The sequence below is a fragment of the Tinamus guttatus genome, unplaced genomic scaffold, assembly GCF_059628265.1.
Source record: "Tinamus guttatus ecotype Peru unplaced genomic scaffold, ASM5962826v1 Tinamus_guttatus_pri_ptg000096l, whole genome shotgun sequence".
In the NCBI taxonomy this organism is placed as follows: Eukaryota; Metazoa; Chordata; class Aves; order Tinamiformes; family Tinamidae; genus Tinamus; species Tinamus guttatus.
This window is the reverse complement of record NW_028288630.1, coordinates 502,408-560,187: the sequence shown is the minus strand read 5'-3', so window position 1 is coordinate 560,187 and position 57,780 is coordinate 502,408. Positions and strand designations below refer to the sequence as shown.

General features: G+C 65.3%; 8 protein-coding genes across 8 annotated transcripts; 4 read left to right on the top strand and 4 right to left on the bottom strand.

The window, feature by feature from the left end:
- Positions 1 to 527: 527 nt before the first annotated feature.
- On the bottom strand, positions 528 to 6,102 carry GDF11 (growth differentiation factor 11). Its single transcript, XM_088520689.1, has 3 exons — positions 5,760 to 6,102; positions 1,531 to 1,904; positions 528 to 1,003 (listed from the first exon to the last, which is right to left on the bottom strand). The coding sequence occupies exons 1-3, from the start codon at positions 6,100 to 6,102 to the stop codon at positions 623 to 625; spliced, it is 1,098 nt and encodes a 365-aa protein (XP_088376815.1). The 3' UTR covers positions 528 to 622.
- Positions 6,103 to 8,581: 2,479 nt separating this feature from the next.
- On the top strand, positions 8,582 to 10,064 carry INPP1 (inositol polyphosphate-1-phosphatase). The gene is made up of 5 exons (XM_088520688.1): positions 8,582 to 8,788; positions 8,877 to 8,937; positions 9,015 to 9,215; positions 9,297 to 9,471; positions 9,555 to 10,064. The coding sequence occupies exons 1-5, from the start codon at positions 8,585 to 8,587 to the stop codon at positions 10,045 to 10,047; spliced, it is 1,134 nt and encodes a 377-aa protein (XP_088376814.1). The 5' UTR covers positions 8,582 to 8,584; the 3' UTR covers positions 10,048 to 10,064.
- Positions 10,065 to 10,793: 729 nt separating this feature from the next.
- CD63 (CD63 molecule) lies at positions 10,794 to 13,493 on the top strand. Its single transcript, XM_088520694.1, has 7 exons — positions 10,794 to 10,891; positions 12,429 to 12,617; positions 12,693 to 12,767; positions 12,859 to 12,954; positions 13,037 to 13,180; positions 13,260 to 13,343; positions 13,424 to 13,493. The coding sequence occupies exons 1-7, from the start codon at positions 10,826 to 10,828 to the stop codon at positions 13,487 to 13,489; spliced, it is 720 nt and encodes a 239-aa protein (XP_088376820.1). The 5' UTR covers positions 10,794 to 10,825; the 3' UTR covers positions 13,490 to 13,493.
- Positions 13,494 to 13,914: 421 nt separating this feature from the next.
- Positions 13,915 to 16,209, bottom strand: RDH5 (retinol dehydrogenase 5). The gene is made up of 4 exons (XM_088520691.1): positions 15,894 to 16,209; positions 14,864 to 15,122; positions 14,620 to 14,783; positions 13,915 to 14,138 (listed from the first exon to the last, which is right to left on the bottom strand). The coding sequence occupies exons 1-4, from the start codon at positions 16,207 to 16,209 to the stop codon at positions 13,915 to 13,917; spliced, it is 963 nt and encodes a 320-aa protein (XP_088376817.1).
- Positions 16,210 to 18,112: 1,903 nt separating this feature from the next.
- On the bottom strand, positions 18,113 to 19,648 carry BLOC1S1 (biogenesis of lysosomal organelles complex 1 subunit 1). The gene is made up of 4 exons (XM_088520704.1): positions 19,527 to 19,648; positions 19,147 to 19,219; positions 18,299 to 18,431; positions 18,113 to 18,223 (listed from the first exon to the last, which is right to left on the bottom strand). Exons 1-4 carry the CDS (start codon positions 19,585 to 19,587, stop codon positions 18,113 to 18,115), a joined length of 378 nt encoding a protein of 125 aa, XP_088376830.1. The 5' UTR covers positions 19,588 to 19,648.
- A 3,691-nt stretch (positions 19,649 to 23,339) lies between these two features.
- ITGA7 (integrin subunit alpha 7) lies at positions 23,340 to 35,052 on the top strand. Its single transcript, XM_088520719.1, has 26 exons — positions 23,340 to 23,509; positions 24,954 to 25,081; positions 25,163 to 25,242; positions 25,326 to 25,581; positions 26,187 to 26,318; positions 26,410 to 26,529; positions 28,038 to 28,245; positions 28,334 to 28,527; positions 28,602 to 28,690; positions 28,770 to 28,897; positions 29,185 to 29,280; positions 29,379 to 29,440; positions 29,523 to 29,692; positions 29,772 to 29,921; positions 30,005 to 30,117; positions 30,682 to 30,880; positions 31,405 to 31,488; positions 31,568 to 31,647; positions 31,755 to 31,832; positions 31,900 to 32,002; positions 32,087 to 32,263; positions 32,926 to 33,018; positions 33,093 to 33,206; positions 33,280 to 33,378; positions 33,446 to 33,571; positions 34,888 to 35,052. The coding sequence occupies exons 1-26, from the start codon at positions 23,340 to 23,342 to the stop codon at positions 35,050 to 35,052; spliced, it is 3,414 nt and encodes a 1,137-aa protein (XP_088376845.1).
- A 625-nt stretch (positions 35,053 to 35,677) lies between these two features.
- Positions 35,678 to 39,229, top strand: MCRS1 (microspherule protein 1). The gene is made up of 14 exons (XM_088520686.1): positions 35,678 to 35,690; positions 36,212 to 36,329; positions 36,422 to 36,560; positions 36,645 to 36,803; positions 37,443 to 37,552; positions 37,617 to 37,725; positions 37,805 to 37,943; positions 38,015 to 38,090; positions 38,295 to 38,323; positions 38,416 to 38,508; positions 38,619 to 38,701; positions 38,779 to 38,866; positions 38,944 to 39,071; positions 39,137 to 39,229. Exons 2-14 carry the CDS (start codon positions 36,220 to 36,222, stop codon positions 39,221 to 39,223), a joined length of 1,350 nt encoding a protein of 449 aa, XP_088376812.1. The 5' UTR covers positions 35,678 to 35,690; positions 36,212 to 36,219; the 3' UTR covers positions 39,224 to 39,229.
- Positions 39,230 to 40,753: 1,524 nt separating this feature from the next.
- On the bottom strand, positions 40,754 to 56,359 carry SPATS2 (spermatogenesis associated serine rich 2). The gene is made up of 12 exons (XM_088520718.1): positions 56,220 to 56,359; positions 50,870 to 50,949; positions 50,459 to 50,567; positions 49,560 to 49,609; positions 48,114 to 48,372; positions 47,664 to 47,876; positions 46,385 to 46,520; positions 43,098 to 43,156; positions 42,421 to 42,530; positions 41,793 to 41,895; positions 41,297 to 41,460; positions 40,754 to 41,020 (listed from the first exon to the last, which is right to left on the bottom strand). The coding sequence occupies exons 1-12, from the start codon at positions 56,242 to 56,244 to the stop codon at positions 40,754 to 40,756; spliced, it is 1,575 nt and encodes a 524-aa protein (XP_088376844.1). The 5' UTR covers positions 56,245 to 56,359.
- Between the last annotated feature and the right edge of the window lie 1,421 nt (positions 56,360 to 57,780).

Genomic DNA, 57,780 nt, shown 5'->3' with positions numbered 1-57,780 from the left:
CCTCGGATGTGCCGCATCCGTGGAATTCCTCCCCGGCCTGCGCCGCCTCCGGATATCCTGGTCCCTCCAGAGTGCCGACCGGGCCGCGGTTCCTGCGGTGCCACCGGCTGCTCCGCGGGGACACGCACCCTGGCAACGCTGGCCTGGCACCGCGCCGGCCCCAAGGGTTCATTAATAAATAAATAAATTAAACAAGGGAGACGGGGCCCTCGCAGGCCGCAGACGGGGGCTCCCGCGGCGCTCACTGCGGCGGGGCGCGCGGGGGGCTGTGGGGTCCCCGTTTTGGGAGAAACACGGGCGATCCGGGGCGGCCACCCCGGCTGCTCCTCCCCGGAGCCGCAGGGAGGGCCGTGGTGGCACCGAGGCCCCCGGGGCCACGCGCGTCCCCGCGGCGGCTCTTCCAGGTGGCGGCTTATTGCACGATGCGCGGGGCGCGCGGCGCTTCTCCGGGGCGGCTTCCTTCTCTCCCGACATTCAAGAGGGATTTTTTGTTTTTCCCGACACTGGTTCTTCGTATGTAAAAAATAATAATAATAATAATAATAATAATAAAATAAAAACAGTGGAGGAAAAGTCGAGTCCGTTGGTTGGGAGCAGGGGTGGGGGCAGCACCAGCCGGAATCTAGGAGCATCCACACCGGTCAACCACCATGCCCGGGATCTTGCCATAGATGATCTGCTGTTTGTCATTGAAGTAAAGCATGTTGATGGGGGACATTTTGGTGGGGGTGCAGCAGGGCCCCGCCGAGCCCCGGGGGTTGGCCTGCTGCACCAGGTGGGTGTGCGGGTACTTCTGCATGAACATGTACTCGCACTGCCCCGAGCAGTAGTTGGCTTTGTATCTCTTGGGCGCGATAATCCAGTCCCAGCCGAAGGCCTCGAAGTCGACGGTGAGCGGGTAGCGGCAGCAGCGCGACTCGGTCGAGTGCTCGTCGCAGTCGAGGCCCAGGTTCCTCCGCGAGCGCTTGTTGTTCTCCAGCACCCGCAGCTCCATGAAGGGGTGCTGGGGAGGAGAGGGGAGCCTGAGCCCAGCGTGGCCGCGGTGCCCGACACTGTCCCCATGGGGCTGGGATCATCCCTGTGGGGCTACGATCAGCCCCATGGGGCTGCGAGCATCTCTGGGGAGATGGGGATGTCCCCAGGGAGCTGTGACCCTCCCCAGGGAGTCCTGATTGTCCCCACAGGGCTGTGACCCTCCCTGTGGCGTCTTGACCATCCCCGGGTAGCTGTGATTATCCCCACGGACCTGTGACTGTCCCCATGGCCATCCACACGGGGCTGCAGGGAGTCCCTAGGAGCTGTCACCATTGCCAGGGAGCTATGACTATCCCCACAGAGCTGCGATGGTCCCTGTGGAGCTTTCCATGTCCCCAGAATTGTGACCAACCCTATGGAGCCACGACCATCCCTGCAGGGCCATGAGCAGCCCCTTAGAGCTGTGATTGTCCCCTTGGGGCCGTGACGGTCCCCACAAAGCCACGGTCAACCCCAGGGCCCTGCTACCACCCGCCGGCAGCAGCCGTCACCTACCAGCCCTTCGGCCCCGGGGCCCAGCGAGGTGACGGCCAGGTCGTTGCCGTTGGGGTCGAAGGCGTTGATCTCGATGCCCCAGTTGTTCTGCGGCTGCTTGAACCAGTTCTGCAGCACGTGCTTGAAGTCGATGCTCTGCCAGTGGCCGATGCGCGAGTTGAGGTCGATCTTGAGCGAGCGGATGCGGATGTGGCGGCTGCCCTCCTCCGTCACGGGCTTCAGGCGGAGGATCTGCAGGTAGACGGTGGAGGTGTGCTGCACCGGGCGCAGGTACACCCACAGCTGCGCCTTCACCACCTTCGTGAACATGATCTTGGGGCTGAAGTTGAAGAAGCAGCAGTGGGGGTTGCCCTCGATCTGCACCACGGGGTCCGCTGCGGGGAGAAGGAGGCGTCAGCCCGGGGTCCCCGCGCCGGGGGCTCCACACGCCCCGAGCGCCGCAAACTCCTCCTCGGTCATTAGGAGTTGAAGGGCAGGCCGGAGGTCGCCGGAGGGGTCATTTCCCCTCCGAGCGGGATGAGGGCTCCGAGCTGCCCCCTGACCCGCGTCGCCAGGAAGGCGGGAGCCCCGGCAGGCGCAAGCCGAGGGGATGCGGCGGAGATGCCATGGGGATACCAAAGGGATATCATGGGGATGCTGCAGGGATGCTGCAGGGATGCCATGGGGATGCTGCAGGGATGCCATGGGGATGCCACAGGGATGCTGCAGGGAGGCCATAGGGATATCATGGGGATGCCATAGGGATGCTGCAGGGATGCCATAGGGATATCATTGGGATGCCACAGGGATGCTGCAGGGATTTCACAGGGGTATCATGGGGATGCCACAGGGATGCTGCAGGGAGGCCATAGGGATATCATGGGGATGCCATAGGGATGCTGCAGGGATGCTGCAGGGATGCCATAGGGATATCATGGGGATGCCACAGGGATGCTGCAGGGATTTCACAGGGGTATCATGGGGATGCTGCAGGGATGCCAGGGGGATGCCACAGGGATATCATGGGGATGCTGCAGGGATGCCATAGGGATGCTGCAGGGATGCCATCAGGATGCCACAGGGATGCTGCAGGGATGTCACGGGGATGCTGCAGGGATTTCACAGGGATGCTGCAGGAATTTCACAGGGATATCATGGGGATGCTGCAGGGATGCCACTGGGATGCTGCCGAAATGCCATGGGGATGCCACAGGGATGCTGCCAGGATGCCATAGGGATGTCACAGGGATGCTGCAGGGACATCATGGGGATGCTGCAGGGATGCCACTGGGATGCTGCAGGGATGCCATGGGGATGCCACAGGGATGCTGTAGGGATGCCACGGGGATCCATAGCCACACACAGGGACCACGCAGCGCCTGCAGTGCTACCAGCAGCCTCTACCGCCCAGGGTCCTGCTGCTGCCCATTGTGTTGACATGTCCCACTCCACTCGTGCGCCTTGGATGCTGCCCCAGCTGCCAAACAGCCCTACGGGCTGAGCCACGTGCTCCGAGTGGGAGGCTCTGGCTGTCCTGGGAACCCCCGGCCCTCCCCCAGCCCCGCAGCAGCACCCTGCCTGGCAGAAGCCACTTCCCCGCGGCAAACATCTGGATCAAATTGAGCTGGGAATTTCCAGCCCCCCCGTCAACCCCCTCCTGCCTCCACACACCGGTCAGGTTTAATCGCACCCAGCTGCAGCGCGAGGCCATTTGCTGCGTGCAGGGCCTCCCCAAACACGCCAGGGTCACGACACCCACAAACGCCGGCTCGCGGCTGCACAGGCCCTGCTGCACCTTGCCCTGCGCTGCTCCCCCGGCACCAGCCGCCCCCCGGCGCCCGCCGACCCACGGGGCTCCCACGCCGCTCCGGCCAGGGATGCTCATCCCATCGCGGAGGCAATGGGGGGATAAAGGCTACCGGGACATCAGTGGATATGAGCCGCACGCAGGGGTGACCAAGCTCCCCGCTCCAATGCTCTATGTTTGCAGGACGGTGCAGAGGAGGGGATCAAACCCCTGGTTCCCCAGTCCTCGATCCACCAGTCACCCCTCAGGGAGCCACGCAGGGGCCTTGGGCCACCCCCTGCCATGGGTGGCCCCTGGTGCCCCGTTCAGCTCCCCCTGACCTTGATTGGGGCCACTCGTTATGGCCCTGTAGGCCGGGGGTGGCTCCCTGGCGTGGGGCCTTGGCTGCACCCCCGTCCCCCCGGCGCCCCTCATTAGCCACCCCTCCAGCCCGGGGGTCGCCAGGTCACGGTAGCCCATAAATGCTTTTAGGAGCCAATTAACCTTCCCGAGGTTCTGGTGCAGTTAAGGGGGAAGAAATACGGGCTGGGGAGGCGGGGGGCGGGATGCGAGGGCCGCTTTACATTGCACCCGGGGCGAGGGGGGCAGCCAGGGCAGGCGAGGGGAACCCGAGAGCTTTATGGCTCTGCCGCCCATAAAGCCTCCCCTCCTCCTGTTCAGGAACCATAAAAACCCGCTCAATTGCCAAGGGGCAGCAGAGAGGAGAGGGAGAAAAATCATAATAATAACAGCGCCGAGCAGGGCTGGGGCTCTGCACACGCGAGCGCCCACTGCAGCAGCCCGGGCCCGGCCGCGCTGCCTGCTGTAGGATTTGGGATGCAGGATCAGAGGTTGCAGGATCAGAGGCTGTAGGATCAGGGGCTGTAGGATCAGGGGCTGCAGGATCAGGTCTGCAGGACCTGGGATGCAGGACCAGGGTTGCAAATCCGGGATGCAGGACCCATAATGCAGGACAGGGGACTGCAGGACGGGGTCCCGGGGGCGCTGGCCCTGCTGGGCCCCGGGCCGGAGGTGAGGGGGAGAGGTGGGGGCCGCTCCGCTATTTCTTCGCGGGGGCGGGAGGAAAAGCCCCAGCGTGTTGTCAATTTTATGGGTAATAAAATTTCAAAGCCGCCCGAGTGCATTAATGCCCGGAGGAAGCCGGGCCGGGCGGGGCGGCTCTCACCTCCCGCCTTCCGCCGGGGGGGCGGCGCGGCGGCCGCACAGCCTCATCTAGCGGCTCGGGCAGGTGGAGCGGGGCCGCCCCGGGGGAGCCCGAGACCCGGCGGCACCGGCGGCACCCGGCCTGGGGCACCCGCCCGCCGCGGGTGGAGGGACGGACGGAGCCACGTTACGGCGGAGCGGTCCCTCCTGCCGCCACGACGTCGCGGCCCCGCCGGGGGAACGGGAACCTCGCCGGAGCCCCTCACCGCGGCCTCGGGCTCTGCCCTCGCCCAGTCCTGTCACACGCTGCGCGGGGCCCCGGGAGGCCCCTGGTGTCGCTGTCCCCGCGATCTCAGCCCGGTGCCGCCGCCTGCCCTGGACGGGGGTTGCCGGGCAGGGGCCGCCGTGTCCCCGGCTGTGGGACCAGAGCCGGACCCGGAGCCGCTGCCCGCGCCGGTGCCCGCTATAGGGTCCCCGTGCCCTGCACCTCGTCCCGGTCTCGGTGCCGAGTCCCAGTACCTCGTCCTGGTGCCCAGTGCTGGGTCCCGGTGCCCAGTGCCCCCCTCGCGGCGCTCCGTCCCGATGCCAAATCCCGGTGCCCAGTTCCCCTTCCCGGTGCCGCTGCCCGGAGCCGACTCTCGGCCGTCCCGTCCCGTCCCTCCGCGCGGAGCTGCAGCTCAGCGCGAGGCTGTCCGGTGCCCCGGGGAGTTCGAGGAGCCCCGGAGGGAGCCGAGCGCCCCAGAGGGACGGAGCAGCCCCAGGGAGAGGCAGGGAGCCTCGGGGGAGGTTGGACAGCCGCGGGGTAGAACGAGGAACCCGGAAAGAAGCGGGGGATCCCGGGGGAACCGAGCGGCCCCGGAGGAACCGGGCAACTCTAGGGGTGCCCGAGGAGTCCCGAGGGGAGACAGGGAGCCGCGAAAGGAGTTAGGAGGCCCGGGGTGGGGGTGGGGGGACATGGCAGCCCCGGGGGGACTTAAGCAGCCCGGGGGAGGGACACGAGAGTCCCGGGGGGAGCCGGCCAGTCCCGGGGGGAACCGGGCAGCCTGAGGGGGCTCGGGGAGTCCCGGGGGGAGCCGGGCAGCTCGGGGGGAGCGAGGCAGTCCCGAGGGGACTCGGGGAGTCCCGGCGGGGCTTGGTGAGTCCCGGGGGAAGCTCGGGAAGTCCCGAGGGGAGCCGAGCAGCCCGGGGGCGCCGATGCCTCCGGCGGCCCGGAAAGTTGCGGGCGGGGCGGGGGCCCGGCGGGGCCGGGGCCAGCAGCGAAGTTTGCGGGAGCGGGCGGCGGAACAAAGGCGGCACTGACTTTCCTGGGCCATGCTGATGACGGTCTCCGTGGTGGCGTGGTACTCGTCCTCCTCCAGGTACTCGTCGTGCTGCAGCGAGTCGCCCTGGAAGTCGTGCAGGTCGAGGATCTGCTGGAGCGGCGGCGCCTTGGGCAGCAGCTGCTTCACCACCTCGCGGGTGATGTTGGGCGCTTCCTTGAGGCGCAGCTTGCTCAGGATCTGCGACTTGATGCTCTCCAGGCGCATCTCCTTGCTGTGCCGCCGCCACAGGCACACGGGGCACGCGGGCTCGGCGGCGGGGGGCTGCGCGCCCGCCGGGCCCCCCGCGCACAGCGCCAGCAGCCACAGCAGCACCGGGGCCATGCCGGGGCCTTCCCCGCCGGCCCCCGCCGCGGCGCGCCGGGCCCGGCCGGCGGAGCGGGGCGCGGAGCGGGGCGCGGAGCGGAGCGGCGGCGGCGGCGGGGCGCGGAGCGGGGCGGCGCGGGGCCGGGGGCGGGGGGGGGGAAAAAAAGCGGCGGCGGCGGCCCCGGGGTTTTATATCCCAAGTGAAGTGTGTCGTCAGCGGCCTTGATTGGCTGCGGGCGCACAAAAGAGGTTCTGGCAGGGGCTTGTCACCAGCGAGCCGCCGGCCCCTGCGCACCGGGCCCGGCCCGCACGCCGCCCGCCTGGCCCCGACCCCCGGCCCTGCCCCCGGCCCCGCTCCCGCCCCCGCGCGCGGCCCCGGCCCCCGCGCCGCCCCGGCCCCCCGCGCCGCCCGCCCCCGCCCCGCCCGGCCCCCGCCCCCCGGCCCCGCGGCACTTGCCGGGACTTGGGTCCCGGGGCCGCTCCTGGTGCTGGTACCGGCCCCCCCGGCGCTGCCGTCGCCCCCGGGCCGCAGCATTAACGCTGCCCGCCCCCAGCAGTGCAACCCCCCCCACAGCCCCTCGCCGTCCTCTCCCCGGCCTCAGGCGGCCCCCACGGACCCCTCCCCACTTTGGACGGGGTCCCCGGGCAGCGCTGCGCACCTGGCGCAGAGCGGGAGGGAAGGTGGGACCGAGGGAGGGCTGCAGGGGAGCCGGAGGGAGGGCTGGGGAGAAGAAGCGATGGAGGCGGGAAGCGCAGGGGGATCCGTTCCCCCTCCCACCGGCTCCGCTCCGGCCTCGGCCCCGCAGCCGCAGCCGGGCAGAGCCGGGGCCGCCCCGGGGCTCCCCCGCGGACGGCGCGGGCCGGGCCGGGGCTCGCGGTGTTCCGGGCGCCGTCGGGCAACCCGCGCCGGTGCCGGCCCGCTCCATCCGCCCGCGCCATCAGAACCATGGAGAGGGCAAGAGGGAGGTGCCGCCCCTCCGCACCCCGGGGTCGCCCGGCCCGGCCCTGACCCGCTCCTTGCCCTGGCCCGGTCCCGACGGCGGCGGCAGCGAGGCTTCCCGGGCCCGGTCCGGTGCAGTCCGCAGCGGCTCCGTTGCTCCTCGGCCCGGGCGGCCCGACGGGGCAGTGGGGGGAGACTGGGCGGCCCTACGAGAGGGGGCTGCCGGTCCCGCTCGGCGCGGCCCGCTGCCCCCGGGGGTGCCCGGTGGGCGGTCCTGGGCCCGGTGCGGGGTGGGGGGCGCCCGCCAGGGGGCGCCGCTCCGAACGGGCGCGTCTGCACCGGGCCCGGTGAACCGGGCTCAGCACCGGACTCGGAGCGCCACCGCGCGGCGCCCGGGGAAACCCGCAGCCCCTGCCGCACCGGCCGCCCCCCGGGGCAGGCACGAGGGGCGCTCGGACGCCTGGGCCCCTGTCGGGCAGTGCGAGGCCGGGGGGACCCCGGGGAGAGGGACGGGGGCGGGGGAGAATCGGGGCAGCCGCTCCGTCCCCGAGCGGAGCGCGGGGTTTCCCCACGGAAGCGCCGGTGACATCAGCGCGCCCGGGAGCTGCATCCTCGCGTCGGCGCTGATGTCATCAGCGCGTTGCCAGGGAAACGCAGGGCCCTCGGCGGCCCCGGACGCCTGGGTCCTCCCGGAGCGCTCGCAGCGTGAGCTGGGCGGGACGAGCCGCTGAGGGCAAAGCAGGAGGCGGCGCCCGGACGCCGGGGCCCCGCCCGCAGCGCGGCGGGGCCGCGGGAAAAGGGCAGGACGCCGGGGTCCGCTCCCGGACGGAGCCGAAGGGGTTAAGCGGCGCCGTGACGTGCGCGGGCCCGCCCCGACGGCGCGGGGAGCGGGCGGAGCGGGGCCGCCGCGCAGCGGCCGCCAGCGGCGCCGGTAACGGGGGCGGCGCGAGGACCTCCCCACCCCGGGCGGCCCCGCGGGCACCGGGAGCCCGGGCATCCCCCTACCCCCCTCCGCCCCGTCGGGGTGTCCCTGCCCGGGGGTCCCGCACGTTGCCCCACGTCGAGGCTGGGAGGATCGGGGGGAACCGGCGCCTCCGTAGGGGCAGCGGGGGCTGCCCCATGGGCGCAGTCCCTTGGCCCCACAGTGCTGGGGTGCTTGGGGAGGGGGTGCATCCACCTCCCTCTGGGGATGCATCTGGGCCTCCCGCCAGGCCCGGCTGGGATGGGGAAGGGGGGGGCAGCCGCCCGGTTCATCCTCCCAGGCGGGCTGGGACAGCAGGGATGTCCCCCCCTCCATCCACGTCTGCACCTCTGGACCGCGCCCAGGCCGCCCGCACATCTGGCAGGCGTTTGGGCTAATTATAGCCAGGCGGGTGCCAGGCCGGCGGCGGGGGCGGGTGCCCAGCAGGGCGGGATGGGGCCCGCGGGCTTCCCACACCCAGCGATTGCAGGCCCTGAGCCTCCCGGCTCCCGATTTTTTTAGCGCCAGCTCCTCAGGGAAGAGCCGGGAGCTGGTCGGGAGATCTCGCTCAGGCCATCCCTGTTTCCCGTCCCCGCGCCATGGCGGGGCTCCTGAAGAGCCTGGTGAGCGCCTCGGAGAAGGCGGCGCACATCGCCCGCCTGTGCCGCCACGAGGACGCCCTCTTCCACCTGCTCGTGGCCGAGAAGACGGGCGCCGACAAGAACCAGCGCTTCGTGCAGGACTTCAAGACGCTGGCGGATGTGCTCATCCAGGAGGTCATCAAGCATGACGTGGGCTGTGAGGTAGGTTATGGGCCCCGGGGCATCCCTGCATCCCTACCCGTGGCAGCCCGGAGCGCTGCTGCATGGACCTTCCCTCTCTGCCTCCCAGTTCCCAGAGCTGCGGGACCACATTGGCGGAGAGGAGTCCAATGAGTTCAGCAATGGGCTGGGTGAGTCCGTGTGGGGCAGGGGAGCACGGAGGTGACGGGGGGACAAGGTCCCTGACAAGGTCCCTGCCCATCCCCAGGGGAGACGGTGGTGGTGCAGGTCTGCGCCACGCAGGGCGACACCGCAGCCCTGCTCTGCCGGGTGTTGGAGAACAACCGGGCGGCCGCTGAGCTGCTGGCAGCCGCCGTGCACCAGGACGTGGTGCTGGGCGACGCCGAGCTGGACGCCGTGGCGCTGAGCGTCCCTGCCAGCGAGCTGGCCATCTGGATAGACCCCATCGGTGAGGCCCCGCGTGGCGCGGGGGGCGCACGGAAGCCCCGCACCGCGCCAAGGCCTGGCCAACGGCAACCTCTGCCCGCAGACTCCACCAACGAGTACATCCGTGGGCACGAGGACGTGACGCCCGAGGACGGCATCTACCCAGCAGGGCTGCGCTCGGCGCTGGTGCTCGTGGGTGCCTACGAGCGCCGCTCGGGCTGCCCTGTGCTGGGCGTCATCAACGAGCCCTTCTTCCGACGGGACCCGCTCACCCAAAGGTAGCGGCACCGCCGGCCCCGTGCCGGGCGGCGGGGGCGGCTCACGCGTTACCGGGTGCTGGGCATCCCCGCTGTCCCCGCAGGTGGCATGGCAGGTACCACTGGGGCGTCTCCTACGGCGAGGAGCGCCTGTGCTCGCTGCGAGCGCCGCCGCTGCGCACGCCGCCCACCGTGGTGCTGAGCCGGGCCGAGGCGGCGGCCGTGCGGGCGGCCCTGGCGCCGCTGTGCGGCCCCCGGCTCTGCTTCGCCGCCGGCGCCGGCTACAAACTGCTCTGCGTCATCCTGGGGCTGGCGGACGCCTACGTGCTCTCAGAGGGCAGCACGTTCGCGTGGGACGCGTGCGCCCCCCACGCCATCCTGCGCGCGCTGGGCGGCAGGGCCGTGCCGCTGGCGGGCGCCCTGCGGGCCCGCCGGGGGGGGGACAGCGCGCCGCCCCCCCAGCTGCTCTACAACCGCCCGGCCGCGGGGGCCGCCGGGGCCCAGCGCTGGGCCAACCGGGGGGGCCTGGTGGCCTACGTGCACCCCCAGCACCTGGAGGCCGTGCTGGCCGCGCTGGCCGCCGCGCCGGAGCTCTGACCCCGACCTTCGCCGGCCTGCGGAGCGGGAATGCCGCGGGGACCCCATAGGGCGCAGGGAGCCGACGCGTGGGGCCGCCGGGCCCCCGGTGTGGGGTGGTGCTGGACCCCCAGCGCAGCGCCCTCCCCCAAGCTCCGGCAGCATTAAAGTGTCCTTGTCCCCACCACGTCTGTGCTGTTCTGGCGACACCGAGGGGAGGGACACGGTGGGACAAGGCGGGGGGAAGTTCACGGGGCCTCCTGAGGGCGGAGGGAGCAGTGGGGCAGGGACGCGGACCCCCTCTGAGGGGGCGGGATGTGGGGCGAGGCGGCGGCCCCGGTGCGGGTGGACGTGGGGTGGGACGGGAGCCCCATGGGCGGCGACACGACGGCGCGGGCCGGGGTCCCCGCTGCGGGGAGGACACGCGGGCCGCGCGGCAGCGGGTCCGGCGCCCCGGCGGGGCCGCGCGCACCGGGCGGCAGCGGGGCCGGGCCGGGGCGGTACCGGGCGGGGCGGGGCCGGGGCTTCCTGTTGACTCGCGGCCCCCGTCACATGATCGTGGAGTGAACGGAGCGGGCGGCGGAGCCGGTGAGCGGGGCCGGGGCTGGGGAGCGGCAACCGGGAACGGGAACGGGAACGGGAACAGGGAACGGGGCTTTCCCCCCACTTCGCCCCGTCGGTGCGAGCGACCCGGGCGCGGGGCGGTGCTGTCCCTTCCCTTCCCTTCCCGTCCCGTCCCTTCCCGTCCCGTCCCGTCTCGTGGGGCGTTTCTCAGGAGCCGCTTCCCGCAGGAGCGGCCATGGCCATGGAGGGCGGCATGAAGTGCGTCAAGTTCCTCGTTTTCATCTTTAATTTCATCTTCTGGGTGAGTCGCGGCGGGCGCCGCCGTCCCGGGGACCCCGCGGGGACGGGAGAGGCGGCGCCTGCCCAGCCCCGCGTGGGGCTCCGCGTGGCCCCCGAACCGCCCGCGGGCCCCGTCTGTCCCGCCCGGCCCCTCCTTGGCCTCCCTGTGTTGGGTTCCCCGCGGGGCCGGGCCGGGATCGCGCGGCAGGGGGAGCCTGGAAGAGCTCCGGAGTTGGGGGGCAGCGGGGGTTGTTGCAGGGAGGGACTTTGCCCGCTCCGAGAGCGAGCCGGGCCGCTCTGTGGGCTGGTAGTGCCATCAATAGGTTCCAGGGGTAACATGTTTGGGCAGGGCAAGGCAGACGAACCCTGGTTGGGGCGGGGAGCGGGGGGCTGCACCCCAAGATGGGGCAGCGAGCGGGGGGGGGGTGTCACCGCTGGGGTCCCCGACGTGCCCCACACCCCCCTTGGGTAGGGGGATACCCCCAAGGCCTCGTCGCGCTCCCGTTCCCAGCGCCCGGAGCGGGGCCGGGGTGGCTCCGACCCCTCCCCCAGGCGGGACGTGGCTTTGGGGAAGTCGGGGTGAGGAAAGAGCCACAAGGGCCACCAACGGCCGGGGGACAGCGGGGACGCTGCCCGCCCGCCCGCGCCGAGGAAACCCGAGGCCGGGAATGACTCGAGGCCGGGAATGACTCGTCCCATCCTGGTCCCACCCTGATCCTGCCGGGCTGAGTCACTCCCGGAGGACACCGGCAGCCGGGGGGGTGGATGGGGGTTCGGAGCGGGGGGGTCGCTGTGTTTTGCCGCAGACGGGGGGCAGCGGTGCCAGGCGCCCTGGAGCCGCCGGGCGCGGGTGTTTGTGCAGCCGGGTGCTGTTTGCTCTCGCTCTCACCCTCGAGCAAACAGCCCTGAGTGGTGCCGGGGCGGGGGACGGGGGCGGCCGCGGGCCCTCCCCGGCGCCGCCGCCGCTCCTGCCCCGTGGTGCCCGTCCCGGCGTCCGGTCCCGGTCCCGAGAAACTGAGGCCGGCAGGGCCAGATCCGGAGCCCGGAAGACAGGATGGATCCCATCCTGTCCCACCTCCGGGAAGGGACCCAGGCGTCCTGGCTGCCGCTCCGCCTCGCTCGCCTCTGCCGCCTCCCCCGCCCCTTCCCTCCTCCGCCTGGGAAGGGGCCCAGGAGTCCTGGCTTGCCCGAGAAGTGGGGCTGGTGTCTGGGAAGGAGCCTCTCCGGTCTCGGAGTGCCAGGATCCGGCTGGGCCGAGACGACCTCCCTCTCCAAGGCCCCTTCCTGGCGTTCCCGAGGTGGCCGACGTGGCTCCTGCATGGCCGCCGGCAGAGCCGGACGCACAGGGATGTTCCCGCCACTCCCAGATCCCGCGCCGGGATGTCCGCGCTGCCGCCTGCCCCCACAAGGGCTGCCCCCCATTTTGGGGACCAAATCCGGCATCTTGGGGAGCAGCAGGACTCCCATCCGGGGCCACCGCCCCGTGGTGATGCGTCCCGGCTGCTCTGGGTGCCGTGGGGTGCGTGACCCTGCCCCACAGAGCCCCATGTCCCTCCCAGGTGTGCGGCGTGGCCCTCATTGCCATCGGCGTCTACGCCCAAGTGGCCCTCAACAAGGCGCTGGTGGTGACGAGCGCCTCGGCCTCCAGCACGCCCATCGCCATCGTCGTCGTGGGCGTCATCATTTTCTTCATCTCCTTCTTCGGCTGCTGCGGCGCCTGGAAGGAGAGTTACTGCATGGTCACCACGGTGAGCACCCCGCGGGACGGGGGGTGACGTGGGGGTCCCAACCGGCGGCTCTGACCCCCATGTCCCCCTGCGCAGTTTGCCATCCTGCTCAGCCTCATCTTCCTGGTGGAGGTCGCCGCGGCCATCGCCGGATACGTCTTCAAGGACAAGGTGGGGACGCGCGGGGCTGGCGGGGGGAGCCACGGGGTGTCCTGTCCCCCTGTCCCTCCCGCGGCCGCTCGCTGAGCCCCGGTGCCCCCAGGTGCGCTCGGTGCTGGAGCAGGGGCTGCAGGAGGCTGTGCAGAAGTACGGGGAGGACGCGACGCTGCGGGAAGCGGTGGACGAGCTCCAGGAGGAGGTGAGCGCAGGGGACCAGGGGGTGGATTCGGGGGGCGGCTTCGGTCCCCGTGACCCTCCCAGCCCCTTGTCCTCCCCTCCAGTTCCACTGCTGCGGTGTCGCCAACTACACGGACTGGGCCAACGTGCCCCCCTTCAAGGGCAACGACACGGTGCCGCGCTCCTGCTGCCGCGTCAACAGCACCACCTGCAACGTGCACCCCAGCCCCGCCACCGTCTACCAGGAGGTGAGACCCGCGTCCCGTCCCCCCCGTCCCCTCCCGCCGCCACCGCGGGGTCCTCAGCGTCCCCGTCCCCGTCCCGCAGGGCTGCGTGCAGAGCCTCGAGGCCTGGATGAAGAAGAACATCGTGGTGGTGGCCGCCGTGGCGCTGGGCATCGCCTTCTTTGAGGTGACGTTTGGGGCCGGGGGGGTTGCTGCATGTCCCCCCCATCCCAGAACCCTACCATAACTTCACCTTCCCCCCGCCAGGTCCTGGGCATCATCTTCGCCTGCTGCCTCATGAGGGGCATCCGCAGCGGCTACGAGGTCATGTAGGGCCGGGGCCCCCGTGCCCGCTCGGCCCGGGGTGGCCGCTGCCGCCGGACCCCGTCCTGGCTGCCGCTGGGGAGCCCTGGGGGTCCCCCCCGGCACTTTATATTTTGGAAATAAACCCGGCTTCCTCGGAGCTCTGCCCCGGCCCCCTGCGCCGGACGGGCCCTGGGGTGGGGGGAACGGGGCTTCCCCAAGGGATTTGGGGTCCCTCCCGCAGATTCATCCCCAACGGGGGTGCCCCAAGGCTGGCGATGGGCGTCGTGACCACCCTTTGCCCTGGGGGATGCAGCTCCCTCCCCACGGCAGGACCGTCCCTGCGGGTCTGGGGGTCCCTCGCGCAGTCAATCGGGCCCCGGCGTCCGGGCGCAAGGAGGGTGGCGGGGCCGAGCGCTTTATTTCCCCGTCGGGGACAGTCGCGGCGCGGGCGCCTAGCGGGCGCATTGGGCCGGCTTGGGCAGGATGGCGGACAGGGCCAGGTCCACGAGGCAGGCGGGCAGGTAGGACGCGGGCAGCCACAGCAGCTTGGCGTCCCAGCCGGCGCTGTAGCGGGTGCGCGGGTGGCGGGCGCGCAGCGCGTGCTCCATGCACCACGTCACCTTGCCCAGGTCCGCGTCGCACAGCGCGTTCATGATGAGCCGCTGCACCTTGAGGTCTGGGGGCGCAGGGGACACGGCGGGGGCTGTCAGGGGACCCCGATTCTGCAGATGGGGCTCCGTGTGTCCCCCGGAAGGGTGGGGTGTCCTCAAGATGTTGAGGTGCCCTCTGGGAGGCTGAGGGGGGTCCCAAGGGTGTGAGGTGCCTCCAAGGACATTAGAGTTCCCCCAGCGTGCTGGGGGGTCCCCAAGGGATGCCCTCAAGGGCTTGAGGTGGCCCCAAAGGCATTGAGGTACCTCCGAGGTGCTGAGGTACCTCTAGAGGCATCACGGTTCCCCCCAGGATGCTGGAGGACCATCAAGGTGTTTAGCTGCCCTCAAGGAAGTTGGGATGTCCCCAACGGCCTTGGCTCCCCTCAAGGCGTTCAGCTGCCCTCCAGGAGATTGAGGTGGCCCCCAAGGGCACTGGGGCCTCCTCAAGGAGGTTGGGGGTCTTGGGGTGCCCGCAGGGGCCGCACTGGCTCCCCCGGCGCCACTCACACTTGTGCAGAAAGTCGTCCCCGTAGCTGAGCCGCGTGTCGGGCGGCAGCCGCTCCCAGAGCTGCCGCAGCGACGCCTCGAGGCTGCCCAGGTCGGTGGCGGCCGTCTTGAAGAAGCCGGGCTCCACGATGCTCACCTTGACCCCGAAGTGGCGCATGTCCCTCCTGCGGGGGGACACCGCCGTCACCCCGGCGTGGGGGGCAGGAGGGGACGCGCGGGGCGGCGCGCGGGGCCCGGCGCCCACCGGAGGCTGTCGGAAAAGGCCTCCACGCAGTACTTGGAGAGGCAGTAGCCGCCGCCGTTGGCCGAGAGGCGGCCCAGGACGCTGGACGTGTTGACGACGCGGCCGCGCGCCCGCTTGAGCAGCGGCAGCAGCGCCAGCGTCACCTCGATGAGGCCCAGCGTGTTGACGGCCAGAACGCGCCGGTAGTCGTCGGGCGCCATCCACTCCGTGGGGCCGATGGGCTGCGCGATCCCCGCGTTGTTCACCAGCCCGAAGAGCCCTGGGGAGCCGCAGTGGGGCTGGGGGAACGGCCTGGGCAACCTCTGCCCCCCAGGGCTGCTCCTGGGGGGCTGTCCTGCCCCATAGGGCAGCTGGGACCCTGGGGGTCCTGCCCCACCATAGTGCCTGCCCTGCTGCTCCTGTCCTGCCCCATAGCAGCTGTCCCAGGAGCCCGTCCTGCCCCCGAGCTCCTCAGCGGGGTCCTCCCTCCTGCCCCATTGCTGGCTGGGGTGGGACCCTGCCCCACAGCAGCTCTCCTGAGACCCCCACCACCAAGGGGACCTCTCCCTCTCCGTGCAGAGCTCCTCTCCTCGGCCTCCTGTCCTGCTCCAATGGGACACCTGATGTCACTCCCATCCCACCCAGGGGAGACCCCATCCTGCCCCACAGCCGCAATCCGGAGTGTCTCGTCCTGACCCATAGCTTCTCTCCATAGGAACACTCAATGTCACCCCCACACTACTCTGGGATACCCAGTCCTGCATTCCCACCCATCCCACTCCATAGCCCCAGTCCTACACCCCCCCGCCCTGTCCCACCCCCATAGCCCCAGCCATGGGATGCCCCATCCCACCCCACAGCCTCAATCCGGAGCCTCTCATCCTGACCCACAGCTTCTCTCCATAGGAACACTCGATGTCCCCCCCCCACGCTACCCCGGGATACCCCATCCTGCCCTGTAGACCCAAACGGGGGATGCCCCATTCCACCCCACAGCCCCAGCCCCGTGCCCCCCACCCCGCCCCATAGCGGCGGCCCCCACGGCGCTCACCCTTGTCCCCCACGTGCGCGCGCACCCAGGCCGCCGCCTGCCGCACGCTCTCGGGCCGCGTGACGTCCAGCAGCGTGGTGCGCACGTGGCCGGCGCCGGCGTCGCGCTGCAGCGCGGCGGCGCCCTCGGCCGTGCGGCACGCGGCCAGCACGCGGAAGCCGCAGCGCGCCAGGCGCCGCGCCAGCGCGCGCCCGAAGCCGCTGTCGCAGCCCGTCACCAGCACGTGCTTGTCATCCAGGCGCCGCAGCCGCCGCCGGTCCCGCAGCAGCCAGCCCAGCGCCCAGGCCAGCGCCAGCAGCGCCGCGCACAGCCACATGCCGGGGCCTGCGGCCACACGGTGCCGTGGATGGGCTGCTTGGCTGTCCCCTTGTGTCCCCTCCAGGCCCTTGTGTCCCCCCAGGTCCCCTTGTGTACCCCCGGGTCCCCCCCTCAGGTCCCATGGCCACGCGACACCGTGGACAGGCCGCTTGGCTGTCCCCTTTTGTCCCCTCTTGGGTCCCCTTGTGCCCCGCCTCAGGTCCTGTGGCCACACGGCGCTGTGGACAGGCGGTTTGGCTGTCCCCTTGTGTCCCCTCCAGGCCCTTGTGTCCCCTCGTGTCTCCTCCTGGGCTCTTGTGTCCCCCCCCTGGGTCCCCCCCCCCCGGCTCCATGTGTCCCCCGCCCAGGTCCCCTTGTGTCCCCTCCTGGGTCCTGCGGCCACACGACACCACTTGGCTGTCCCCTTGTGTCCCCTCCAGGCCCTTGTGTCCCCCAGATCCCCTTGTACCCCCCCTGGGTCCTGCGGCCACGCAGCGCCCCTTTGCTGTCCCCTTGTGTCCCCTCCGGGCCCTTGTGTCCCCCCAGGTCCCCTTGTGTACCCCTGGGTCCCCTTGTGTCCCCCCCCTCAGGTCCCACGGCCACGCGACACCGTGGACAGGCCACTTGGCTGTCCCCTTGTGTCCCCTCCGGGCCCTTTTGTCCCCTCTTGGGTCCCCTTGTGTCCCCCCCCAGGTCCTGCGGCCACATGTGGACTGGCCGCTTGGCTGTCCCCTTGTGTCCCCTCCTGGGCCCAGTGGCCACACAGCGCCCCTTTGCTGTCCCCTTGTCCCCCCTCCCCGGCCCCGGCGCAGCAAAAAGGTGGAAACCGGGGGCGGATCGGAGCCCCCCCCGACCCGGCCCCGTGGTGGCTCCGGGATTAGCCGGCTCCGCGCGTCACCGCTGGCCGCCAGCCCGGGATCCCGGGGTCGAGCGGGGACGCGGGTGGCCCCGGTGACACCGGGGGTGGGGGGGGCACTGTGTGTGTACGGGGGGTGGCCCCGGTAACCCCCATTTCCCGCCCGCGCGGGGTTGGGGCGCTCGGGGCCGCGTGGCCACGTGGCCGTCACCGACACTTGTCCCCACCATGTCCCACTGCCCCCCAGCGAGGGGTGCCAGGGGCCCCGTTCCTGCCCCCGGGGGACCCGCTGGGGACCCCCCGGCGCCTCCAGCGTCTCCCATCGCCCCCAGCTGCCCCCCGGGGCCACCTGGGTTGGGGGTGGCTGTCGGGGGGGGACACGGTTCTGCCACCCCCTCCCTGCCCTTTGGGGACAAGGGGACACCCGGTGACCCCCCCCCACCAGGAGGCTGCGCAGGGGCCTCAGTGCTGAGTCCTGGCAGACTCATCTCACCCCAGACACGGGCCAGGACGGGGACACTGCAGAGACCCCCCAGGGCCACCACGTACCTTGACCGGGGAGCGGAGCCGCCGCTGTGGCCGCGGTGGCAGGAGCCCTGTGAGCTCCTGTCCCGGGGGGGGGGACACGCTCCTCCCCCCGGCACCGCAGCCAAAGCTCCCCAGGGCCTCCCAATCCCCCCGATCCCGCTCCGAGCGCCGGAGCCGCCCCGGTCCCGGCTGCATCCGGGCGGGATGGGGACCGGGTGGGAGGGGGGACCCCCCAAAGAGCAGGAGAGCCCCTTGGCACAGCAGGGACACAGGGGGGACCCCCCCCCCCCACCCCCGCCCCGGACGCCTGGGCCCCCTGGAGACGGCGGGGGGGGATTAGCGCCCTGAAGGGCCCCCTTTGTGCGGCACCGAACGCGGCGCCGGCGCCGGGCGGCAAAGAGGATGAGGAGGCTTAGGAGGGGCAGCCGAGGGCTGGCGGCTTTACTGCGTCCCGGAGGGAGGGGACAGCGCCGGAGGGGGGGTGACAGCGCCGGGGGTGACGGTGCCAGGGGGCCGCGGCGGCCGCGCCGGGCCCCGCTCAGGACGGCGGCGGCTGCAGCTGCCCCTTGCACACGTAGTCCAGCGCGGCCGCCACGCTGCGCATGTCCAGCTCCATGCTGCGCGCCCAGTTCTCCACGTCGCCGATCTCCTGCGGGGACGGGGACGGCGCGGGGCGTCACCGCGGGGACGGCGGCCGGGCCCCGCGCGGCCCGGCGGGACCCACCTTGAGCGCCTGGTTGAAGCTCTCCACCATGGCGATCCACTGGCCCGTCTGGCGCGCGAACTGCGCCGCCTGCGCCTGCAGCGTGCGCACCTCGCGGTCCAGCTTGCGCTGGTTCACGTAGGCCTGCGCCACCCTGCGGGGACAGCGGGGACATCGAGGACACGGCGGGACGGGGACACAGGGGGGGACACGCCGGGGGACACAGCAGGGCACACTGTTAGGGGACACACTGGGGACATGATGGGGACATGGGGGGACAGGGACACATTGGGGACATGAGGGGCAGGGATGCATTGGGGACACCTTGGGGACACACTGGGGACACATTGTGGATGTGGTGGGGATACACAGGGGGACACAGGGACATGATGGGGACATGGGGGGACAGGGACACATTGGAACATGGGGGGCAGGGGATGCACTGGGGACACCTTGGGGGACACTTTGGGGACACACTGGGGACACCGTTGTGGATGTGGTGGGGATACACAGGGGGACACGGGACGTGTTGGGGACAGGGACACAGTGGAGACATGATGGGGACAGGGATGCAGTAGGGACACTTTGGGGACACACAGGACACATGGGGCCCATGTTGTGGATGCGGTGGGGATACATGGGGGGACACGGGGATGTGTGGGGGACACACGGGGACATGATGGGGACACGGCGGGGCGGTGGGGGGACACCAGGATGCGCTGGGGACACGGCGGGACGGGGACACACTGGGGACACGTTGTGGATGTAGTGGGGATACATGGGGGGACACACGGGGACATGATGGGGACAGGGACATGACGGGGACGCGGGGGGACACACTGGGGACACGTTGGGGACGTGGCGCTCACCCCACGTTCAGGTGATCCACGAGGGCCTCCGTCAGGCTCGTGGCGGCCGCGATGGCCTCGCGGCGCCGCCGCTCTGCGGGAGAGACGTCACGGGTGCGCGGCGTGACGTCACGGGTGCGCGGCGTGACGCCAGCCCCGCGTGCAGTGACGTCAGCGTGCCGGCGGCCTCCCCCGCCCGCTCCCCAGAGCCCTTGCTGCCCGCCCCCCGCGGAGGGACAGCTCTGCGGGCCAATAGGAGCGCTCGGCGCTGTGATTGACAGCTCCTTCTGCCAATGGGACCCTCTCTAAGCGGCGGGGGAGGCGGGACCCGCCCGAGCGGAGCCGCTCGGGGCGGCGGCGATGGCGGCCGCGCTGGGACCCGCTCCCGGTCCGGGTCTCACCTTGCAGCTCCTTCCGCTCGCTCTGCCGGGCCTGGTGCTCCTTGAGCAGCCGCGACAGCATGGCGGTACCGGTACCGGCACCGGCACCGGGCCGCCGCGTGACCGCGCACGTGGTACCGCCCCGCCTACGGCGGCCCGGGGGGGCCAGAAAGGCTCGGGGAGAGGCGGGGACGCGCCGTATGGGCCCGCTGGGGGCTATAGGGGCTTAGCTGGAAAATTGTGGGGGTAAAGGAGCTATAGGGACCGGGTGTCGCTCTGTGGGCTATAGCAGGTGGGATCCGGGGGGCTGTAGGAGCCGGGGGGGACTGCCGGGGACTGTCGCCTGCTGTAGGGGCTCAACAGGGGGTTTCACCCTATAGAGCCGAGCGGAGGGGGCTGTGGAGCTATGGGTGCTCTAGGGACCCAGCTGAGCCCGTGGGGACCTATGGGTGCTCTAGGGACCCAGCTGGGCTTGCAGGGACCTATGGGTGCTCTAGGGACCCAGCTGGGCCCTGAGCGGATCTATGGGTGCTCTAGGGGCTTGGCTGGGGGGATGGAGCCCTTTGGGGGTGTATAGGTGCTGCAGGGACCCAGCTGGGCTTGTGGGTGCTATAGGGGACTTGCCGAACATGGGGTGGGGCCTAGGGGCACCCATAGGAGCCCGCCTGGGCTATATAGGACCGTGGGAGGGAAAGGCCGGGTGATTCCCCCCAGTGACGTCCCTAAATCCTGCTTTACATCCCAGGCCCCCGAGCAACCGCTGGGCAGGAGAACGGGAATCGCGGGCTCTCCGCGCCCTTCCGGCAGCGGGACCGGGATTCCGCGTCAGCGTTGGGCGGGAAATCGCCTGGGCAGCGTCTCCGCGTCCGGCTGGGCAGGGGACGGCGCTGGCAGCGGGAGGGCTGCCGGTGGCAGCAGCGGCCGCCAGCGCTGAGAGCCAAGGACACTCAGGGAATGAACCTGGAGCGCAGGGCGCTCGGAGTGACGCAGCGGAAACGCGGAGACGTCCCCGCGCCCGCCGGCCTCACAGCCCCGCGCCCGGGATTGCGGATCCGGGCAGGCCCCGGAGCAGGAGCGGGAGAGGAGAGAGGGGTTCGGGGTGAGGGCGGCCCCTTGTTGCAGCCGTCGTGTTGGCTCCTTCCCCCCGAGCTCTCGGCAGGGCAGCGATTTCCCAAACGCAGCCCTTTCCAGAGTGGGATGCGCATGGAGCAACGTGCTCTGCGGAGGCACAGGAAGGATGTGATCCCACCAGGCATGAGCTGGAAAAGCCTCTCGGAGCAGCCGTGGGTCCCGCGGCTTCAGTTCCCTGTTTTCAGGGTATCCTGTTGCCGTCGTGCTCTGAGCTGCTGGCCCGGAGCTCCTCCGGCTGAGCTTGCAGGGGCTCCTGTGGGAAACGTGGCCCAGGATAAACAGGGAATGGGCAAAAAACGCCCCCCCGCCTCCCCCCAGCACGTCCCAAGTGTCACCCTGCTCCGTCCCAAGTGTCACCCTGCTCCGGTTACACCAAGTCCCTCCCGCGCCGGGAGCACAGGCACTTTGTGTGACCGTCCCCGTCGCTGGGGACCGGCTCAGCGGGGGCTCCCGGTGCCTTTTGGGGCTGCCGCCCTCTCGGAGTCTGGTTGTTCACGGAGTTAATTGGCAGCGGCTTCTCCCACCCACGGGCGCCGCGGCCCAGTCGGCGCCGGCCCTTCCTTCCCCAGGAATGAAGCCGGGAACGTCGAGGGCCGGCACAGGAGCCGCGGACTCCGTGGCGCTTCCCACCCCGGCTGCTCCGCGCGCTGCTCCGTGCCGGAAAACGGGGGCCCCGGCGTTCGCGGTGACCGGGCGGCGGAGCGGGGCGGCTGGAATTGCTGCAGCCCCTCGTGCGCTCCGGGTGCTCTCCGGAGCCGCAGGAGCTCCGGGCCGCGCTCCCATCCCACCCTCCGCTTGGGAGCGAGCCCCTGTCCCCGGCTCTACCCCATCCCTTCCCTCTTCCCGTGTCCCCAGCTCCACTCCCGTCCCCAGGCTGCTCCCTGACTTCAGCCGTTCGGAAGGCAGCGGGATGAGGCTGCGGCTTCCAGGAGGGTTCAAATCCAAGAAAGGCCTTGGAGCGAAGCGGCTCCTCTAAACAAGGAAGTCTTTTTCTCACGACACGTGAGTTGCTGTTCAACAACCCCCTCCGTTCTCACCCCAGCCGAGAAGAAATTCCCTCGTGCTCAACGCCGGAGCCTGCAGGAACAATGTCCTGATGGGAGTCAGGCCTGGGGAGAACATTCCCTTCTGGAATCGCAGCCTCATTTGGAAGTTGGCCCTCGCGTTGAAAATAAAATCCTCATGAGACAACGCTGAGGGTATAACGAGGTCTGTAGCGATTTCAAGGAGCATCCGGGAGCGCGTCCCGCATGTGCTCCCAGTGCTCTCCGATTGTCCGGAGCTGGGAAGCGGCTCCCGTTTGCCCAGTGGCTCGTGGCACAGCCGGCCGTGCTGGGATCCAGGTGCCAGCAGCCGGTGCCGGGGGGGAACGTGGCCGTTCCCAGCGTGTCCATTCACAAAAAAACACTTTTGCGGGGGCTGGAATTCTGCCTTGCTGGGGCAAATTGCTGCTGCGGAGGGATTCGCCCTCCCTGGGAGATTCCTAATCCGGAGCAGCTGCTGTTCCCAGGCCTGTTGGCTAACGAGCTGCGGGCTCCGTGTGGGGAAGCGGGAGGAATTCCCAGCTGGAGCCGCAGAGGCTGCTCCCAATGTTCCAGCCTGGCCTAGCACACGCACGAAGGGAAGCCTGGGCTGGCAGCGCCCTGCGACGCTACAGGGAATTTGGGGAAAACGATGTGGGATTAACGGCTTCCTTAGGAATAGGGTGCTCATTCCCGGGATCCAGGTGGCAGTGGGTACCTATGGACGTGTTCGCTTTGAAGCCCGTGCTCCTGCCGTTGGGGAGGATCCCAGTTTTCTCCCCACCGGTTGCTCAGGGTCCCCTTGGCACCGGCCTAGGGCACGATTTAATTTAGCCCATCGGCTCATCCCATTTCCCGGCTGCAGCCACCTCCTTTTCTATTTATACCGGCCTGATGCTCCGGTGGCGCTGTCCCCTCCCGCGATGCGGACGCGCTGCAAATCCCGCTGGAAAAGGAGAGGCCGGGAGGGGAACGGGAGGGAATGGGGGCTCCTTGTGCGGTGCCTGGCTCCGCTCGCCTCCATTCCTGCACCGCCGGGATTAGCGGACCCCATTCCCATCCCCTCCCAGGAAACACTCCCCCCTTTCCCACGTCACTGGAGGGATTTGAGCGGCTCCGGGATCGCAGGAGGGGAAAGGGCAGTGGGGCTGGATGGGCTCCAGGGCCCCGCGAGCCGGGGGAAGAGCTCCTTGATGCGGCCCGTTCACACGGCCGGAGCGGCTCCCAGATCCCTTTGTGGGCCTTGGGAGAGCGGTTAAAAATAGCCGGCACGCCGGAAAATGTGACGGTCCCCGGGTCGCGCGTCCCGTGGGGCGCATGGGGCAGCGCCCCGCGACGTGGGGTGCGATCGCTGTGATGTGGGGTGCGATACACCATGACATGCGGCGCGATACGCTGCGATATGGGTGCGATACGCTGCAATAGGGGTGCGATACGCCGCGATATGGGTGCGATACCCCGCGAGACGGGGAGCGAGACGTTGCAACACGCAGCGCGATTCTGCGTGCAGAACGCCGCGATCCGCTGTGACACGGGGTGGGACGCCCCGCGGTGAGGGGTGCCCCGCGGCGCGGTGACACCGGGTGACGCGGGGCAGGGCTCGGTGCGGGGGCGGGCTCGCCCGCGCAGCCCGCGCTCCTCCTCGCCGCGAGCCAGAGCGGGGCGAGCCGCGCGCGGGGCCATGGCGGGGCCGCTGCCCCGCTGGGCGCCCTGGCTCTGCCTGCAGCTCCTGGGCAGCGCTGCCTTCAACCTGGACGCGGCCAACACCCTGCTCAAGGACGGCGACAAGGGCAGCCTCTTCGGCTTCTCCGTGGCGCTGCACCGGCAGCTCCGGCCCGAGCCCGCCAGCTGGTGAGTGCCGGCTCCGCCGCGGGGAGACCCCCCTCCCACGCGTGGGGAGCCCCCCTCCCACTCCGGCGCTTCTCACGGTGAACCTGGGGAGCCGGCGAGGGGCGCGCTGGGCGGCCCGCCCATCCCCGTGGCATCGGGGCTGCGGCGCTCCGCCGCCTCCCCGGTGCCGCCCGGGATGTTTCCCGCTCCGGGGCTGCCCTCGGCTCTCCCGGGGCTTTGGCGGGGCCGGGGGCTGCGGGGGGAGCTGGCGACACTCCTGGGTTTGGTTCCCGGCGCAAATGCGGTGTCACCCGGTGCGTCCAAAGCTGCGGGCGGGACCGGCTGCACGGGGGAGCCACCCCGCAGTGTCCCCGTGCGGATCCTGCCCGGCTCCCTGTCCCCGTCAGGAGTTGGGAACGCGGGTCCTCGTTTTCCCTGGCTCCCTGCAAGACTTGGGGGCGGAGGGAGGTCTCTGCCGCCGGTCAGGGACAAGGTCCCCGGGATGGCGGGGGTCCCTGTGGCCGCCTGTGTGCGCTGCGCTCCCGCTGCGAGCTCCTCGGGCGCCCGGCACCGCCGCAGCTCCCCCGGGGGGTGGCAAGATGCCAAGATGCCCGGTCCTCCGCCGGCCCGGGCGGGCAGGAGCCCCTCGCGCAGCCCCGGCCATCGCGGCGGCCCCCGGGGCCAGGCAGGACCCGGTATCGGATCCGCCGCGCTCGGTCCGGAGCCGCCGCCGCCGCCAAGTCATTGAGCAGGGTTTGGAGCGGGGCCGCCCACCCGCATTCCCGGGGAGCCACCGGTCCGGGCGCTGGCAGCTTCCCGCGGAGCCTCCGCTGCGCCGGCGCCCGCCGAGCCCCGCGGGCTCCCGGGGCCGCCGGGGCCGCATTTCCCGCCGCGTTCTTGCCGCTCCCGGGGCCGCCTCTCCGGGCCGGTGTCCGCGGCGGCGGCGGGTCCCGGCGCTGCCCCCTGCCCTGGCACCCCGCGGCCCGGCCCGGCCCGGCCGCCTCCTCCTTTTTTGGGCATGCGACGGCGCAGTTATTTTGAGTGAATTCCAGTTTATTTTTACCGGCCCTCGGCCGCCTCCCGGGGCTCCCTCGTGTCCCCGGGGCCGCTGGCCCCGTCCCTTAGGAGAGGCCGGGGGGTCAGCGCAGCACGAGGGCACTTTGCGCCCGGGTGCCCTTCCGCTTGTCGCATGTGCACCAAGCGGTGCTGAGGCCAGGAGCAGGTGGGTTGGTGCCGGTAGGTGCCCACACACCCCTGGAGGCCACCAGCCCTGGGCAGCCCGGGCAGCTGCCTGGCCCAGCCGGCAGACACGTGAAATGGGTGCGTCAGCGGCGCCAGGGCCAGGACAGCTGCACGGGGGTGGCAGGGCCGGCGCTGCCCGATGGCTCTGCCCTGGGGGGTCTGAGCGTGTCAGACCCCGCGGTCGGCGTGTGACGCTGCTGCTCGTCCTCCCCCGTCACCGCAGGTTGCTGGTCGGAGCCCCCCAGGCGCCCGCGCTGCCCGGCCAAGGCGCCAACCGCACGGGCGGCCTCTACGCCTGCCCACTGAGCCACGAGGTCTCCGACTGCTGGCGGGTGCCCATCGATGACGGAGGTGCCAGGGCCTGGGGGAGGGAACCAGGAGGGCCACGGGTGGTTCTCGGGGCGGCAGAGCTGATGCTGCCTGTGCCCGCAGTGGATCCGCAGCGGGAGAGCAAGGAGAACCAGTGGCTGGGGGTGAGCGTGAAGAGCCAGGGCCCTGGCGGCAAGATCGTGGTGAGCACCGGGACCAGGCAGGGCGCGGGGGGGCAGGTCCCTGTCCCCACCTGACCCCCCCGCACCCTCCACCCCACTTGCAGACCTGCGCCCACCTCTACGAGACGCGGAACCGCGTGCAGCAGCCGCTGGAGACGCGCGATGTCATCGGGCGCTGCTACGTGCTGAGCCAGGACCTGCGCGTGCGCGACGAGCTCGACGGCGGCGAGTGGAAGTTCTGCGAGGGGCGGCCGCAGGGCCACGACCGCTTCGGCTTCTGCCAGCAGGGCCTGGCAGCCGGCTTCACCGCCGACAGCCACTACATCCTCTTTGGGGCCCCCGGCACCTACAACTGGAAAGGTGAGCGCTGGGCGCAGGAGCGGGGGGTTCGGATACAGCAGGGTGGGTGCACCAGCCTGGCCGTGGGTGCATGCAGGTGGGCACGGAGATGTCACGTGGGTGGGTTCGTGGCTCTGGCTGCACGTTCCAGCACCCACGCGTGAGTGTGCAATGATTTGGGTGGGTGCGCACCCCATTGCATGCATGGGGGCACGTGGCGGGGGGGGGTCTAGCTGCATGCACTTGGGTGTGCAAGGATTGGTGCACACGTGTGTGTGCACAGATCTTCCTGCATGTTGTGGGCACATGTGCATGCATGTGCATATGTGCACTACACGTGCAATGCATGTGCATTCCTACGTGCCTGCACATGAACATGGGTGCAGACTTGTCCCATGCGCAGGCTGCGCGTGCATGGCCAAGTGTGCAGGTGCACGCTGGTGCACACACAGGTAGCGGGGTGCCGTGGATCCGTGCATGGCTGCGCCGAGGCTGCCAGCAGCCCTGGTGCCCCTTCTCTCTGCAGGCAACTGGACTGTCCCTGTCCCCATCCCTGTATCCATGTCCCCATCTCTGTCCCTGTGCCAGTGGCCGCGCGGGCGGCGCTGACCCCTTTGCCTTGACAGGGAACGTGCGCGTGGAGGTGTTCAACCACAGCTCCCTGGACCTGGTCCATTACGACGATGGCCCCTACGAAGCCGGGGGCGAGAAGGACCAGGACCCTTCACTCATCCCCGTGCCAGCCAACAGCTACTTGGGTACAGGCAGCAGGCCCGGCCCCGCGCCGGGGGCCCCGTCCTGCCCTCACCCGCTTCTCTCTCTCTTTCTGCCCGGCCCGCCCGGGCCCAGGTATTTTGTTTGTGACAAACATTGATAGCTCAGACCCCGACCAGCTCGTGTACAAAAGCCCTGACCCCAGCGAGAAGATGCCCAGTGCGGCTGGCGACGTGGCTCCCAATAGCTACTTAGGTTGGTAACCGCGGCGGGGGCCCCACGCGCCCCCGGCACCGTGTGTGTCCATGTCGCCCTCCCCGTGTCTGCGGAGACGAGAGGAAAGTAAAACTGCCGGCACACGCGTGCACACACATGGGCATGCCATGCAGCACATCCCCATGCACGCGTGTGCATGCACACGCACACGTGCTTGCACACGAACGCACACACAGGTGTGCACACGTGGCTTCATACCTCCCCTTGCACACACACACACGCATGTGCAACACACCTCCCCTTGCACACACGTGTGCAGCCCCTTGCACACCCCCATGCATGCAAGCTTGCACACGGATGGCAATGCAACCCCCACCCCCCTGCCAGCCTTGTCACACGTGTTCCTGTGTCCCCGGTCCCACAGACCCCTGTCCCATCCCCGTCCTTGTCCCCGTATTGCTCCGTGCCCTGCTGGGCGGCTTTCCTTGACTCTCCACGGCCCCGTGGGCACCCGAATCCTGTCGCTTTGCCGACGACTGGCACTGGGGACCCGGCCGGGTGCCAGGGGCGCAGGAGGGTCTCAGGGGGCGGAGGGGACGCGGAGCCCGGCCAGGTCCCCCACGTTGTGCGCTGGTGTCTCTGCATGACGGGGGGGTGGCCGCATCCTGCCTGGCTGCACCTGGGGGTGCTCGGGGCTGCCGGGGGCCTCGGGGACTTGGGGACAAGGGGCTCTGGGGTCCTGGGGGGCTGTGCTCCAGGCAGGGAGGGGTGCACAGGACCCCCCCCCCCAATCCCACTCTGCTCTGGGCCTTGCTGCTCTGTCCCCTAAATCTTCCCTTCTGTCCCCAAATCTCCCCTGTTGCCCCGAGAACAGAGCAGGGAAACTGAGGCCCAGCTGAAGCCCTGGCCACGGACGGGCCCGAGCAGAGAGAGAGAGAGACGGGGACAGGGATGGGACAGGGCTGTGGATGGGGGCGGGGGCACCCAGGCACATCCCCTCCATGGATCCATGTCCTGGGAGTGCCAGGGTGGGATGCTCCACGAGGGCTGCTTGGGCCAGGGTGCTCAAGGAAGGATGCTTGGGAAGGGATGCTCTGTGTGACACTCCAGATGGGATGCTTGGGCTGGGATGCTTGGGCTGGGATGCTCAGGGTGGGATGCTCTATGTGCAATGCTCCAGACGGGAAGCTCAGGTTGGGATGCTCCAGGTGGGTTGCTCTGTGTGCGATGCTTCAGAGGGGACGCTTGGGTTGGGATGCTCCAGGCAGGATGCTCGGGTTGGGATGCTCTGGGTGGGCTGCTCTATGTGCAATGCTCCAGATGGGATGCTCAGATCAGGATGCTCCAGGTGGGATGCACTGGGTGGGATGCTCCAGGTGGGATGCTCTATGTGCAATGCTCCAGATGGGATGCTCAAATCAGGATGCTCCAGGCAGGATGCTCAGGGTGGGCTGCTCAGGTCGGGCTGCTCCAGGCGGGATTCTCCATTGGGCTGCTCAGCCTGGGCTGCTCAGGCCGGTCCCCAGACCCCCCCGTCCCCCTCCCAGGCTTCTCGGTGGACTCGGCGCGGGGCCTGACGCGGCGACACGAGCTGAGCTTCGTGGCGGGGGCGCCGCGCGCCAACCACACGGGCGCCGTGGTGATCCTGCGGCGCGACAGCGCCCAGCGCCTGGTGCCCGAGGCCGTGCTGCCCGGCGAGCAGCTCACGTCGGCCTTCGGCTACGCCCTGGCCGTGCTCGACCTCAACGGTGACGGGTGCGCGGGCGGCGGGGACGCCGGGGCCGGGCCGGGCTGCGGGACGGGGGCCACCACCGGGTCGATGTCACCTCCCCCCTGCCCGCAGCTGGATGGACCTGGCCGTGGGAGCCCCCCACTTCTTCGAGCGCCACCAGGAGATCGGGGGGGCCGCCTACGTCTACATCAACCCGGGGGGGCGCTGGGCGGCCGCCACCCCCCTGCGCCTCAACGGCACCTACGGCTCCATGTTCGGCATCGCGCTCAGCGCCGCCGGCGACCTCGACCAGGACGGCTTCAGCGGTGAGGGGGCCGCCCGGGGCACGGAGGGGCTGCGGGTGGCCCGTGTTGACGGCGCTGTCCCCCCGCCGCCCCAGACCTGGCTGTGGGGGCCCCCTTCGACGGCGCTGGCAAAGTCTACATCTACCACGGCAGCAAGCTGGGCATCGTGGCCAAGCCAGCACAGGTGACAGTGACACCGTGACGCCCTCCCCGGCGCCGTGGGGATGTCCCCATGGTCATGGCCTGTGGCGGCTCGTCCCCAGGTCCTGGATGGAGAGGCCGTGGGGGTGCCGGCCTTCGGCTACGCCATCTCGGGGGGGCTGGACGTGGACGACAACCTCTACCCCGACCTGCTCGTGGGCTCCCTCTCCGACACCGTGGTGCTGTTCCGGTGCGCGCCCTTGCCGCCGTGTCCCCAAACCTGCCCCGGGGTGGCCCCAATCCCCTCATCCTTGTGCAGCCCCTGCTCAGAGCATCCCGGGTGTCTCCCAGGGCAGAGCATCCCCCTCCCAGGGCTTTCCCCAACCCTACATGGGCTGTGTCTCCACCTGGAGCATCGGCAATGCCAGAGCATCCCTTATCCCCGGGCATCCCTCATCCCGGAGCGGGATCCCTTATCCCAGGGCACCCCGGAGCCCGGGACGGGCTCTCAGTGGAGCCCTCGGGTGCCGCCCGCAGCGCCCGGCCCGTTGTCCACGTCTCGCACAACGTCACCCTGACGCCTCCAGCCATCGACCTGGAGCAGAGCAACTGCCGCCACCACGAGGGCATCTGGTGGGTGCCGCACAGGGGCTGGGGGGGATCCAGGACCCGCCCCCATCCTCATCCTCATCCCCATCCTCATCCTCATCCTCATCCCCATCCTCCCGCAGTGTGGACGTCAGCGTCTGCTTCAGCTACGCGGCCAATCCCGCCGGCTACAGCCCGCGGCTCAGTGAGTGCGGCCAGCGCTGGGGACACCGCGGGGGGCTGCAGTCCAGGCCCCCCCCGCCACGTGTCCCTCCCTCCGCCCGCAGCGCTCGAGTACGTCCTGGACGCGGACACGGAGCGGCGCCGCCGCGGCCAGGCGCCCCGCGCCGCCTTCCTGCGCCGCCAGCCCGCGGACCCCGAGCACCAGCTCTCGGGGACGGTGGAGCTGCCGCGACCGGGCGCCCGCGGCTGCGCCCAGGCCACCTTCCAGCTCCAGGTGCGTCCCCGTCCCCACGCCCCGCCGGTCCCCGTGCCCGGGGAGGGCACACGGGGCTCACGGCTCTCGGTGCCCGCAGGACGGCATCCGGGACAAGCTGCGCCCCATCGCCGTCACGCTGGCCTACGGCATCAGGCAGGCGCGGGCGCAGCGGCGGGCGGCCGGCAACGCGCTGGCGCCGCTGCCCCCCGTGCTGGGCGCCCAGCAGCCCCGCAGCCAGCGCAGCGAGGTGACACCCTGTCCCCCGTCCCCGCCGGGGCCAGCGCGCCGCCCGGCCAGGGCTCAGCGTCCCCGCGCGCGTCCCCGCGCCAGGTGCACTTCCTGAAGCAGGGCTGCGGGGACGACAAGATCTGCCAGAGCAACCTGCGGCTGCGCGCGCAGTTCTGCTCCCGCCTGGGCGACACCGACTTCCTGCCGCTGCCCAAGTGAGCGGGGACGGGGCGCTGCCCGCGTGTCCCCGACGTCCCCTCGCCAGCCTGACACGCTGTGCTGCATGCATGCAGCCTGTGCTGTCCCCGTGTGCACGCCACCCACGCTGTCCCTGTGTGCATGCCACCAGTGCCACCCCATGTGCATGTCACCAGTGTCATCCACATGTGCATGTCACCAGTGCTGTCCCCGTGTGCATGCCACCAGTGTCATCCCCATCTGCATGTCACCAGTGTCATCCACATGTGCATGTCAACTATGCTGTCCCCGTGTGCATGCCACCAGTGCCACCCCATGTGCATGTCACCAGTGCCATCCCCATGTGCATGTCAACTATGCTGTCCCTATGTGCATGCCACCGGTGCCATCCCGGTGCGCATGCCACCAGTGCCATCCCCATGTGCATGCCACCAGTGTCACTCCCATTTGCATGTCACCAGTGTCATCCCCATCTGCATGCCACCCATGCGGTTTCCATGTGCATGCCACCAGTGCCACCCCATGTGCATGTCAGCGATGCTGTCCCCACCTGGGGGTCACCAGCGCCCTCCCCGCTGCAGGGATGCCGATGGCACCGCCACCTTCGCCATGAGCGACCAGAAGGACGTGGCCCTGGAGATCCACGTCACCAACCTGCCCTCGGACCCTGCGGCCCCGCAGCGGGACGGCGACGATGCCCACGAGGCCCTGCTGACGGCCACCTTCCCCGAGGAGCTGCCCTACTCGGCCGTGCGCCCCTACGACGGCCACGCGCCTGCGGTACGGGGTGGGGGGACGGGGACAGCCCGGGGGGCCCAGAGTGTCCTGGGGGTGCCCAGGGATGGGGGATCCCAAGGGTGCAGAGCGGAGGGCTGGGGGGTGCCGGGGTGCAGGGGGGAGCTGAAGGGGGTGCAGAGGATGGGGATGGGGCAGGGGTTGGGCTGGGGGGCAGGAGGGCAATTCGGAGGGGAGAAGGGGGAGCAATCCGGGGGGGTGCGGGGTCAGTCTGGGGGGTGCAGGGGTGAATCCGGGGGGCAGAGCGGTCAGTCTGGAGATGTCACTGGGTGCAAGTGTCAGTCTGGGAGGTGCAGGGGTCAGTCCAGGGATGTCACTGGGTGCAGGGGTCAGTCCTGGGGGGGTGGCAGAGGGGTCACTCCGGGGGTGTCACCGGGTGCAGGGGTCAGTCTGGGGGGTGGCACTGGGTCACTCCGGGGGGGTGGCACTGGGGTCACTCCGGGGGGGTGGCACAGGGGTCACTCCGGGGGGCGCAGAGCCCCGGCCGTGGCCGCTGACCCCCCCCGCAGGACAGGCCGCCGCTCTGCGTCGCCAACGCCAACGGCTCCCAGGTGCAGTGCGAGCTGGGCAACCCGCTGCCGCGCGGCGCCCAGGTGGGAGCAGCGCCCGCACCCCCCGGCCCCGCCACGGTGCCCCCCGCCCGTCCCCCCTGACCCCCGCTCTGCCCCCCAGGTCCGGTTCTACCTCATCCTCAGCACCCTGGGCATCACCCTGCAGACGCGGGACCTGGCCGTGGAGCTGGCCCTGTCCACGTGAGCGGAGCCGCTGCAGGGCGGGGACGGGCGGGTGGCACCCCCGACACCCTGTGTCACCCCCTGTCCCCTCCTCTGTGTCACCCCCGTCCCTCCCCTCGCCCCAGGATCAGCGAGCAGCCAGGGCTGGCGCCGGTGGTGGCCCGGGCGCGGGTTGTCATCGAGCTGCCCCTCTCGGTGACAGGGTGAGTGTGGGGCCGGGGGGGGGCAGGAGGTGCCAGGCCACCCCGGGTGACGCGCCCGTCCCCGCAGCGTGGCCGTGCCGTCCCGGCTCTTCTTCGGCGGGACGGTGCGGGGCGAGAGCGCCGTGCGGCGCGAGAGCCAGGTGGGCAGCGCCGTGCGCTACGAGGTCACGGTGAGTCACCCGGACGCTGGGGCCCCTTGCTGGGGAAGAGGGGGGTCCCAGCGCCGTCCCCACTCACGTCCCCCCTCTGCGCAGGTCTCCAACCGCGGGCAGTCGCTGAAGACACTGGGCTCGGCCTTCCTCACGCTGCTCTGGCCGCACGAGCTGCCCAGCGGCAAGTGGCTGCTCTACCCGCTGGAGCTGGAGCTGGCGGCGCCGCCGGGACCGCCGGCCGCCTGCAGCCCCGCGGCCAACCCGCTGCGCCTGGCCCTGGTGCGGCCGCCGCGCGGGGCCGGGGCTGCCTCCGTGTGCACCGTGTCCCCCTCTGTGTGCACCGTGTCCCCTGTGCCGCCTCCGTCTGCACCGCGTCCCCCCGTCTGCACTGCATCCCCCCGTCTGCACCGTGTCCCCTGTGCTGCCTCCGTGTGCATCGTGTCCCCCTCCGTGTGCACCGCGTCCCCCCGTGCCACCTCCGTCTGCACCATGTCCCCCTGGCTGCATCCCCCTGTCCTGCCCCATCTGCTGCATCCCCCTGTCCTGCCTCCATCTGCCGCATCCCTCCATCATGCGTCCCTCCGTCCTGCCTCCCTCCATCCTGTCTCCCTCCATCCCACATCCCTCTGTCCTGCCTCCCTCCATCCTGCATCCCGTTGTCATAGAATCATAGAATCACAGAATGCTTAGGGTTGGAAGGGACCTCTAGAGATCATCTAGTCCAACCCCTGCACACGCAGGGTCACCTAGAGCACGTGGCACAGGGCTGCGTCCAAGCGGGTTTGAAGATCTCCAGAGAAGGAGACTCCACAACCTCTCTGGGCAGCCTGTTCCAGTGCTGTTCCCGCGTCCCTCCACGCCACGTCCCCCCATCCCTCTGTCCCGTGTCCCCCCCACTCCGGGAGCGGCTCCCCAGGCCGCATCGGCTCCTTCCCCCACAGGAACCTCCAGGGGAGGCTGATCCCGTCGAGGCTCCGGCCTCGGGCTCCTGGTGGCTGCCGGCAGCAGCCGAGCGGCGCAGGAACGTCACGCTGGTGAGCGCGGGTGGCGCCGGGCCGGGGCGGGACGTCCCCGCACCACGGTCCCCGCTGAGCCCCGTGTGGCGCAGGACTGTGCCCAGGGCACCGCCAGCTGCCTGGTGTTCCGGTGCCCCCTGCGCAGCTTCGAGCGCGCGGCGGTGCTGCGGGCGCGCGGGCGCCTCTGGAACGGCACCTTCCTGGAGGTGAGCGGGGCGCGGGGGGACCGGCCCCACCGCGGCCTCCCGCCGCCGCTGAGCCCCGACCCGCTCGGCACAGGAGTTCCTGGCCGTGACCTCGGTGGAGCTGATCGTGAGGGCCAGCGTGTCCGTCACCTCCGCCGTCACCAACCTGGTGCTCAAGGACGCCTCCACGCAGGTGCGTGTGTGTCCCCGGTCCCCACGGTGTCCCCCCCGCGGCCGCCCTCACGCCGCGCTGTCCCCAGATCCCCGTGTCCGTGTACCTGGACCCCAGCGCCGCGGTGGCCGGGGGCGTGCCCTGGTGGGTCATCGTCCTGGCCGTCCTGGCCGGTGTCCTCGTCCTGGCCCTGCTTGTCTTCGTCCTCTGGAAGGTGAGTGGGGACAGGGACAGCGGGGACAGGGCAGGGGTGGCCGGGATGGACACAGGCAGCTGACAGTGGGACACCGTGGGGGAGCTGGGCCGTGCCACCTGGGCCCTGTCACCTCATTCAATGCCACCCCTTGCTGTGCCATGCCAGCCCCCCCCGCCATGCCACCTTGTACCGCTCCATCCCATACTGTCACCTCATGCCATGCTACCCTGTGCAATGTGCCCCTCTACGATGTCCCCCCATTCCACCTCCAGTGCATGCAATGTGCAATGCCACCCCACGTGATGCCACCCCACATGTGATGTCACTCCATGCGATGCCACCTCCACTGCATGTGATGTCACCCCATGTCATACGACGCCACCTCACCCCATGCACCCCCACCCTGTGCAATGCCACCCCCATGCCATGTAACGCCCCCCCCAGCCGCATGTGATGCCACCGCGCGCAATGTCACCCGCTCCGTGCGCTGCCGCCCCGGCCTGGCACCCTGTCGCTTCCTCCCCAGTGCGGCTTCTTCCAGCGGAGCAGCCGGGCGGCCCCCTACGCCGCGAGCTACTACCGGGCCCGGCGGGGCCTGCAGCCCTCGGAGCGCGACAAGCAGGCGCAGGCCTAGCGGGGACACGGGGACACGGGGACACGGGGACAGCAGCGCTCGCGCGGGCTCCGCGGCGCCTGGGCAAGGGCTGCAGAGCGGCCGGGGCTGGTGCAGGACGCGTGCGAGGGCGTGCAGGGCTCGTGCGTGGGTGTGCAAGGGGCGGCACCACCAGTGCAAGGGCTTGCGGTGCTGGGTGGATGGAGGAGGGTCTGCAGTGTTGGTGCAAGGGCGTGCAGGGCTCGTGCATGGGTGTGCAAGGGCTTGCACTGTTGGTGCAAAGGTTTGCAGTGCTGGGTGGATGGAGGAGCGTTGACAGTGGCAGTGCATGGGTGTGCAAGGGTGTGCAGTGCTGGTGTATGAGTGTGCAAGGGTTTGCACCAGCAGTGCAAGTATCTGCAGTGCCTGCACAGCTGGAGGTTGCAGCGTTGGTGCAAGGGGGTGCAAGGCTTTTCAGCCCCTGGGTACCAGTGTGCAGCAGTTTGCACCGTCGGTGCAAGTATTTGCAGTGCCTGGGTGGGTGGAAGAGGGTCTGCACCGTTGGTGCAGGGCCGTGCAAGGCTTTTCCGCCCCTGGGTACCAGTGTGCAGCAGTTTGCACCGTCGGTGCAAGGGCTGCAGCGCCCGGGTGGATGCAGGGCCCCGCCGCCCCGGTGCAGCCCCGGTGCAGGGCCCTGCCCCGTCGGTGCACGAACGTGCGAGGGTCTCTCCCCCGTCCCCAGCTCGGCTTCTTCCGCCGCGCGCGGCCGCCGCCGCCGGCGCTCCCGCAGCTCCACGCCGTGAAGATCCCGCGCGAGCAGCGCCCGAGCCCGCGCGCCGGCACCGTGCGGCGCCTCCCGTGGGCGGCCGCCCCCGCCGCCGCCCGCCTGGCGCCCAGCCCGGCCTAGCGCCGCCCGGGACAGCGCGGGGGACACGCGCGGGAGCGGGCGCGGGGCGCGCGGCGACGCTGGAGCCAATAAAGAGCAGCCGCCCCCGGGATGCCGGTGCCTTCTTGGACCCCCCGCGTCGCCCTCGCCGGGGCCGGGACCCCCCCGGCTGCCGCCGTCCCCGCCGGGGGGGGGGGGGGGCGGCCCCGGGACTCGGTTTCCCCGGGGTGGGGGGGAAGGGAGGCCCCGGGGCGGGGAACGGGGCCGCTCCCGACACCGCGGAGGGGGCGCCCGCGGCCATGGGCGGGGCTACGGGTGCCGCTGAGGGCCCTTCCTACCCCCTCCGCCCGCGCCGTTTCCCTCCTTCCCCTTCCTCCCACGCCGTTAACGGGGGATAACGGGGCGCTGACTCCGTGCGTCCCCCCTGCGTCCCCGGTAACGGCGCCCGCCACGGGGAGCGGCGCCCCGCAGCGCCCAGCGCGGCGCCCTTAACCAAGATGGCGGCGCCGGAGCGGGCGGGACGGGGGCCTTGCAAAATGGCCGCGCTCGCTGCGGCTTCACGCGGTCTCGCGCTGCGGAAGTGAGAGCCTCTTCCGGTCCCGCGGCCGGAAGCGATGCCGTCTATGGAGGCTCCCCGGCGGCCGCCGCTCCCGGGGATGGTGAGTGCGGCCCCGGCCCGTGTCCTCCCCTCCCCCGCGGCGGCCGCCGCGTTCCGGCTCCTTTCAGGTCCCCCCGCGGCCCCCTGTCCCCTTGTCCCCCTCTTGCCGCGTGTCTCCTTGTTCCCTCCCTGTCCTCTCATGTCCCCCCTTGTCCCCTTGTTCCCCCCCCGTCCCCTTTTCCCCCCCCCGTCCCCTTGTTCCCCCCCCGTCCCCTTGTTCCCCCCGTGTCCTCCGTTTCCACCCCCCCCCGGCTCCCCGGGCCCCCCGTCTCCTGCCCCCGCCCCGGAGCCCCCAGTGCCCCCCACACATTGTCCTTGTGCCCCCTTTTATCCCTCTGACACCCCCACATCTCCTATAACCCCCCATGTCACCCCCTGCCACCAATGTCCCCGTGTGCCCTCCTGTCACCTCCCCGCGGTCCCCTCTGTTCCCTCTCCAGCCCCCCCGTGTCCCCCATTCCCTCCCGATTCCCCGGAGGAGCCGCCCCCCCCGGCAGCCGTTGTCCCCCTGTCCCCACGCAGAGGCCCTGATGGCGTCGGGCCCGGCGAGTCGCTCCGAGGACGAGGAGTCGCTGGCGGGGCCCAAACGCAGCTCGTCGCAGGCGCCGGGCGCCGTCCCCAAGCGCCGCAGCTCCTCGCGGTAGGTGCCGGGCAGCCGCGGGGGGGAGGCGGCCCCCACGTCCCCACGTCCCCACGTCGCGTCCCCACGTCGCTGTTCCTGCGGTGCCGCAGGTTCATCAAGCGCAAGAAGTTCGACGATGAGCTGGTAGAGAGCAGCCTCGCCAAGTCGTCCAGCCGCGCCAAGGGCGCCGGCGGCCCCGAGGGCGGGCGCTGCTCGGGCAGCGAGCCTTCCTCCAGCGAGAAGAAGAAGGTGAGAGCCGGGATGGGGACGGGGACAGGGATGGGGCACCCCGGGGCGCCGGCGGCCTCACGACCCCCCGCGCTGCCCACCCAGGTGGCCAAGGCCGTGTCCGCCCCCGCCGCGGCCAGCCCGGTGCCGCCCGCCGGCCTCGCCAAGCGCATGAAGAAGAGCAAACAGCCCCTGCAGGTGACCAAGGACCTGGGCCGCTGGAAGCCGGCCGACGACCTGCTGCTCATCAACGCCGTGCTGCAGGTACCGCGGCCGCCGCGGGGACGGTTCCCGGCCGGGCGCTCCATGGCCGTCCCCGTCCCGCGCTGGGTTTGGACCCCTGGGAGCGGTGTCCCCCTGCTCGGGGACATCTGTACTGTGGCCAGTCCTGGGCCCCACAGTACAGGAGGGATGTGGAGCTGCTGGAGAGAGGCCAGCGCAGGGCTACGAGGATGATCAGGGGCCTGGAACATCTGCCCTGTGAGGAGAGGCTGAGGGAGCTGGGCCTGTTCAGCCTGGAGAAGAGAAGGCTGAGAGGGGACCTGAGCAGTGTCTAGAAGTACCTCAAGGGAGGCAGTGAGGAGGATGGGGCGGCCTCTTTACACTGGTGGCACCGACAGAACTAGAGGAAATGGCCACAAACTGAAGCACCAAAAGTTCCACAGGAACTTAAGGAAAAATTCCTTCCCAGTGAGGGTGCCAGAGCCCTGGAACAGGCTGCCCAGAGAGGTTGTGGAGTCTCCTTCTCTGGAGATCTTCAAACCCGCTTGGACGCAGCCCTGTGCCACGTGCTCCAGGTGACCCTGCGTGTGCAGGGGTTGGACTAGGTGACCTCGAGAGGCCCCTTCCACCCTTCAGCATTCCATGATTCCATGATTCTCATGACACCGGCTGTTTCCTCAGACCAACGACCTGAGCTCCGTGCACCTGGGGGTGAAGTTCAGCTGCCGCTTCAACCTGCGCGAGATCCAGGAGCGCTGGTACGCGCTGCTCTACGACCCCATCATCTCCAAGTGAGCGCGGGGCGGCCGGGGGGCGGCGGGGCCTGCGGGGGGGGTCTCACCGTGTCCCCCCCAGGCTGGCCTGCCAGGCCATGCGGCAGCTGCACCCCGAGGCCATCGCCGCCATCCAGAGCAAGGTGCTGTTCAGCAAGGCCGAGGAGCAGCTGCTCCACAAAGTGGGCTCGGTGAGGGGCGCTCGGCGGGGCGGGGGGACGGCCCTCGGGTGTCCCGCGCGTGACGCGTGTCCCCCCTCGGCCTCCGCAGAGCAGCCAGCCCACGCTGGACACCTTCCAGGAGCTGCTGCACAAGCACCCGGACGTGTTCTACCCGGCGCGCACGGCGCGGGCGCTGCAGCTGCACTGGCAGCTCATGAAGCAGTACTACCTGCTGCACGACCAGAGCGGTGAGGCCCGCGGGGACGCCCGCCCCGCGCCCCCGGCCTGTCCCCGACCGCCGTGTCCCTGTCCCCTCCAGTGCAGCCGCTGCCCAAGGGGGACCAGGTGCTGAACTTCTCGGACGCCGAGGACATGCTGGATGACAACAAGCTCAAGTGAGGGCAGGGCTGGGGATGTGGGGGGGCTGCAGTGAGGACTTTCCCGCCTGTGCAGCTCCCAGTGCGTCTTGGAGCGCAAATTTTTCACTAAATTGCCTTTTTTTGCCCCCCTTCGCCTCCTTGGACATCTGTCGACGCTGGCGTCGGCCCTTCCCCTTGGCTCCTGCACTCGCTCCTGCGGGACCTCCCTGTCCTCCGCAGGGATGTGCGGGACGAGGTGCTGGAACACGGTGAGTGCAGCCCCACACCCTGGGCCGCTCCGGGTCCGGCCCCGGGATGAGGTTCCGGACGCGGGTGGCTCCGCTCACCCTTCCCGCCCTAGAGTTGACCGTGGCCGACCGGCGCCAGAAGCGGGAGATCCGGCAGCTGGAGCAGGAGCTGCACAAGTGGCAAGTTCTGGTCGACAGCATCACAGGTACCAAAAAGGAGTCCGGTGTGGGGGGGTGGTTTGGTTGTGTGTGTGTGTGTGTGGGGGGGGGTCCCTCTGTCCGTCCTCGTGTCCATCTCATCCCTCCTTCCGCCAAGGAATGAGCTCCCCGGATTTCGACAGCCAGACGCTGGCCGTGCTGCGGGGCCGCATGGTTCGTTACCTCATGCGCTCGCGGGAGGTGAGTGCGGGGGCCGGGTCCCCTCCCGGGAGTGTCCCCAGTGTCCCCCTGCCTTCATCCTCCTCCTCCTCCCGCAGATCACGCTGGGCAGAGCCACCAAGGACAACCAGATCGATGTGGACCTGGCGCTGGAGGGGCCGGCCTGGAAGATCTCCCGCAAACAGGGTCAGGGCGGCGACGCCGGGGCCGGGGCTGCGGCCCCCCCGCCTCGGAGCTGACCCCCCGTTTCCTCCCCTCTCCAGGCATCATCAAGCTGAAGAACAACGGGGATTTCTTCATCGCTAACGAGGGCCGGCGTCCCATCTACATCGACGGGCGCCCCGTGCTCGGGGGCAACAAGTGGAAGCTCAACAACAACTCGGTGGTGGAGGTGAGCGCCGGGCCGGGCGGCCGCGCGGGTCCCCCTGCGCCGCTCACCCCCCGTGTCCACCCCAGATCGCCAGCCTGCGCTTCGTCTTCCTCATCAACCAGGACCTCATCGCCCTCATCAAGGCAGAGGCGGCCAAGATGGCCCAGCAGTGACGGGGGGGCTGCCCTGTCTCCCCCCTGGTCACGGAGCGGGAGCTGGGGGTCCCTGTGGCCCCTCGCTGGGAGCCGGGGGTCCCGGTTCTGCTCCGGCCCGGGGCTGCCGGCCTCTCTCTGCCCCCTTTTCCCCCCCTGCGGGGTCCGGGCTCTTTTCTGCCTGGGGCTCTGGACCTTCTTGCTGCCAATAAAGTGTTTTACAGCAGCCCCCCGTGTCGGCATCACTGGGGACAGGGGCTGCCCCAGCCAGGGCCGGGACCTGCAGCTCCCAGGACCCTTCCCAGCTCTTTGGATTCCAGAGCAGCCGTTCCCTGGGAGGGCCCTTTTCCCCACGGAGGCAGCAGGTGCCTGGGGAGAGGCTGGAGAGCGCCCAGGGCTCAGGGCAGCAGCTGGGCGAGTTCAGCAGAACAAAGAAAAGGCTTGAATATTTAAAGCTCGAAGTTGGGTTTTGTTTATTCAACAGCAAATTTGTTCAGGTGCCAAAAGACAACTTGAAACAGAAGGGAAAAAGGAGAAAAAAAAATAATAATAAACCCCCCAAACTGAGGTCTCAAAGTGGTGGTTTGAGCCGTGGGCAGCCGAGCTCCCAGCCCGGGGGCTCCCAGGGTGGCGGTGGCTTACGGAGCAGCAGGGAACCGAGGAGCCGCTTGGGTTTTTCCCCAATTTGAGGCACTTTTTGTGCTGCTGCCGCCATGGGGCGGCGCGAGGCCAGGGCTGGCGGCAGCCCCAGGGCAGCACGAAGGCACCGGCAGCCCCATCCACCACCTTCAGTGTCTTTATTCACACAGCTAGGAAGGACTGTAGCAATTTTCAACTGGTAGCGCCTAAGATTAGCTCTGCTAATTGATATTTCTATAAATTTAATTTAGGGGCAGAGAAGGAGAGGCTGGGCACGAAGGGGAAGGGAGTAAACCAAAGATTTCCCCAAGCAAAACGCTGGGAAGGGCTCAGGGATGAAGTGGGAGGGTCCCCCCATTCCTTGTGCAGTCCCAAAGTCAAGGTCAGGGTGGGGGGATTCCTGTCAGTCTTCCAAGATGCAGCAGCCTCGGCGGATTCCCAAAACCTCACCGGCTCCTCCCGGCCCAACCATCGTGGCTGGAGCCCCGACCGCCCATGTCGCAGCGGCCGCCGTCATTGCCAGCATGAACAAGGGGCTGGGACACGGGGCAGGCTCGGGACAAAGCCAAAGGGCAACAAATAGAAAAAAAGAGAGAGAGGCCGGACGGACCTGGGGGCATCTCTGCCCCATCCGAGGGGCAGGGGGTGGGATGGAGCTGGCAGGGAGTGGGCGAGGAAAGGGAAGGGCCCCCTGTGTCCCCAAGGCCCCCAGCACAAGGGCTGGGGGAGCACAGATGGGAGACACGCACATGAAACGGGGGCAAGGGAAGAAAGAAGAGAAATGGCACAAACCACCCCCCAAAAAGAAAAAAAAAAAAAAAATCAAGTGTAAACTTTCCTTCGTGAACAGCTCTAGCTCGGAGCCTCCTGTCACGGAGCAGACGTTCCTGGCGGAAGGAGCGCTCGGAGCTCTCAGGAGTTGGCTCCCCGGCCGGGGCCCGCGCGGGGTTTGCGCTGGGGGAGCCCCTGGGTTTCTGTGCTGGGGGCAGAGGGGAAGGGGCAGCCCGAGGCCGAGGAGGCCCCGGCCTCGCCGGGAGGAGGCTGCAGGGGGGGATTTTGCTGCTTGCCGCGGGGTCGGTGCCGGCTCGCGCCGTGGGAGCGCCCAGGGGCCGGGGGGCCGGGGTGGCGCTGGCCCTGGGAACGGGCCCCTTGTCCTGGTCTCCTGGGCCCCTGGAAAGCCTGAAACAGAAGACAGGGCACGAGTGAGCGGTGACAAGGACAAGACCTGGGGTCCCAGCTGGTGCCTCCCACTCCCAGGGAGCGGTGAAGAGCCAAAACCCCCATTTGGAGCAGAACCATCAAAGCAGAGCCACCTCCTCCTGCTCCCAGGGCAGCAGAAGGTCCCAGCTCCTGGCAGGGAGGAACCCGGTGCACAAGTAGCACGAGGAGCCACCACCCACGGGGCAAATTTCCCTCAGCTTTAGGGTGTCGACGCGCCGGGACCAGGGCAGTTACCTCTTGCGGCGGCTGCGGCGGGTGGCCGGGGGCCACGGGGCCCGCGGGCTTCGCGCTGGGGCTGGCGGCGGCGGCGCGGGGCGCGCAGCTCTCGCTGGGGCTGCTCGGGGCCGCGGCAGAGCCGCAGCGCGACCTGCTCGAGTAGCTGTTCTTGGGGTGGGAAACTGGAAGAGAAAGAGCCCCAAAGGGGCGGTCTGCAAACAGGGACCCCGATAATTCAGCCTCCAACACCTGCTTGGGCCCTGCAGCACCAGCGGGATTGATCCTGGAAGCAAAGGCTTGAGGGGCTCGGGAGCGGGGACTGCACGAGCGCTCGGGGAGCAGCTCCCCACGGCCACGCAGGGCCAGCCCCCCTGCACAGGCAGGGCCAGCCCGCGCTGCCACAGCAGCAAGGGCCAGCTCTGAGTGACAAACCCTGCCCCCCCGGGCCTCCCCCTGGTCCCTTTTGGGATCGCTTGGGGCACCCGGCGTCCCTGGGCCTCGCGGCTCCGCTCACCTTGGCCGAAGGAGGCAATGCTCTTCCTGAGCGCGTCCAGGTCGCAGCTGAACCGCGCCACCCTGCCCAGCTCCTCGTCGTACTTGCGCTCGCTCACAAAGTGCTTCCCAGAAAAAACGAAAACACACAAAAAAACCATCACGAGAAGCACGGGTTAATTCAGGACCAAACAACGGCGGCGCTGGGGTTCCGCTTCAGCTGCTACCAGGTATCCGAGTTGGCAAACAATTCCTGGGAAGGCAGTTTGCTCTGCCCACGCGTCACTGGGGTGAAACGGGTGGGAAAGGAGCCCAGGCCGCTGCTCCGGGCGCTTTGAGCCGCAGCAGTTTTCCGAATTCAGCTAGTTCTGGGGTAGCAGCGGCCACGGCCAGAAAAGCGGCCAGGGGGGCTGGTTTTCAAACCAGACTTGGAATGATCCTTTATGGCACTTTGCACGGACGTGTTGGGGCAGAAATGGGGGTGCTGGAGAGCACGAGAGCTGCACGGAATATAACAATAACGAACCCAAAGCAGCAGCACCCCCAAGTCGGGTGGGAAGGCAGAGGCCAGCGGAGGCTCTCGCTGCCCCTCGAGGACGAAGCTGCCGCCGCATCGCCCTCCCCGCGCAGGAGCCGAGCGAGACGCTCACCTTGATGTCAGCCCTGAGCTCGACCAGCTGCTCCTCCGACATGCGCACGGCCACGTCGCTCAGCTTCTTCAGGGCCTCGGCCTTCTTCTGCCTCCCGACGAGGATTTGCACTGCGGAACAGCTCGGCTCAGCCCCAGCCCGGGGGCCCCGGCTGGTAAAAGCAGCAGGTCCCACGGAGCCCCGATTTCCACCCCAATTTGCCACCTGGTGCCCGACAGGAGCCGGGCCATGAGCCGACTCGGCCACGAGGGCAGCGTTAGTAAAAACTCTGCATCTCTCCCCCCACTACGTCACTGCTTTGGGCTGCTAAAACCGCTGGGCTCCCTGTTCCCAGGGCCAGTGGCCCCTTGGAGCGATCCCTGTGACCGGGATAGGCCGGGGTTCTTGGTAACGGCCTCCCGTGAAGGACGCGCTGCGCATCCCGCTCCAAGGAGAGCGCCAGCCCGCAAGGCCGGGCCGTGTGGGATGAGCGAGCCCCAAACTCGCAGGATGGGGTGGATTAACTTAAGCCCCAGGGCCACGTCCCCCTCCAAAGCTCCTCTGTGAACAGGGCGAGTTGTTTAGAACAACGGGACCTGACGGCAAATTACGGAAATCTCCCCGTGGGATGTTCTCCCAAGCTCGGAGCCACCCGCAGCTCCGCAGGGGCACCTGGCAGGGCTTGGAAAACCTCTTACTTGCTTCGGCTTTCACTTTGTCCATCTCAGCCAGCAAGGCCACCTCGCGATCCATGAGGCTGCAGAAAAAACAGAGGGAGAAGGTGATGAATTATTCAGTGATAAGGGCAGGGGACAACAAAACTCTGCTTTGGTGACAGCCGGGTTTGGCACCAGAGGGCAGCAGGGACTCGCCGGAGCTCCTGCTGGAGCCGGTTGTCCGCAGGGAAGCCGAGAGAGCCGGAGCTGGGGCATTTGGGCACCGATTCCCTCCAGGGAAAGGGCTCCTTACCCCGCTGCTCCCAGGGGCTCGGCCGCATTCGCCACCCAGGCTCATTCCAGCACCCGCATCCTGAACACAGCAGCAAAGTCTTCCTCTCTCCTGCTCATTTTATGCTGCTTCCCAACAGCCACGCAACTATCCAGAGATGTCACCAGGGCGCAGGCCGCCCGCTCCTGCGCTCTTCCAATGAGAAAGGTTTGCCCCAAAACGGGGCGAATATTTATTTTAACGACCGGCTGAAAGGGGCAGCACCTGAAATGCAAACTCAGAGCAGCTCCTGCTCTCGCGCGCGTCAGAGGATGGAGGCGAGATCAATTTAAACAATTCCCTGGACCGGCAGCCTTGACATTTGGCTGCTGCTGTTGATTTATCGCTCTGTCCATCTGCGTCCGCGGGGCAGGAACGCGGCCGCTCCGGCGCAGCGGGGGCTCCTCCGGCCCGGCCGCGCGGACCGGCGCTCGTCGAGCGGCGCTAATGAGGCCTCTCCTCGTTTGCGGCGCTCCCAAAGCGGCCCAGGAACCAAAGGGCAGGGCCTGCGGAACCGCCGCGCGGGCTGCGCCGAGCCGAACCCCCCGGAGCCGCCACGCGGGCGGAAAAACACCCCAGGGATTTATCCAAGGGGAGCGACGGCCTCGGCGCAACACCAGCTCCACGGGTCACCGAACCCGCGGCACCTCCGCGGCCTGGGCACCCTAGAGCTTGTTTTTCTTTGAATTTCCTCAGCAAATCCGAGCTGGAGGTTTTTACCTGATTCTACTCTGCGGCTAAGGAGCAGAGAGTCACGGAGCTGCGCGCGGCAAGACTTGGAACAGGCCCCAAAGGTCTTTTCCCTGCCTAATTTCTTGTCAAAGGAAGGAGCTTCCTGAGCCAGAGCTCTTCAGAAACACGAACCGGCTTTGACTCCGCTGCCTGGGGACAGGATCACACGCGGAGCGGAGAGTGCCGCCGTTCCCTGCAGAAACCTGAGGAAAGGACATTGTGCCCAAGGAAGAAGAGGGGGAAGCAGATAAATTAATAACGGGGAGCGTTCAACAGGGAAGGCCACGGAGTTCTGGAAGCCTCGCTGCGATCTGAAGGACATCGCTTGCACAGGTGAAGACAGCCCGAACTTTACCAGTTAAACACCCAGGTTCTGCTGAGCAAACTCGCTCTTTAGCCAGGTTTTCCTCTGCTAGGAAGGCAGCAGGGGAGGGGATTCGGGATTTACCTACCAGATCCTGTCTTGTGTTAAATAAATATGTACAGTAATGGTTCCCTGAAGCAGAAAGGGACGTGGCAGCGGTATTTACACCTCGGCTCCCTGGCAACTGCCTCGCTTGCAGGAAAAGGAAAGGAGGCTCCCGCTGGCCGCGCTCCCGCGTCACCGGCATCGCAGCAACGCGGCACTCGAGTCCTCAGCCCTCCCGACCGTGACGCAAGGGCCCCGTGGGCGATGACACGAGTCAAAGGGCAGGGAGGCACCAACACGGAAGCGGCCGCTTTGGGCACAAGAACGACATTTTCGCCACCGGCGAGAGGTTCGCGCAGGTGTTTTAAGCATGTGGAGAGGCAGACAGAAAACGCAAGCAGAAAATGTATGTAGTGATTGCACTAGGCAAAGCTCAGAAAGCCAAGAAATAAAATATTCTCATTCATAAACATAAGGCTGAGTTAGGGCTACAAATCCCTCAGCTATTGACAGGGTAAATTGCTTTATATTAGAGCTTTCCCCAGCCACGGCGCTGCCGGGAGCTCCGTGTCCTGGCGCTGCCTGGGGACCACGAGTGCCCCAAGCCATGAAAATGCAGATGAGGGCAGGAGGCCCCTTTCACCCCGGCCCTGCTCCCTGTTCGCTGCAGCCTCCTCTGCCAAGTTCAGAGGTTGTCTGTAAACATCGGGGTGGCCTTTGGCGACGTTTTAGCACGGGCTGCATTTAAACATCGGCTCAATGTTTACGAGTAAATCGGTTTACTTGAAAGAGCACTTACTGGTGGCAATCTTCAGGACGAATACGCATGCACGAAGAAAAAAGGCCATACCAAAGATGTAAATTCACTCAAAGACTTCAGAATACAGCAATCACTGCAACTAACACTCCTGCCTTTGAGGCCACGTACGGTTATCGGACAGACAGCTCTAGACACAGATCTGCAAGGCTGCCAAATATCTCCTTTAATCCCTCAGCGCGATAGCAGCATTTTAGTTCCTTGTCACATGTTCCTGCAGGCAACAACTCTGTGCAGTTTCTTACGAGTATTCCTTTACCAAGAGCAATCATATTTGGATAACCAAGAAGAACAATTTCTCATAAATAGGTTCAATCAGCCAAGACAGCAAATATATCTGATGTTAGGACTTGCAGAATATCATCTTAAAGTGCTCACCCAAACCAATAAGAGTGTTCATGAAAAATTTGATTACTTATGCAAGGAACATCATGCACAGTATTAAAAGCCTGACTTAAAAAGTGAGGAATTCTGTACAGAATGACCATTAATGTGTATTTATACCTTCCAAAGGATCTCTCTCTCCCATGTTACATCCAGCCCTTAATTTGAAAATTTCAAAGGCTGATGTTTGCTCCAATAAAACCCAGGCTGCCGCACTTGGAGCTCCGAACGTTCTCCTTCCAGCACAACCACTGTCAGTGCCTGAATTACAGCACGTTCCCTGGGCAGCTCCTCGTATTCCCTGTGTCTAGAATGAACTCACACTAGACAGGGTGGCTGCCTGGAGCAGCCAAAGTTTGCCAGAGTCATGCATGGACACATGGAAGCCTCCAATGTGTTTAATACTTCTTTGCACAAGTGGGAGGGCAGCTTCCCACTTGTGCAAAGCTGCCCACCAGCAAAGGCAGCTTCTAAACCCCAGTGAGTCCAGCACTGTAGCCTCAAATTTACTCTCTCCACCACACTGACCCCTCAAACTCTGTGCCTGGGCAGTAGGGCAAACACAAGCAACTCTAATGACTAGAAAACTGAAGCCTTATGTGAAACTTACCCAGCTCAACCCTTAACACCTGGATCTGTTCCTGCATTTAACTCACCTACTCTGCAGTTCAGCAAAGACCTGCTTCATCTTCTTAATGGAGGCGTCCATCTCCTCCTTCACCACGACGCGGTACCGCGCCAGCGACACGGTGCAACGCTGCAGATCCTTCACCGATTTCTCAATATTGGAACCTACAAAGATTGACAGAGAAAACTTTTAAGAGCCATTTTGACCAGACTGTTAAATCTTCCTAGAAGAAACATGCCTAAAGATGGCTTTCCCTTTTTAGAAAGCTGTGTGCTGCTTGGCTTTAAAATCTTCTTTCCTTCCCCATTACCAATGAGGTGGAGCAGTTCTGGGGATTCTCCTACAAGGGAAGGTTTTCCAGAGCTTGAGGACTTTCCTTCCACGGGCAGGGATATCTGCCCATATTTTCAAATATACGAGAAAAATCAAATGCATCTCTGAGCTGCGCAAGGGACTGGAGACAAGCCAAGTCCACTCCTAAGACCAACAAACCATATCCCTGAGTGACAGGAAATGTTCACCAGGGGAAGAAAAGTCTTTGGGAGGTTTAAATTAAATCTGTATGGAAGGTTATTTCCTCAAGTCGAGAGATGGAAGGACTGGTTGTTTGCTGCAGAGGTTGGTGTCTGGGTCTAGCTCTCCAGCAGGGCACCGCACCTTGCCCGTGCCCTCTGGAACTGCCTCCAGGGCAGTTGTCCCCTGCCAAGCTGCATTAGAAAGTGCTCAGTGTGGCTTCCCCATGCAGCAAGAGGCGAACTACCAGCACCCCATCTCACCAAGCCAACCACAATAACCCTGTTCACAACTGGGGTCTCTCAGGTCCTTCCTGTCCTCACTTGTTATCGTAAGAACGAAGCTGTGGAGAAAACACATGAAAAGAAGAAGAAAAAAAAATCCAGTAGAAAGAGGCTGTCACTTCTTGTAACAGGGTTGGTCAGAACTTTTGGCCTTTCGACAAATTCTCACAAAAGATGAGAAAACCTAAAGGCTCTGTGATGGAGCCCGCAGAAGAATGGGCTAAACATATGCAGTGTTTGCCTGCTTCCTCCCTCCTCTCGCACGCGCGGCCTCGCTGCTCCAGGCCTTACATCTAAACTGCTGTCAGGATTCCTGCTGTGCGCGGAGGAGAGGAGGAGGAGAGTGCAAGTCACTGGCCGGATAATAAGAAGTGTGTTAAGTCGCATTAAAATCAAAGTCCTGCACGCCTCACCAGCGCATCTGTCAGTGACCACAGAAGCAGCAGTGAGAACTCTGCCCGTAGCAACCCGCTCCGACGCTCCGGAGCGCGCGGATCCTCAGGCTCTTACCCAGCTTCTTGTTTGCAGGTGAACCTGGAACATCTTCCAGCCGCGTCACGGCCAGGGAAGCGGGAGCGGAGCCGCTTGCTGCTGCTCTGGCCTGCGACCTGCTAGTGCCGCTCTGCTCGGGCCGCTGTCTGCGGGACGAGGGGCTCTGGGAACGCTGCACGACGAGCGGTTTTGTGTCACAGTCTGCTATTCCATTCTCTAGTTCAGGCACTGCTGTAGGAAAGCACACTTGTTTAAAGGGGAAGGCAAAGAAGCCAGCAGAACACTGCCTGCCTCTTCACCACAAGAGCAAAACCAAGCAGCCAAGGCAAGGTGCTCTTCTCTGAAGAACTAGCCCAACAAATCCACACTCGGAGCCGACAGCAAACAGAGCAGCGACACGAGGGCGGCAGCTCCTTTGCTTTCCGAACGCTCCGCGTCCGTCTCCTGCAACACTTTCTAAGGACTAACCTGTTCTATCAGGCATGTCTGGAGCGGCAGATTCACAATCCTCCAGCTCTCTGGCATCAATTGAAAGTGCATCCAAACCTTCGCTGAGCGAGTCCACGGACTCCGTGTCGTTGGCACAGCCGTTGACATGGTAACCGTTAATTCCCCCCTTCTCCGAGTTTGCCGACTGCTCCTCTTCAGTGGACACCAATTTACTGGGGTCTGGGAGGCCAGGGCTCGATCCAGCTGGAGCTTTTGCCTTGGTTTTCTTCTTCTTGTTCTAATTAAATACCCCCACCACAAAGGGAAAAAAAAAATATTAAGCTTAAATCCTGAAGGGAAAACTAAGCTCATGCTTACTGCCAGAAAGTAGCCGAATTAAATTCTTTTTGGCCAGCCTTGTTGTTGATCCTATTAACAGGAGGAGGGATTTATTTAACAATGAGGACAGATATAGTGGCATTAATGAGGTGCAAATACATTATCCCCTCTGATGAGGTGCCAACAGGAATAATGCACCGGGCTGTAGATGAATGCAGTGTAACCAATGGAAAACAGCAGTTCTGTTCCTGCTAAAACCCAGGGAACTCCATAGGTCCCTCCTGGCAAGGAGGGAGGTGCAGCTTCCAGCACCACGGTTGCTACTCAGCAACCAAAGGGTTTTCCAGGTCTTACCATAATAAAACTTCCCTCGTGTTTCCCAATGCATTGATATTTAGTCAGAATTTTGGCACCTAATTTCATCCTGGTATTTTTCAGGTATTCAGATGAGCATGATTATGGTTTTATATCCATCCTGGCAGATTTGGACGTTGCAATGTTAAGTACTGAAACTTTGCAAGTCTATATTTAACCCTTTCATGGGGGTCTGGGCAAAGCACTAGGCAAAACACCAAATAAAGCTTACATGACAGCACTGTATTTCCATGGAGCTCAGCATTAAATGCAACTGTTCAGCTCCAAAGGTTACGGATGAAAAATGGAACAGCACAACTATGGGAACAGTGAATTACAGCGCTCGCTGGAAACAAACGGACCTGATAAAGATTTACTTCACTGTGGGGCTGGGTGTGCAGATTAGGGGTCCTGCAGGGAGTCAAAAGAATAAAAGCTACTGCAAGGAGAGGAAGTTTTTTTTGGAAGCCTTTTTGGAATCCTGCATTGAGCACAACAGACAGGAAAGCTAAATTAAACGCGTGCGTGGCGAGCTGATGTCTGCACAACTTGCACTGAAATGGCCACGCAAATCACGGCCCTCAGCAGTGAGAGGCCCGACACCCTCATGACAACCCCCGGGTCACTTCTGCTTACACCAATACACACGGTTGCTCTTGGGTTTCTTTCCTCCTCTCAAGCACGAGGAATGCCCACTGATGTCTGTATTCTAATGTAACACTCCCTCATCCTTTAAAAAGGAAAGGAAGCAAGGTGATCAACACCTTTGGAAGGTATATTTAAAAGTATTACCTTTTTTTTGCCTGTTACAGTCCATTCTTTCAACACTTCACTGGCATTGCCTGGAACAAAACGCAGTGATGAGCAGCAGACAAGGCACCGATTCCAGTTATTCCCTGGCAATAACCAACTGTCTCCACACCCGGAGCCACCCGTGACTCTCCCCACACCTGAGTTTCGTTTCCCTTAGTCGACGCAATAGAAGGAGCAGTTTCATTTTTGCTTTGGAACACGCTGCTGAGCGGGACTGCTCCCTGCCAACCCTCCTTTTGGCTCTGTCACACTAAGCCCTTGGGTCCTTAGAAGGCTGCTAGGGCTCGTGCTGAATTCCAAGGTTGTGCTCAGGTCAGATTTCTGCTGGCTCCGTCTCCCCAGTGGCACCGATTGCATCGGGATGCCCAGGGGCTCCGGAATTGCTGTCATCCCTGCTGAGGGGCAGGGGCAGACGCGGTTGTCAGCGATGGTCAGCAGGCAAATCAGGCCAGTGTCACCTGCAACAGCCTGTTGTTCCAAGCACAGAAAACCCATCTAAAGGCAGCAGGAAAGCCAGACCCAAGAGGAGATTTGCCGGGCAGGTTTCAAAGTACAAAGAGCAACTATCACCGGTGAAGACATCCCCATTCCTGCACTCCCGGATTTCTGTAATTGAGACCCAGCCTCCTTTATCTCAGGAGCTAGTAAGGATTTATCGCTGCCCTGAGCCCTGATGGGGTGAACAGTGACTAGGGCCACGGCAGGGGAGCTCGTGCTCGTCCGGAGAGGCTCTATCCCGGGCTGTGCCACAAGCGGTGACAGCTTCTCCGCTACACGGTCTCCAAAGCGCCCCTTCTGCACCAACACAGCTGATTCTGGGGGAAGTTGGGAAAAACAGCGGATACGAGCGAAGCATCACGAGGGCCCGCGGGGGTTACCTTCCATGAAGGCTTGCACCGTTCTGTCCACGCAGTTGTCGAAATGCTGCAGCACCAGCACGATCTCGTTGTTGCTCCTGTTCGGGACGATCGCGCGCACCGCGCCGATCTGCGGGGAGAAGGAACAGGGGAAAAGTTTTCACCACGCGCGTTACGCTAACGAGGATCCACAGCAACACTTCTGCAACGAGAAGGAGAATAATAATAATAATAAAACCCAGCCGACCGATCGCTTCCTTCTCAAATGTTAATATGCCAAGACAATTTGACCTGACTAAAATTTGCTTTTGACAGAGCTACAGTTAGGTCCCAGGCAGAAACGTATTTCATCTCGGAGAGCAGCCAGAGCTACAGAGCTCCCGAGTTCCTCGGTGGCAGGTCGTGAATTAGAGTCTCAGAAGACACATTTACCTTCTCCTTCATGTTTTCAAAGGTTCCTCCCTGGGCCATCACTGTGTTGGACTGCACATCAAAAACAAATCCAGACGGATCTGCGGAGACAAACGAGAGGGAGGCCCTTTCCTGAGGAACAGGCAGGGGAGACTGCGCCACGGCCCAGCTCCGTCCACGGAGCAGGTTGTGTTTAGCAAAGCCGGGCGTCAGGGAATGATCGCGCTCCAGCTGGGCCTGCAGGTAGTTGCAGGAATGCCCAGGGCCTTCGGATCAGGGAGGTTCCGACTCACTCCTCCCCTCTGAGTCAGTTCAAACAAAGCAGCCGGCACAGGCCGAGCAAGGGGTGTAGGCACCAACAGTGCAAACCTGCAGTGAAGAAAACCACAGCTCTCGTATTTCTGTATTAATCTCAGGCTAAACACACCACGGCGAGGCCAAAGCCAGGGGGCAACACCCGGCGGCACCAGCGCCCGAGGCTGCCCCATCCCCGGCGCCCGCGGACACGCGCGGCCTGGTGAACGCGCCGAGGACGCGGCCTTGGGGCTCCCTGCCATCCGCACGGAAACGCTGCTTTTCCGGAAGGGCTCCGTAACGGACACGGGCGGCAGCAGCAGCTTCGCTCCTCGCGCAGGGCCTGCGTTTTACCTAGAGCCCCTCGGGAGCGGCCGCCAGCAAAAACCCGCACTCCGTTCTGCTGCCACAGGTGCCAACAGCCCGAGGAGCCGGTTTGCTGAAGAACAGGGATCAGGCGGTTCGTGGATGCGTTTCACCACGACCGAGCGACCCAAACCCGCATTTTAGCCACATTTAACCGCAGAATTAAACCCCATCCCACCTGGAGCCAGCTGAAGGGCTCTGGGAAGGTTCTAGGCACCACCCTCAGCTTCAACCCCGACTCATTAGGGCCCTTCCAGCCTTCCCATGCACAGGAACACGCGGGTGCGGGGAGGCCGCTGCCGCGGGCGCTCTCGGTCACCGGCAGCTTTGGGGCGCCGGCGGCCGCTCTCGTGTCCTCCCCCTGGCCTAAATAACTCCATTTCGAGCCACGCCATCGACCTCCCCCGCCCGCAGACATTGATGTAGCATTTAAACCGCGATGCCTCCAAACGCAGTGACAGGACTGTGAACATGATGGAAAGGTCAGGCTCTCAGCGAGGCCGCAGCCAAGCGCTTCAATCCTTCCTCGCTCCATCCTCACCCCAGGAGTGAGATTTCCACCGCTTTCCAGAGCTCCCCGAAGTTCGTCGCCCACTTTCTAGTCTTTAATCTTGTAAATGGCTTTCAGGCTCGCATCACGGGGGAGAACTAGCAGCTTTTTTGGCAAAATCCTCATTGCAGAGCAGCCCCCGGGGGCTGAAGTGCCAGCAAAGATGAAGTTCAGCTCCCTCCGGAGCCACTGCCGGCCACTCAATCCCATTCCTTCCACGCAGCGCCCTGCGCTTGCTCTTGCAGGGGGCCGAGCTCTTCCATCTGCACTCGGAGCTGCCTCTCCCGCTTCCAGGTGCTTTTCCAGGGCCCAGGCCCTCCTGGTGCCGAACCGTTTCAGGTGCAAGAACCAGGCACGAGCGCCGGCGCTCGGAGCAGAGGCCACTTGCAGGAAGGGACGGAATTTAAAACACTGGTGGCCTCCCTGACAGGCTCCCAACTCCCACCGACCACTTCCCGCTTGGGGAATGGGCATCTTGGCGGGAAAGGAGGATGCCCTGAACGAGGCCTCGTGTAAACGAGGCCACGGGGCATCTCGGACCGGCTCGGGCCGATCACGGTGCCATCAAAACCAGCGGCACGCGGTGCCATCCTGGGCATCCGAAGCGATCAACTCCAGGGACATCAGTTGCATTAACTGCTTCTCCGTTCATACCCATCTCCTCCAGAAAAACAGGACAGCACGAAACCATCCATCACAAATCACTTACCTTGGTGCTTTGAGTCCTGTTTATTGTATTGATTCATACAGGTTCTCCTGAACAGAAATCCTGGAAATAGCAGGACTCACCCACCAGAAGGTCCTGCTGCTCGGCCACTCCAGGCTGCTCTTCACCAGCTCTGCGGATTATCCCTTTCCACTCCATAGGAATCGCCCCTATGGAGCTAACAAACACAGTTCTGCTTCCCGGGAAGCACAAAAGGAAAACACCTTCGCACTCGACACCTAAACAGCTGGAATGGGAGTCCCTGTGCGCGTCCCCACGTCAAGCCGACCTGACTCCAGGCCAACTCTCTTCCTTTCATTCCTTCCAACCCAGCTCATCTCAGCAGATGTTTGCAGTGACCGTCCACAATTAATTAATTACCTACTCTGTGTCATCAGGAAAATACTGCGGAAATCCTTAGATAACGTGGCATTCAGGCAGGGGACACTTCCAGCTTGGGAAGTCTCCTTTAGCAAGCAAACCCAACCGCCGTCCTGGGCAAACCTCAGCCTTTTCCAAAGGGGAGACACGGAAAAATCAGAGCACCAGGAGCTCCTGCAGCAGCTCGATGACAGCAGGGACTTTGGTCCAAATGTTTTATGGAAGACGGGCTGCACCCGGAGGTCCAGCTGGATTCGGTTGCCGTAGGTGTAAAAATCTCACTCCAAACGCATGCTGGATGCCTCCTCCCAGCCGGTCAGGACATGAGCAAGCAAATGACTTTGGGGATTTGGGCAGCATATATATACTTAAAATTCAATGCAATAAAGATTTGGTTAAACGGTGAAACATTTATAGACTCTGTGGCTTTTCAGGTCAATGGTAACTGCTTTGACTCTCCCAGGGATAGCGCAGAAAACCTCAGCTAATGTGGAATAAAGAGCTCTTAAAGAAGTGGCACCTCACTGCCCGCAAAGAGCATCTCAAATTTGCTCTAATTACAAGAATCTTCACCTGTTTCTATATCATTAAGAATAACTAGATGTCCACTACACCAAGGGGACTGGACAGGAATTAATGTATCTTCCTGGGACAAAGTAAAGCAGCTAAAATATCATTATTCTCCCTGGTTGTATTTACAGTAATGCTTCCACACTGAGCTGGGATAAAGCAAGTAAAAACTAAACTGGGATTAGAATCAATATTCCTAGAGTCTCCACTGTCAATACAACCTGCTCTCTGTGCCCTCCTCTTCCTCCAAAACCAGCAGAAACACGAGCAGGACCAAATGGGTTAAGCATGGCCAGAAATTGCACAAATTGGGTCTATTAAGAACCTACTTGCAGCTTCAGCACATACAAAAAAAACAGGGTTTGGTGCCTCAATCTGCTGCTGTGGAAACAATTTGAATGCCCCAAAGACAGGACGGAGAGATTACAGCACCACAAAGACACCAGGAGGGCAGCAGCTCCTGGAAGGGTCTTTTCTAGACAAGAAGTGCCTCTTCCTGGCTTATTTTCCTCAAAAAGATTTCAAGCACGCAATAGGAATGCAATCTTTTCAGCCAAAATCTCACCTAAGAAAGCTGTCCGTTAATTAGAATTTAATTAAGAATAAAGTTAGTGGGTGATAGATAGGGAGAGACCATGTGGGCAACAGATGTGATTGCAATCCAAGGAATTCTTCCCGAGCTGAGCAAGCAAATCCACCCGGATGCCTGATCTGTGGAAGCCGGATGGCTGCTGCTTGGCAAAGGAAAAGTTAATTTTCCTGCTCTCCCTCCTCATCCTCCACACGAGCTTATTTGCAAGCCCAAATTTACCTTCTAATTTGATTTAATTTTTAATGAGATTTAACTTCTTGCTCCTTTGCATAAAGCTTTGGAGTAAAAAGCTCCACGTAACAGTAGTATCGAGGGGCACAGTGCGATTCCGTGCTCAAACTTTGCACAGGCACTTCCAAAAGACTGGAAAATCTCCTTGGGAAGGCAGAAACCCCCCTCACCTGGCCGAGGAGCCTCCCTTCGCAAAGGCCTGGGGAGTATTTGCTGACTACACTAACATTCCAGAACGCTGGAAGAGCAGCAAGGGGGAAAGCAGCCACAGGACCCCATCGGGAGCGCCAGATTCGGCTCCGACCTTCCCGGCACATCCGCTCCGGTGCGCGGTGCCGAGGCTGCTCCACGGAGCCGGGTGGATTCGGTGCCCCCATCCATGCAGCAGGGACTCGAGTTTCCGCTGCGCTCCTGCTCGGCGCCAATATTTGTGCCCACGATCCCTTGACTTTTCCTCAGGGATTCAGCAGATGCCAGCACCTCCCAACGGATTCCCAGTTGGGCAGCCTGCTCCAAACACCACCAAGAACGGCGGCTGTGGCAGGAAAAAGAGCCAGGATTTCCCCCACGGAACCGGCTCCGCGTGCGGCTTCTCCCACAGATCCCTCCATGCGGCCATGGCAATTCCCGCAGCTTCCAGGTGTGTTTTGCTCCCCACATTTCTGCAGCTACAACAGGCTTGCGCAGGGGGCAAGCGCTTAACGGCTCTGCAGGCAGGTTTCCCCACACAGCTATAAACACAGCATTCCAACACATTCATTCAAAAATCAGCACATACGATCACTTGCTTAAGGGTTACTAATTGCTGCGGATCACGTATGGATTTGGCTGTCAAAGGAGAGCTGGATCCTGCAGGTAGACACTGTTTCTGTGCCAAAGCTGCTAGGGAAGAAAAGAAAAACCTACCGAGAACAAAAGCTCTTCTCCTTAGGCAGAGGGCACGGATTGTCAAAGCCATTCGTGTTAAATTATTAATTAGTAGTTAGTTCAAGTGAAAAAAGAAAACCATAGCTGTCAATCCCGTCTTCCCCAGACCACACGCACACTTTGGAATTAATGTTCTGCACGCGGCGAGGGAGATCCCTCACTGAAAGAAGCTCCTTAATTCACCACGAGCTTTGCCACTGAACACCTCTCAGGTGACAAAAAAACAAAATAATTTATACAGAATAGCAAATAGAACTGTACTGAATATCTGAAGACTAAGCAAGGGAAGAAGCTTCTTGCTAAGTTCGGCTTGTTGCTCTCTGTAGCTGGTTTAGAGGGTTTAAATTAGCCCACTTTGCATGGCAGCCCCGAGGGAGGAGGACGCAGCTGAGCTGTCCAGCCCTGACTCGGGGTTTGGTTTCCTAAACTGAGTTAAATGAATTTATCGCCCAAAACTCAACTACTAAAAATTGGAGCGTTTTTTTTCCACCCCCCAGAAGTCCAACTGGGAGAGATGCAAAATTAATGATATATTAATTTGGAAGCACCAGGCTAGGCAACTGAAACGGTACTAAAAACGTTCCGATGCCCAACAGTCAGACAACCTCACTAGGAGGGTGACAGCGAGCAGCCGAGTGACATTAGCAAACCTGCGAGGAGTACAGCAAAAGCAATTAACCCCTTTCTTAATTGATAACTTTGGAATCAATAACATTGTCTATTGACATTTGACGACACCACACTTGCATCTTACCTTTTGGATTTTGCTTTTTAGACATCTCGGTACGTTTGCTCCAATGCCCAGCTCTACAGAAGGGGGGAAAAGGGGTCCTGGTCCTTGAATGCTGTAGCTGGCAGTTGTAAATCTCAACTTGTACTGTCTTCTATCAATGCAGGAAAGGGCAAATATCTGTTTGGGGAGGGCAAAGTCCCAGCTGAGAGCGCAAAGAGGGTCTGGATGTGTCAGAACAGGGCTGAGAAAGCAGCAGAGCCCTCGAGCTTCTTCCTCTGAACGGCAGCTTCTTGTCATGAAGCCCGACTGCAGCAGTCGGCGTTGGGCTTTTCCAGTTCTAAAGCTGAAAACAACAAGGAAAAAGAAAGGAAAGGAAAAGCTTGCTGCTGCACTGGGCCCCTCAGCTCAGCACGGACAATTCACTTGTGCTCGAGTGTAAAATTTGTATTTTGTTTAAAGGCATTGCAGAACAACTAGCCAGAAAAAAAAGCAATATTGAATATAAAGTGGCAAGATCCCTCAAGAATTTGTGGTTTCAACAGGCTTAATTCCAAGCTACTGCAGCACTTGTAAGACATCCTAACTTAAGCATGCAAGCATCAGGGCTAGGGAGGTTTATAACCGTCATAAAAACCACATTTAAACAAGTACCAGCATTTACTAAGGCCAGAGTTATCACACAGGGCGGCCCAAGAGCGGCTCCCTGCTCCAGGGCACAGCATTTGTCACCCCGGGAGCTCTCGGGTCTCCTGGGTGTTCACACGCAGGGCACCCTAGAGAAAACACCACTCATTTTGCTGCCAAACCCTGGGAAATTATAAAAACTTCCTTTGTTTAGCCCAGCAGGACGAGATACGAACCTCTCTCCGGCGGTGGGAACGTTACAGCCGGGTGTTTTCCCTGCGCTCGCGGCGTTCCGGGTACAGGCGGCCGTCGAGAGGGGACGGCAGCCACCGCATCTAGCGGGGTGACAGGTTAAACAAAGAACAACAGGAGCCACCGCGGGAGGAAACAATGGGGCCCTCCCCGCCACGGCGACCGCTCCGGCTCCCGGGAAGGATCCGGCCCTCGTTTCAGAGCCGGATTTGTAACGGGGTGGGAAAACACACACACAAATGGGCGATTTCCACGTGTAAAACGAGCGTGGAAGAGGCACAAAGTACATCTGAGCAATAGCTGCACTCTGCTTCCCTTCCTAGGGAACCCCATGCGCTCATGTACATTTAGAAAGAAATGCACATCCAATTTGCTGGACAAACAATTAGAAACTGCTCCCCTCCACCCTGATCAGGGCTTTTTCAGCGAAATTCCCAGGATTTGGTTTACAAGTCGGAGGAATGCAGCAATATAATGCAGTAAAACCCCAGGCAACACTGCCCAGCAGCTCCCTAACACAACCCTAACAAGTGTATTTTTGACTTAAAAACAGACATTTCCTATTATTAGCGTTTCCCTTTCTTAGCTACACAGGAGTTCAAAACTTATTTCTAAGCAGTAATCCAAATAATCTAAGCAGGAGACAGACTGAAGAGCTGAGCCCGAGTTAATACTCTCAATACTCAATTGATTTCCAAAAGATGAT

Excerpts from the sequence above, each read along its gene's own strand:
- GDF11 (XM_088520689.1), bottom strand. The coding sequence starts at position 6,102 with ATGGCCCCGGTGCTGCTGTGGCTGCTGGCGCTGTGCGCGGGGGGCCCG. Across the intron at positions 1,905-5,759 it reads CATCAGCATGGCCCAGGAAA|CGGACCCCGTGGTGCAGATC; the intron begins GTCAGTGCCGCC and ends TTCTCCCCGCAG. Across the intron at positions 1,004-1,530 it reads GCCCCGGGGCCGAAGGGCTG|CACCCCTTCATGGAGCTGCG; the intron begins GTAGGTGACGGC and ends TCTCCTCCCCAG.
- INPP1 (XM_088520688.1), top strand. The coding sequence starts at position 8,585 with ATGGCGGGGCTCCTGAAGAGCCTGGTGAGCGCCTCGGAGAAGGCGGCG. Across the intron at positions 8,938-9,014 it reads TGAGTTCAGCAATGGGCTGG|GGGAGACGGTGGTGGTGCAG; the intron begins GTGAGTCCGTGT and ends GCCCATCCCCAG. Across the intron at positions 9,472-9,554 it reads CGGGACCCGCTCACCCAAAG|GTGGCATGGCAGGTACCACT; the intron begins GTAGCGGCACCG and ends CTGTCCCCGCAG.
- CD63 (XM_088520694.1), top strand. The coding sequence starts at position 10,826 with ATGGCCATGGAGGGCGGCATGAAGTGCGTCAAGTTCCTCGTTTTCATC. Across the intron at positions 12,768-12,858 it reads GATACGTCTTCAAGGACAAG|GTGCGCTCGGTGCTGGAGCA; the intron begins GTGGGGACGCGC and ends CGGTGCCCCCAG. Across the intron at positions 12,955-13,036 it reads TGGACGAGCTCCAGGAGGAG|TTCCACTGCTGCGGTGTCGC; the intron begins GTGAGCGCAGGG and ends CCTCCCCTCCAG.
- RDH5 (XM_088520691.1), bottom strand. The coding sequence starts at position 16,209 with ATGTGGCTGTGCGCGGCGCTGCTGGCGCTGGCCTGGGCGCTGGGCTGG. Across the intron at positions 15,123-15,893 it reads CGCGCACGTGGGGGACAAGG|GGCTCTTCGGGCTGGTGAAC; the intron begins GTGAGCGCCGTG and ends GCGGCTCCCCAG. Across the intron at positions 14,784-14,863 it reads GCCTTTTCCGACAGCCTCCG|GAGGGACATGCGCCACTTCG; the intron begins GTGGGCGCCGGG and ends GTCCCCCCGCAG.
- BLOC1S1 (XM_088520704.1), bottom strand. The coding sequence starts at position 19,587 with ATGCTGTCGCGGCTGCTCAAGGAGCACCAGGCCCGGCAGAGCGAGCGG. Across the intron at positions 19,220-19,526 it reads CGAGCGGAAGGAGCTGCAAG|AGCGGCGGCGCCGCGAGGCC; the intron begins GTGAGACCCGGA and ends TCTCTCCCGCAG. Across the intron at positions 18,432-19,146 it reads GTGGATCACCTGAACGTGGG|GGTGGCGCAGGCCTACGTGA; the intron begins GTGAGCGCCACG and ends CTGTCCCCGCAG.
- ITGA7 (XM_088520719.1), top strand. The coding sequence starts at position 23,340 with ATGGCGGGGCCGCTGCCCCGCTGGGCGCCCTGGCTCTGCCTGCAGCTC. Across the intron at positions 26,530-28,037 it reads GGCTCCCAATAGCTACTTAG|GCTTCTCGGTGGACTCGGCG; the intron begins GTTGGTAACCGC and ends TCCCCCTCCCAG. Across the intron at positions 29,922-30,004 it reads CCCGCAGCCAGCGCAGCGAG|GTGCACTTCCTGAAGCAGGG; the intron begins GTGACACCCTGT and ends TCCCCGCGCCAG.
- MCRS1 (XM_088520686.1), top strand. The coding sequence starts at position 36,220 with ATGGCGTCGGGCCCGGCGAGTCGCTCCGAGGACGAGGAGTCGCTGGCG. Across the intron at positions 37,553-37,616 it reads TACGACCCCATCATCTCCAA|GCTGGCCTGCCAGGCCATGC; the intron begins GTGAGCGCGGGG and ends TGTCCCCCCCAG. Across the intron at positions 38,091-38,294 it reads CTGGATGACAACAAGCTCAA|GGATGTGCGGGACGAGGTGC; the intron begins GTGAGGGCAGGG and ends TGTCCTCCGCAG.
- SPATS2 (XM_088520718.1), bottom strand. The coding sequence starts at position 56,244 with ATGTCTAAAAAGCAAAATCCAAAAG. Across the intron at positions 49,610-50,458 it reads GGTGCAAGCCTTCATGGAAG|GCAATGCCAGTGAAGTGTTG; the intron begins GTAACCCCCGCG and ends GTTTTGTTCCAG. Across the intron at positions 41,896-42,420 it reads AGCTCAGGGCTGACATCAAG|CACTTTGTGAGCGAGCGCAA; the intron begins GTGAGCGTCTCG and ends TTTTCTGGGAAG.